The sequence below is a fragment of the Phoca vitulina genome, unplaced genomic scaffold, assembly GCF_004348235.1.
Source record: "Phoca vitulina isolate PV1807 unplaced genomic scaffold, GSC_HSeal_1.0 scaffold58, whole genome shotgun sequence".
Classification (NCBI taxonomy): Eukaryota; Metazoa; Chordata; class Mammalia; order Carnivora; family Phocidae; genus Phoca; species Phoca vitulina.
The window spans coordinates 908,268-978,747 of record NW_022589761.1 but is presented as its reverse complement, the minus strand read 5'-3'; the positions used below and the strand labels follow the sequence as shown (position 1 = coordinate 978,747).

The following is a 70,480-nucleotide window of genomic DNA, read 5'->3' as shown; positions in this document are numbered from 1 at the left end:
CTCTGAACTGGCTCCTATGCAATTGTTCTCTTTTCTTCACTTTGCACCTTTAGTACAAAAGCTTCCTCAGCCCTTCATCCAAGGGATGGTGGTTCACCTCTCTCAAAAAGAAGCTTTTGCACTGCTGACCTAGATTGGTCTCAGCAAAAGTAAGATGTGTTTTCTTCCATGACCCAAGGCAGTCAGCCCCCAAATGAAGTTTATTTAATAAAGGAATTAGTTCAAGTCAAATTCTTGAGATGGAGTTATGGGTTCATTTGAAGCAAAACTGAAGGGGCAGCAAGCTCAAAAGTCAAGAAGAAGCTAATGAACACTGTTTTCTAAAGCATACATGTTGCACCATCTGAAAGATGCAGTGCTTCTAGAATGACATTTTCATTTTCCAAGCTTGTGGCTTACTGTCTCTCTCCTTCTCACACATACTATGTAGGACTACATTCCATCAAGATGCACATGTGGGCCATGGCTCTTTGTGTCCGTTTTCCATTCCTGGAGCAGTGCCCCCCAGAGCTGATGCCTTGGAGTGGTTCTTGTAGGGAACATTCGTTGTTTGTGCCTCCCGGCATGCATTCCTCCCCACCCACCCCCCAGGAATAAGGTGACTGTTCTTCATTTTTAGCCCATGTGCATTCAGTGAAGATGAGGCCATCCTGGCTCATCCAGTCAGCACCTTGAGTCCCTCCGGCCCTGGCGATTGGTTCCAAATGAACATATGATTCAGGCCAGGTCAGTTAGAACCAGGAGTCAACTCCAGAACTTTTGTTCAGCTGGTGAACTTGCTGCCATTAGCTTACCACATGCAGCTGCCTGTGCATCTGGTAACCTGGGAGTGCTCTGGACTGAGATGCAGCCAAATCCAGCCCCATAAATTCTCTTTTGGCTTCAACCAGTTTGGATCGCCATGTTCTATCAATATGATATACTTCTGCATTGTAGAAATCAGGTGGTTGTACCTCTCCTACGTGGAACTTAATGCTTCAGGACAGATACTATGGGGGATGGATTTCTTTAATGTCTTGTCTATGTCACACCATTTGGGTGACCCAAGGCAGTCCTAAACTGTGGCCTTGAGCACCATGTTATGATGCCCACTATCTCAGTGCACTGATGGGACTTACTGCTATTGCTGCAGGGGCTAGGTCTCAGAGTTGCAATCTTTGGCTGCTAGAAACAAATCTGAGGCTTGTTTTCAGTCTGTCATAGGCTGACATGTGACCTTCCCAGGTGTTGTCAACCTCTCTTGGTAAACTGGGAGAACAGTACATGGATTGCAGACTTGCTCTCTCTCTAACCTACTATTTTCCTGCTTTAGCACTCATTCTTCCCTTTTGGCAAGGGACAACGCTTCCCACTTCCCATCTCCTGGGCTCTTGCTCCATCAATTATCCTCCTTCTTCCATATCTCAGGCTCTACCTGTGCATTGCTTTTTCTTCCTCAGACTATGCACAGATTGAAGATTGGATACTGAGCAGCAAGTGTCCTTTCCACTCCCAACACCTTGGTCCTGCCTTCCCCTAGCTACTAATCTCCTTCCCTTTTCAGCCAAGCTTCTTGATAGTATGGCCTGTACTACTTCTGCCCATCTCATTCACTCACCCCCACTTCAGTATTCTCTGGTAAAGAGGACCAGTTTTCCATATTGGCAAAACCAGTGAAACAAGCATATGCAAAGTCACAGCACAGGACGTACTCATGGCATGGGTGGCATTGTGCCTGTGTAAGCCCTTCTGACATTGATGCCCACGGCCTCTGGGGCAAGGACACCTGGAGCCCTTCAGTTTTTTGAAACTCTACAAGCCCTAGGTTCCACAAGTTCATCTCTGATGAGCTTCCTTCTACTTACATCTTTCTTCTACATCATAGTCTCTCTTGTGCATACCCTGCCCCTGTGGATTTTATATTTAAGATACTGTCCTTCCTCCACTACAAGATCTCTCCAGTTGCACTTATGGTTTTATTTATTAGTTCTATGTACTTTCTCCCAAATATTTATCTCTGGTCCAAACCTCTCCCATGAGGTGAGTGAGTTTCCAGGGAGACAGAAGTCCACACAGAGCCCAGTAGTTTCCTCCAGATGAGGAGACTGAGTGGAGGATTCAGGGAAGCCAAAGTAGCAGACTACCAGAGAGGGGTGAAGAGAGAGAGATAGGAAAGGAGGTGAGAGAGAGAGAGAGAGAGAACACACTCTGGATTCTTCAAGTTCCATTCAAGTCTTCAGCTGAGTACCAGTCAGTGCACGCATGTGAGGAAACTACTTGAGGCAACTGAAAGAACCACTGGAAAGAAGAAGGTAGAAAAACCTCTGAACTCATATAGGGCTGGAATAGTCATGTTTCCAATAGCAAAAGTGGAAAAATCTTGTAATACACAGGACATCAGGAAAAATAATCATTACCCCATAATTTAGATTAAATGGACAGATTTCTTGAAAGACACAAATTACTAAAACTTACTCATGAAAAAAGTAGATAACCCAAATAGCCCAATATCTATTAAAGAAATTAAATGTATAGTTAAAACCTTCCCACAGGGGAACCTAGCTGGTTCAATCAGTAGAGGGTGTGACTCTTGATCCTGGGATCATTAGTTGGGTGTGGAACCTACTAAAATAAAACACAACAAACAAAGAACAACAAACTTCCCATAAAAAACAAAACAAAACTCCATGCCCTGGTGGTTTTAGTATAGAATTCTACCAATCATTTAAAGAAAAAAATGGCAATTCAATCCCAAACTCTTCTAGAAACTTGAAGATGAGGGAAGAGTTCCTAATTTATTCTATGAGGCCAGCATTACCTGTAATTTTAAAATCAGAAAAGACATTACAAGAAAAGAGGACTGCAAATTAAGATTTCTCATGAACACAGATGTGAACATTCTTAACAAGATTTTCGCAAATTGGATCCAACAAAACATAAAGAATACATCACAATCCTTATTCTAGGAACATAAGCACAGTTTAACATTTGAAAATAAATCAGTGTAGTCATTTTTTTTAGGTTTTTCACAGAAGATCAGAGATCTGAGATCAGTGTAGTCATTTTTAACAGACTAAAAAGGAAAATCATATGATCATCTCAATAAATGTAGAAAATAATTTGACAAAGATCCTACATCCAAACATGGTAAAAATTGGTAAAATTGGTAAAAATAATAGTAAACATGGTAAAAAAAAATACATGGTGACTTTTCTGATTTGTTTAGTGTATATTTTCTGGGGATGTTGTTACCCTGTTAGCATTTTGTTCTCTCATTCATCTATTCTCCTCTGAACAAAATGACAAGACAGAAAATTCACCTCAACAAAAAGAACAAGAGGCAGTACAGACTGCCAGGGACCTAATCAATACGGACATTAGTAAGATGTTGGAACTAGAGTTCAGAATGATGATTTTAAAGATACTAGCTGGGCTTGAAAAAAAGCATGGAAGTTATTAGAGAAACCCTTTCTGGAGAAATAAAAGAACTAAAATCTAACCAAGTCAAAATCAAAAAGGCTATCAATAAGGTGCAATAAAAAATGGAGGTTCTAACTGCTAAGATAAATGAGGCAGAAGAGAGAATTAGTGATAGAGAAGACCAAATGATGGAAAATAAAGAAGCTGAGAAAAAGAGAGATAAACTACTAGATCACGAGGGCAGAATTCGAGAGATAAGTGATACCATAAGATGAAACAACATTAGAATAATTGGGATCCCAGAAGAAGAAGAAAGAGAGAGAGGGGCAGATTATAGCAGAGAACTTCCCTAATTTGGGGAAGGAAACAGGCCCCAAAATCCAGGAAGCACAGAGAACCTCTCTCAAAATCAATAAAAATAGGTCAACACCCCGACATCTAATAGTAAAACTTACGAGTCTCAGAGACAAAGAGAAAATCCCGAAAGCAGCTCAGGAGAAGAGATATGTAACCTACAACGGTAGAAACATTAGATTGGCAACAGACCTATCCACAGAGACCTGGCAGGCCAGAAAGGACTGGCAGGATATATTCAGAGCACTAAATGAGAAAAATATGCAGCCAAGATTACTATATCCATCTAGGCTGTCATTGAAAATAGAAGAGATAAAAAGCTTCCAGGACAAATAAAAACTACAGGAATTTGCAAACATGAAACCAGCCCTACAAGAAATCTTGAAAGGGGTCCTCTAAGCAAAAAGAGAGCCTAAAAGCAACATAGACCAGAAAGGAACACAGACAATATACAGTAACAGTCACCTTACAGGCAATACATTGGCACCAAATTCATATCTTTCAATAGTTGCCCTGAATGTAAATGGGCTAAATGCCCCAATCAAAAGACACAGGCTATCAGATTGGATAAAAAAACAAGACCCATCGATATGCTGTCTGCAAGAGACTCATTTTAGACCCAAAGACACCCCCAGATTGAAAGTGAGGGGGTGGAAAACCATTTACCATGCTAATGGACACCAAAAGAAAGCTGGGGTGGCAATCCTTATATCAGACAAATTAGATTTTTAAACCAAAGACTGTAATAAGAGATGAGGAAGGACACTATATCCTACTTAAAGGTCTATCCAACAAGAAGATCTAACAGTTGTAAATATCTATGCCCCTAATGTGGGAGCAGCCAATTATATAAGCCAATTAATAACAAAAGCACAGAAACACATCGACAACAATACAATAATAGTAGGGGACCTTAACACCTCCCTCACTGAAATGGACAGATCATCTAAGCAAGAGATCAACAAGGAAATAAAGACTTTAAATGACACACTGGACCAAATGGACTTCACAGATATATTCAGAACATTCCATCCCAAAGCAACGGAATACACATTCTTCTCTAGTGCCCATGGAACATTCTCCAGAATCGATCACATCCTGGGTCACAAATCAGGTCTCAACTGGTACCAAAAGATTGGGATCATTCCCTGCATATTTTCAGACAACAATGCTTTGAAACTAGAACTCGATCACAAGAGGAAAGTTGGAAAGAACTCAAATACATGGAGGCTAAAGAGCATCCTACTAAAGAATGAATGGGTCAACCAGGAAATTAAAGAAGAATTTAAAAAATTCATGGAAACAAATGAAACGGAAAACACAACTATTCAAAATCTTTGGGATACAGCAAAGGCAGTCCTAAGAGGAAAGTATATAGCAATACAAGCCTTCCTCAAGAAACAAGAAAGGTCTCAAATACACAACTTAACCCTACACCTAAAGGAGCTGGAGAAAGAACAACAAATAAAGCCTAAACCCAGCAGGAGAAGAGAAATAATAAAGATCAGAACAGAAATCAATGAAATAGAAACCAAAAGAACAGTAGAACAGATCAACAAAACTAGGAGCTGGTTCTTTGAAAGAATTAACAAGATTGATAAACTCCTGGCCAGACTTATCAAAAAGAAAAGAGAAAGGACCCAAATCAACAAAATCATGAATGAAAGAGGAGAGATCACAACCAACACCAAAGAAATACAAACAATTATAAGAACATATTATGAGCAACTCTATGCCAGCAAATTAGATGACCTGGAAGAAATGGATGCATTCCTAGAGATGTATCAACTACCAAAACTGAACCAGGAAGAAATAGAAAACCTGAACAGACCTATAACCACTAAGGAAATTGAAGCAGTGATCAAAAATCTCCCAACAAACAAAAGCCTAGGGCCAGATGGATTCCCAGGGGAATTCTGCCAAACGTTTAAAGAAGAATGAATACCTATTCTTCTGAAACTGTTCCAAAAAATAGAAATGGAAGGAAAACTTCCAAACTTGTTTTATGAGGCCAGCATTACCTTGATCCCCAAACCAGACAAAGACCCCATCAAAAAGGAGAATTACAGACCAATATCCTTGATGAACATGGATGCAAAAATTCTCACCAAAATACTAGCCAATAGGATCCAACAGTACATTAAAAGGATTATTCACCACAACCAAGTGGGATTTATTCCCGGGCTGCAGGGTTGGTTCAACATCTGCAAATCAAACAACGTGATAAAATACATTAATAAAAGAAAGAACAAGAAACATATGATCCTCTCAATAGATGCAGAAAAAGCATTTGACAAAGTACAGCATCCTTTCTTGATCAAAACTCTTCAGAGTATAGGGATAGAGGGTACATACCTCAATATCATAAAAGCCATCTATGAAAAACCTACAGCGAATATCATTCTCAATGGGGAAAAACTGAGAGCTTTCCCCCTAAGGTCAGGAACGTGGCAGGGATGTCCACTATCACCACTGCTATTCAACATAGTATTGGAAGTCCTAGCCACAGCAATCAGACAACAAAAAGAAATAAAAGGCATCCAAATCAGCAAAGAAGTCAAACTCTCACTCTTTGCAGATGATATGATACTTTATGTGGAAAACTCAAAAGACTCCACCCCAAAACTGCTAGAACTCATACAGGAATTCAGTAAAGTGGCAGGATATAAAATCAATGCACAGAAGTCAGTGGCATTCCTATACACCAACAACAATACAGAAGAAAGAAATTAAGGAGTCGATCCCATTTACAATTGCACCCAAAACCATAAGATACCTAGGAATAAATCTAACCAAAGAGGCAAAGAATCTGTTCTCTGAAAACTATAAAATACTCATGAAAGAAATTGAGGAAGACACAAAGAAATGGAAAAACATTCCATGCTCATGGATTGGAAGAACAAATATTGTGAAGATGTCAATGCTACCTAGAGCAATCTACACATTCAATGCAATCCCCATCAAAATACCATCCACTGTTTTCAAAGAAATGGAACAAATAATCCTAAAATTTGTATGGAACCAGAAAAGACCCCAAATGTTGTAGCCAGAGGAATGTTGAAAAAGAAAAGCAAAGCTGGCGGCACCACGCTTCCAGACTTCAAGCTCTATTACAAAGCTGTCATCATCAAGACAGTATGGTACTGGCACAAAAACAGACACATAGATCAATGGAACAGAATAGAGAGCCCAGAAATGGACCCTCAGCTCTATGGTCAACTAATCTTCGACAAAACAGGAAAGAATGTCCAATGGAAAAAAGACAGTCTCTTCAACAAATGGTGTTGGGAAAATTGGACAGCCACATGCAGAAGAATGAAACTGGACCATTTCCCTACACCACACACAGAAATAGACTCAAAATAGTTGAAAGACCTAAATGTGAGACAGGAGTCCATCAAAATCCTAAAGGAGAACACAGGCAACAACCTCTTCGACCTCAGCCGCAGCAACTTCTTCCTAGAAACATCGCCAAAGGCAAGGGAAGCAAGGGCAAAAATGAACTATTGGGACCTTATCAAGATAAAAAGCTTTTGCACAGCAAAAGAAACAGTCAACACAACCAAAAGACAACTGACAGAATGGGAGAAGATATTTGCAAATGACATATCAGATAAAGGGCTATTATCCAAAATCTATAAAGAACTTCTTTTTTTTTTAAGATTTTATTTATTTATTTGACAGAGAGAGAGATAGCGAGAGCAGGAACACAAGCAGGGGGAGTGGGAAAGGGAGAAGCAGGCTTCCTGCCGAGCAGGGAGCCCGATGTGGGACTTGATCCCAGGACCCTGGGATCATGACCTGAGCTGAAGGCAGACGCTTAACGACTGAGCCACCCAGGCGCCCTCTATAAAGAACTTCTTAAATTCAACACCCAAAGAACAAATGATCCAATCAAGAAATGGACAGAAGACATGAACAGACATTTTTCCAAAGAAGACATCCAAATGGCCAACAGACACATGAAAAAGTGCTCAACATCACTCGGCATCAGGGAAATCCAAATCAAAACCTCAATGAGATACCACCTCACACCAGTCAGAATGGCTAAAATTAACAAGTCAGGAAATGACAGATGTTGGCGGGGATGCGGAGAAAGGGGAACCCTCCTACACTGTTGGTGGGAATGCATGCTGGTGCAGCCACTCTGGAAAAATGTATGGAGGTTCTTCAAAAAGTTGAAAATAGAGCTACCCTACGATCCAGCAATTGCACTACTGGGTATTTACCCCAAAGATACAAATGTAGGGATCCAAAGGGGTACGTGGACCCCAATGTTTATAGCAGCAATGTCCACAATAGCCAAACTGTGGAAAGAGCCAAGATGTCCATCGACAGATGAATGGATAAAGAAGAGGTGGTATATATATACAATGGAATATTATGCAGCCATCAAAAGGAATGAAATCTTGCCATTTGCAACAACGTGAATAGAACTGGAGAGTGTTATGCTGAGCGAAATAAGTCAATCAGAGAAAGACATGTGTCATATGACCTCACTGATATGAGGAATCCTTAATCTCAGGAAACAAACAGAGGGTTGCTGGAGTGGTGGGGAGTGGAAGGGATGGGGTGGCTGGGTGATAGACACTGGGGAGGGTATGTGTTATGGTGAGCGCTGTGAATTGTGCAAGACTGTTGAATCACAGATCTGTACCTCTGAAACAAATAATACATTATATGTTAAAAAAAAAAAAAGAATAATATAGCAGGAGGGGAAGAATGAAGGGGGGAAACCAGAGGGGGAGACAAACCATGAGAGACTATGGACTCTGAGAAGCAAACTGAGGGTTCTAGAGGGGAGGGGGGTGGGTGGATGGGTTAGCCTGGTGAAAGGTTAAAGAGGGCACATTCTGCATGGAGCACTGGGTGTTATACGCAAACAATGAATCATGGAACACTACATCAAAAACTAATGATGATGGTGGTGATTAACATAACATAATAATAAAAAAAATTTTAAAAAACCAGAATTTTGTCAACCAGATAAAGAACTTCTGTGAAAAACCTGCTAACATCATACTTAATGGTGAAAGAGAAAATACTATTCCATAAGTTCAATAACAAGACACGTATGGACATTCTCACCACTTCTATTCACTTCTATGCTGGAGGTGGTAGTTGGTGCAATAATGCATGAAAAAAAAAAGCCAGCATACAATTAGTAAAGGAAGAAGCTAAGCCATATTACTTTGCTGACAGCATCTATCTATGTAGGAAATTATAAGGAATCTACAAAAAAAAAAAAAAAAAAACAACAACAGCTATGGAACTTAATAGTGAGTTTAGTAAGGTTGCAAGAAAAAGATCAATATGAGCAAGCACATTACATTTCCCTATACTAGCAATAATGAGAAATTTATATTCAAAATAATGCAATTTATGATAGCATCAAAAGTTTGAACTACCTACAGATAAGTTTGGCAAAAGATGTGCAAGTCCTGTAGATTTAAACCTACAAGACACTGCTGAGAGAAATTAGATTCACATAAACGTGGAGACATATATCATGTTCATGGATCGGAAGATTCAATATTGTTAAGATGTCAATTCTCTTCAACTTGATCTATAGATTTAACATAATCTCAATCAAAATCCTAGACGTTTTTTGTAGAAACTGATATGCTAATTAAAAAATTTATATGTGGGGCGCCTGGGTGGCTCAGTCGTTAAGCGTCTGCCTTCGGCTCAGGTCATGATCCCAGGGTCCTGGGATCGAGCCCCGCATCGGGCTCCCTGCTCAGCGGGAAGCCTGCTCCTCCCTCTCCCACTCCCCCTGCTTGTGTTCCCTCTCTCGCTGTGTCTCTCTCTGTCAAATAAATAAAATCTTTAAAAAAAAATTTTATATGTAAGTGCAAAGGTCCTAGGTATCTAAAATAATTTGGAAAGGAAGAACAAAGTTGGAGGACTTGCACTAACTGGAAAGGGAGCAAGTAAGTGGCCAGTTGTGCTTGGGGCTTTATGGCCAGGCATGGTTTGGCAAATCTTCCATCCATATCTCATTGTCAGAGTTGAGTCAGTCTGGGTTACAGACTGGGTGTTGGCCAACCCTGATCCTCTTGGGTTGCTTTCATCCACCACACGCACCTCTCCCCAAGCATCTGTGTGCTTTTGGCTAACAGACCATACCTGAAACATTCTGTGGGATGTTTTTGAACACCAGAGCCTCCTCCTTTGTAGGTAGAGAATATTTTCTCACTTGGAGCATCCCATAAACATGATTGCCTGTTCTGGGGGAAGAAAAGACCAGCAACTTTGCTTTGAGGTAGGTCAAACTTTGAGGTGTAACTTATACTTCAGAGCTTCCCAAGGGATCAGGCTGAATCTGGGACTTCACTGAGAATCACACCCTTCCTTGCCCTCTCCCTTCTCTGTCCTGCTTCCCCGCTACTCCCTTACTGGCTTCTTTAGGAGCAATTTTTCAACAGATCAGTTGCACCCAAGAGATGCATGTGCCAGTGAGCATCTAGCTAGTCTCACTGCTCCTGTTTTTAAATCTAACTTTGTGTTTTAGAGACTTGAGTCTAGACTTCCTTTTTTCTTTTTTTTTTTTTTTTTTTTTTAAGAAACCTCTTGCATGTGTCTCCATCAATGAGCTCTGTTTACATGTCTGCTTCCCTTTATTAGACCAGCTCTCCTGCAGTCAGAAACGAGCCACGTTCATCTGGGTGTCCCTGGTGCTCGTGTAGCCTGGCGACAGGCATACAGTAACTGCTGGATGACATACCATTCCTGAACTTCACATCTCTTCATGAGGTTCTGCTGCCAGGGTAGCATGAGGCGCCCTTTGAGAGGTTTTTGTTCTCTGCTGCCTCCCTGACATGGAGAGTTGAGATATCCAAGAAGCCAGCTAGAGAGGGAAGTTGTACCCTTGCTGCTGTTCTCAACCCAGTTTTCTGAACTCTGGTATTTGCATGAAAATTTTAAATCATCCCTGCCCCCCCCAGGCATTACAGCTCCCAAATTACACACTCTATTGCTTTGCAATTAAGCAATAATGCAATTAGAACGAATGCAGCAAAGATGATGATTTGTGGGGCCCGTTCATAAAAATGCTTTATTTAAATATTAAGCTCAGTGCAGAGAAAGAATAAACAGACATATTTTTTTCTTTTCTCCTTCTTTTTTACATAAAAAGGAATTGGTCTCAAAACAGTTGTGGGTTTTATGAGTCATCACGTCTGTTCAGCCTGTAGCTTTCTGCCTTGAGATGCATCAGAGGAGTCTCTCCCTTGTGGTATCTACTTTGCTCATCTCTGCCAGGCAGTGGGGGTGGTTTCACAGGCAGATCACGTCCTTGCACCTTGTGCAGCCCCTCAGATGCTTTGCCAAGCTGTTTCCTGGGGACCCAGTGACAGCAGCCTCATACCTTCCACCCTTCCCTCTCCTGGGTCAGTGTGTGGGTGGGGAGGCAGTGCAATGGAGGAGGGACCATCAAAGCAGAGCTCTATACTTGGAGAGCAGGATTTCTGTGGCAGTGACCCCACGATGGGCTTCCCTGGCATTTCTTCGTCAGATGGGGACTCCAGACTGACATGGTTCCCTGGCTCCCAAAGCAGGTCTGGTGAACATAATACAGAGAGCACAGCAAGTGCTTCAGAAAGCACAATGTCTCACATTGTGATATAGTCACCTTCCCATATTTTTTATTAAAATAGTCTTCCTATTTGAGATGGTAGTAATAATGGTTTTTCTGATATTCTTGCTCACTAGAATCAGGTTCCCAAATGGTTTTGTATTAGGTTGAACCATGTGAAATTGATAATATTCAGTTTTGACATCTTTGACCTATGAAAATGGCAAATTTGCTGCAATTTGATCATTTTGACGAATAAAAATGGCATTTCAGATGGCTTGATCTAGTAATTTTACTAATGCAAGAGAAACCAACCATCTGTTGCCCAGTGGTATCATGGAAATGACTTCATGCTAGAGTTTAGAATCAAGCTTGATTTCCACATTTTCCAGCAACCTTGGTACCTCATCTCACCTGGATGAAGTTCAGCCCATCTGTGGAGTGGATCTCTCCTCCAGTTTCCCAGGGTCATGTGAGATGGTGAGCATTAAATCATCCCTTAAAGGAGTAAAGAGTCCAGTGCATGCAGGGTTAATGGCCTGCAGTTGGGATGATTCTTATATGTAATGATCAAACCTTTGGCTTGGGCTCTCTGGGAACAAAGTGTTCCTTCTGGAGACCAGCTCTGGGGACTGGACAAGGTAGATTTGGGATGCTAAATCCTGTATGTGCCATAGTGGCATCTCATCAACAGTCAGAACAATTGGGTTGAAGGTGCAAAAATCAACCCATCAGTTACTTTGTTTCCAGGAAGTTATGTAACCAGTTTGGATCTTTTAAAAAAAGAAACTGACTTTAAGAAAAAAAAAAAAAAAACCCTGAAATTCAGTTTTCTTTTCTCAGGGTGGCTTAGAGATCATGTTATTTATAAAATGTTTTGAAATTCTGAGTAAGAGTAATATCAAAGAGGAAAAAAGGATCATTCTTCAAGAAGACATTTCTAACTTCTAAACCTCATAAAATGACTTTACTTAATAGTCTACCTATCAAAAATCTCTACTAACTATATTTTTGTACAGGGCTTGATACAGCAGTAAATGATATTCCTATTATAGAGCTGGAGGAATCACAAGATTCTCAAATGACTCTAGGACCTCCAAGACCATGTAGTTCAGTCTATTCAGTCTAGTCTGTCTTTGGAGATTGTGAATGTTGTTGGTTGCCTGCCCATTTTCAGCCACCCTTCCCACCTTAGTGTATGCCAGCTCCACTTCCAATAGCTAGCATCTGTATCTCTCTGCCTCAGGGCTCCTTTGTCACTGGGCACAGCAAGCTAGAAGCTCTGGGAATCAGCAGGCAGGAGTTGGTGTATAAATACCCCAGCTCTCTCACCCCTGGTTGGGATAACTCAGGTGTGATTTGCCATCTCCCAGAGTTCCCTGGTGGGATTAGTTTCAGTTCCCCATGGTGGTAATGAGTCTGATAACACACACTTTACTGGTTGTCTCGCTTTCCACCTCCACTATAGATATCGCATGACCTCCCAAAACAGACTACTTTTGCTCTAACTTTCATCTCAGGATCTGCATCTGGGGCAACCCATGACCTTCAGTGATCTGGGTATGGTCTTTGTGTGATCCCATCTTTTTAATCTGAAAGATAGGTTTATCCTTGGGCATGTTGGATAACTGCTTAGTGTGATAATATATATAATAACTGAAATTATATGAACTTATGCATTGTCCCCAGAATTTAGTTGTTTTAGACAGATTGAAATTTGTTTTTTTTGTTGGTAGCCCTCAACTTCCTCTTGGGGAGCATATTTGTCCTGCCCTCAGTTCTTACTTCTAGTGAGAGGTTATGACTCATCCTTGTCCAATGAGAGTGCCACACCTCCCTGGCCATGTGACTGGTTCTCAGTTTGGCACATAACCCAAGACAGATCACTGAAAGACAACCCCAGGAGCTTTCGGGAGAGAGATGGTCCCAGGAGCTTTCGGGAGAGAGATGGTCTCTTTCCACTGGTTGCCAAAGTAGAGGGCATAATCCCTGTGAGTCACCACACAGACAGAGACCTGCCCAGGACCCAAGTCAGCCCTGAGGAAAGCAGAGCTGGGAGGTGGAGGGAGAATCGGACCTGGTGATGATGTTTGCATCCTTGATCCAGCATGCCTGCACTTTTCCTCACATGAGCTGTTTTTCCTATTACTTGTTATAGTCATGACCACACTGCTGTACTTGAGAGGAGGTTTCTCTGGAGTTTGGGAGTACAGAGTTCCCTTCCCAGCAGTTGCTTTCCTAAGGGGGGCTGCGGACTCTTCTAGAGTATGGGCACTGAGAAGAGAACTCCTGGCTCCAGTGCCAGGCCCATGAGTAAGGGTAAACTCCATCAGGTCTGCAAGATCACTGTGGGGTCCAATTCTGGGTCTGGCTGTATTGGGAAGCCTGCGTTGGGTAGCCCTTTCCAGAAGAGTGGTGTGCAGGGTTTGGACAGAAGGGCAGGGCACCGGGGCGCCTGGGTGGCTCAGTTGTTAAGCATCTGCCTTCGGCTCAGGTCATGATCCCAGGGTCCTGGGATCGAGCCCCACATCGGGCTCCCTGCTCCACGGGAAGCCTGCTTCTCCCTCTCCCACTCCCCCTGCTTGTGTTCCCTCTCTCGCTGTGTCTCTCTCTCTGTCAAATAAATAAATAAAATCTTTAAAAAAAAAAAAAAAAGAAGGGCAGGGCACCATGGTGATATGAAATACTAAGCAACAGGTGTCAGGTTGCCCTGCTCCTGCAGGACCATCCCTGGACAATGGTGACAAATGTGATTTTCCCCGGTCCCCCTGAAGGCTCACAGACACTCTGCAGCATCCAGTTTATAGGGTCTCCACTGAGATTGTTTCTCCCCTAACTGGATACTGCCCCAAACCCCATGGATGTTTCAGCCTGAGACCTTGGTCATCTCCTGCCTGGCTAGTAGGAAGATGGGGCTGAGAAGGGTAATATGACCACAGCCATGAAGAGCAATTGAAATAGGAGTGTCTGCTACTGGTAACTGCTGAAGCCATGGACAGGAGACGACAGACACAGATGGAGACGAGGGAGTGCAAGGCACAGGTGTGGTACCCTGCAGGCTGGAGCCCTCACTGGAGAGGGCAGAAGACACCGGAGCTGGAGAGAAATGAGATTTACACGAGGAAGGACAGGCGAGGACACTCCAGGGACTGGGCAAAGTGGGCAAAAGAAGCAGACCACTTTGACTTGGCCACTTGATGCCTCTGTCCCACAAGTGCTGTGACAAAATGTAAAATAACTGTTTTTAATTAATTTGTGATGTTCCTGTCACAATCCCTGGCAGATGATGGGAGGGTGAGGCTCAGGGCTGGGGTCTGATTTGGTCTGACTTGATCATTACTTGGTGAAAGTAATTACTTGGCTGAAAGTTTAATGGCTTGGTTTGTAGGCTGTGTTAAATGTCCCTGTGTAAAAAAAAAAGCCCCATGAAAATGTCATTGACAACTCACTCCTTATCATATCTCAACCAGCAAGAAGTTTTCCTCGTAATCTTTGCTGTAGCAAAGTGGCTTCTCTTGTTGGTTGTGGGGAGGGATGGGTGCTTACTCTGTGAGGCTGACGAGGGTCCTCCTTGGCTACTCAAAGGAGTGTGCACAGCGACATCAGCACCACCTTGTTGGAAATGCAGACTCTCAGGCCTTACCCCGGACCTGCATTTTAACAAGACCCTCCCAGTAGTTTGTGAGCACAGAGAAGTGGGAGCAGCATTGATATAATGGACATCCATTACAGCATCTTCCCAGATACAATGGCACCCCATTCCCTCACCAAAAGAAGGGGGTGGGGCTGGAAGGCACATTGGATAACATAACCCCAGCTCCTTGTCACATTTGATTAGATTAGGGCTAGTCATCTGACCCAAGCTGGGCCAATCACAACCCTTCTCTGGGAATTTGGATAGGACTCTGTGTGTGTGTGTGTGTGTGTGTGTGTGTGTGTGTGTGAGAGAGAGAGAGAGAGACAGAGACAGAGACAGAGACAAAGAGAGAGACAGACAGAGAGACAGAGAGACAAAGACAGGGAGAGACAGAGAGGCATTGAGACAGAGAGAGAGGTACACACCTTCTCCTTGGGCAGCTAGATGTGTAACTTATATACTTGAGAATGGGATGTCTTTTACCAGATGCAAGGCCCTGAGGAAAGGGATGTGTTAGGCAATGGATAGTTCTGGCTTTTATGGTCTTGTTCTAGCCCCATCCTGAAGCACAAGCTCAAATTCCACCCTTGGGTTCCATGAGGCTACCTTGCATCCTGATAAATTCCCCTTGTCAGCCCGGCTTGGGTTGGCTAACTATGTCAGCTGGGATTTGTGGTGGCAGCAATGGAACCATGACCTTGGATATCTTCCATTGGAGAGAATCTCTTGGTTGGTAAAGGCTGTCAGGGGCTCATGGGAGGCAGGTGCACCAAAGGAGGTGGGTGGGTGGGCAGCCGAAGACACAGTCGGAGTTATGCAGCAAGGACAATCCAGTAAACATAAGCCATTGCCACCTGGAAGTGGCCCCAAACTGTTCTTCTCACCCTCTGTCTCTCCCTCCAGGGGCCCCAGTGGCCCTGAGGCTGCCCAGGGGGTGGGGAATGGGCAGATTTAGCTGCTTTGGCTCTCTTGTGGGTCCCTCACAGATCCACCTCCCACAGAGCTGCACACACCGAGAACATGGTAATTTCCCAAGGAAATTCAGTTATAAAGGAAGAATGGCTGCTGGACAGCCCAAAACTGCAAAGCTCTGAGTTCTAATCAGAGCCTGGGGCAAGGACTTGAGTGGAGGCAATTTATTTGGGGATGATTCTAGAAAGTGGACGGCAGGGAGCAGAGAGCGAGGCTGGAAGGAGGAAAAGACAATAAAGGATGTTCTATCTAGGTCATTTCTGTAGGCAATGGGACTTGGCTGTACACTAAGAAGTAGGCAGAATGCCTTTGAGAACGATCCACCTGAGAATGGGGAGGAAGGCATTCCCACAGGACCAATGGGATCCTTCGGTAGCCACCCAACCCCACTGTGCTTCCACTATGACTGCTCCAGACTGAACAGGTGCTAGTGGAAGCCCTGAGTGGAAAAGCTTAGTGGAAGCCCTGAGTGGAAAAGCAGAGGACACGGGCCAAGCCTCTGAGACGGGTCCTTGGCCAGCATCTGGGAGTGTCCACCACAGCTGGGTAAAGCCTGAGAAGGCTGAGGGAAGGTCTGCATGGTGCGAAAAGCATCTGCTCCAGCCATGACACACCAACAGGTCATGTTTAAATAACCTAAGTAACTTAGATGTGGGAACACAGTAGATGCCCCCAAATTGGAATGATGGAATAATTATCTCAAAAAGTGTTTGTCAATGATGTAGTGAAAATTTCGCTTTCGATCTTGACCAATGGCATAAATTGGGAAATTGGGAACTTTATTCATGATCTTTCTGGTCTTATGGACTTTTTTCTACAATTTCTATTTTATAGAAAATGTACATGGTAACATGCCAAATACCGCACAACTCTTTAATAAATAAAAACCAATTGCTGAAATATTTCCTGCTTGATAGATCATTTTCTTAGTCTCTGCCTCATACAATTTAGGAGGAAATGGCAAATTTCTTATTTATTTGACTGATTTTAGTTTTTAACACGGTCAACAAACACATCTTTTTGACCTGGATCTGCCTATTCATTGGCACAATCTCCGTGGGGCCCATTTCTGCTGTCCGGGGAGTCTGTGTGCACAGAACGCGAGGCCCTGGCAAAGGTAGGAGAGGAAGAGCTGGTGCTCGAGTTTTCTTTGACTGGAGGTTTCCTTGTTACTTTTGTGGTGTGCCTGGCTTCCCCCACATCTGTCTCCATCGTGACGGGTGCCCTCTGATTCACGCAGCACAGCACTCCGTCGTGACAGGTGCCCAGCACTCTCTCCCAGGCCCCGCCTGCATGGAATGGCTCAGAACACGCCACTCCCCGTGGCTGACTCCGCTTTCAGCGTAGCTGTGTGTCTTGGCCCTGTCCAGAGATCCATCCATGTTCCTGAGTGGGCTCTGACGCTCCACATGGGCTGCCTTTGGCTCAGCCGCACCGAGACCCACAGTTCTTGTTCCCACATCTCAACACCTCTTGGGAAGAGATGCAGTGAGCCCTCCAATTCTGGTGACAGCCGCTGTGAGAAAGCACCGAGTTTTGCCCAAATGACGGCAACTCTGGTCTTCATAGGGGAAATCCCGCCGTGTCTGTGTCTAATAGGACTCTCCTAGCGTCAGGGTGAGAGAGGGAAGGCTCTTAAGGCCCATCTTAAATGCCCTTTCAATTCAATTCCATGAATGTTTGATGAGCCCCTGCTTCCCTCCCCCACACCCCATCACAAGTAATTATTTCTCCCCCTGGGTCCCCTTCTACCCCATTACTGTGCTTATCTTGGTCCAACTGGAATTCCAGTGAACTGTGGATGTGTTCATCCCTTCTGCTGGACCACCAGCTCCTTTAATGAATTGTGGAAGGGGGAATCCTTCCATAATCAGCTCTTTGTCCTGTGCAGAGCTGTGTGTGGAATAATAACCAATGTGTGTTTGAGTTTGAATTTGAATAACAGTAGCTAATGTCAGGCTCTGCAGACCTCATGGGTCCATGGCCCCCAGGACACCCCGTATCCCTAGTCTCCCCTTCCTCTGAGTCCTGCTTGCCACCTATCCTGTGTTTGGGCCAAACAGATTTCTTTTTGGGGTGGGGGGTGTGGTAGATCACCCACCTCAGATGAACCCCAAGCTCCCACCTCAGTGGCCTGCTGCATGCTCGGGCACCAGGGAGCCAGGTGTGAAAAGATTCACGTTCCCGGAGAGCCCCTTCCTAGAGTAAATGTCCTTCTGAAAACCACTGGGAGGTTACATTTTTGTACATGAATCATCCTTTCTGTGTGTGAGAATTGCTTTAATTAAAAATATTTTATTGCTTTTATTTTATTACAAAAGAAGTGTTCATCACAGAAAAGTTGAGCCTTACAGTCAGCACTAAAGCGCACACGATCAATCCCACCCACCATGGAGACACCCTCAACACCCTGGTGTATAACCTTCCAAACCTGTGTGTGTGTGTGTGTGTGTGCACTTACGCGTGTGCTTCTATTCTCTGTATAATAAAATTAAGATTCAAGCCTTATTTTAAACATGCTGCAGGAGCTTGCTATTTAGGGGAATTCTAAAGTAATTCCTTTTGGGACATGAATAATTCCTCTGGGATTTATTGGTGCTACTGGCTCAGGTAAAATCTAGAAGTCATAAACTGTTTATGGTTGGGGGTGTGTATGTCTGATAGTCTTTGAAAATTTCTATTTCTGTCGCTGCCTCCACATCCATTCATCCATCCATCCATCCATCCATCATCCATTAGCCTATCATGTATTTTTTAATTGAGTGTTGAGAGACTGACATAAAGAGAGGCAGGGAAGCCAGGGTTGGGTTGATTGAGTGCCCTCCGCAGGGAGCCTCACACACTCAGGGCCACATATTTATGGCGTTCCCCAAGGACTGGATTACACCAGGAAAGATTAACATCCCTGCTGCACAAATTAAAAATACTCTATTATTTGCAGCGTGGAGCGGACTAGCTGAAGATCAGCATCTTCTCTTTGAACAACATAATTGAATGTCTCTCAGCCTGAACCCCTCGCTGTATTGATTTGAATTAATTATTTGTGCATTTGTAATCTGGCTTCCCCAGCCCAGGAGTGCCCCACGTCACAACGCTGCGTGGCCACCTCCTCCCCAGCCATCACCACTAGTCTGGAAGCCTTTGACAGTTCTAAGGACAATTAATCAGTCAAATGGAATCAGTTTTTGCTGATAAAGGAGAGCCTTCCCTGTAAGACTGACATTCCATTTTATGGGCATTAACGTTCTGAAAAGTGACTGTGGTCTGCTTGAGTTAAAAGCACCGATTCATTAGGACCCTGTTTGGAGAAGCTGTGGGAGGTGGTGGTTGGTGGGATCAAATTTTTACCATTGAGGGGCTTAGAGCTGGGTCGTTGGAGAGGAGCTTGAACAATACCAAGCTTTTTGGGATTTAGGGAGCAGGACGATGTTCAGCTGCAAACAGGGCATTAGTCGGTTACGTAGATAAGATGTGTTGGTAGATTGTGCTGTAGACATACTGCAGACTTTCCAAAGCAAAATGGAAAATTTTGTATACTATAATTTACTGAAAAAAAAAAGCACTGAAAAATCAACATTTGCAAGGAAAAGAAAACTCAGGTTATCTGCAATCCAATTTAACTTCACTGTGTTCTTAAATCAAAAACTGGATACATGTTCTACAGAAACATCAATTACCTGCTATGGGAATGGAAAGTGGTTAACCCTAAAACTTCTTTTGCTTCATCCCCCTCTGGGGAGCATTCTGAGTGGTTGCAATCCCTTCTGGCCTGCAAGGCCAGGAGAGTGGACACAGCTCTCAGAGGCTGCTGAGGGTGAGGCAGGATGGAGGCTGGCAAGGGGCCTCCTGGGTGGGGGGGCGCTCATTGGCCCCCAGGTGCTCACAGATTGGGCACCTGCATGAAGCAGGCTGGGTGGGGCGAGAGAGTGGTAGGGCTTGTCGGGAAGTGGGGAGACTGTGCTCTTTCTCAGGGGACAGCTGCTTGGCACCCACCCATTGTCACCACATAGGAATGTGGGCCCCATGTGGCAACATATTATGATTTTCTCAAGAGAAGCCAGAAATTTGAATTTTTACATGAGAGCTCCTGATATTGTAAATAATAACCAACATCCTTGTGCAGGCCAAGCAAAATACGTGTGTAAGCCAGAGGTAGCTCATGAAATTTCAGTTTGCAACCTCTGGGCGGGAGACTGAGGTAGGTGTGAGTTTGTCTTGGAGGCTGTAGAAAGGGAAAGTTGAATGTTACTTTTCTGACTTAATAGAAATCCCTGATGAGACTCAGTCTTTTCTTCTTTTGTTTTTAACCTCACCTGCGCTGAACTGATTGATCACTATCCTTGTTCGTGATAAGCTCTCATCATTGATTCAAGTGTGTTATTATTCACGCCTTCATTCAAAATAATGCAGTCAGTACCCGAACTCACCACTGAATTTGAAAACTAAGATCTTGATAATGCCCTACATCCACCTGTGGGCTCCCCCTTCACCCCATCTCTCTGCCTCCTTTGACCAAGGTCACTTGGTCACTTCTCTGAGGACTCCTGTCCTTCCTGCAAAGCTTTGCCCTGAAATGCTGCCCGGAGGACACATATGGGTCGGCACCACGGGGTGCTGCCAACCAGGGGCAGCCCTTATCACGACTGCAGAACGCAGGGCCGCTCCCCTGGGTCTGGGGTGTGGCCCACTCTCTCCAACATGCCTGTTCCCCTCGCCCCCTTCCCGCCCTCCTCCACACCCCCATGCAGTCTCCTGTTGGGGTGGACTTTGCCCTGCCATCATTTCCGTCCTCTCCCCTCCTGCCTTCTGTTTTGGTGTTATTTGCAACGATGACCCGTACTTCCACAATCCCTTTTAGCCAACTGGGTGGTCTTCACAGCCTGGGGCCAGAGCTCCTGAATCACCTGCAGTCCCTTCTTCTCAAATCAAAATATTCATCTTTGTCCTCCTACTTGAGCCCCTGTCTGCCATGGACTCGGACCAAAATCCAAGGGAAAAGGTGGTTTGGGTGGTGAGCCCCATCCCCTGGTTTCCATTTTGGGTGGGTGCTTGTTCCTCCTGGCTTGTATACATCTCATAAAACTCAATGGAACCTGCCCATTCTTTGTCGCCATCTCGGAATGCCTCAGGCGGGACCTCAGGGAGCACGTATGGAGGTCTTCGTCAATCGGCTTTCTGGGTGCACAAGTGAACCCTTCACTTCTCCTTCCTTTGAGTCCAGGGCGCTGAACCAGCAGGGGTCCACGGTCAGAGGGATTTGTTTTTGCCTCTCATGGACCCCAGTTCCGCCTTGGCCTTGGTCTGACTTCCACTGGCCTCTGTTGGGAGGTTAAGCCCAGCCTCACCCATGACTTCCTTCCTGGACATCCTTGGTCCCGAGGAGAACTCATAGTGTTGTTCCTCCGAGTGTGAGGTGCTGCCCATCTGTGCAGAATGCGGGCGGCCCAGGAGAGCAGTTCCCCAGAACACATCTGCCTGCTTCTTTCCCGTGTGCATCAGGTCCAGTTGCTTCCGGCAGAAACCTGGCTGACTGCACATATGCAGAGGGGTCTGGTTTTGGGGATGGGAAACGGCCCCCCAGCTCCCGGTCCCTGGAGCGATCTGGCACAATGTTAGCCCACCACTCACACATCGTTTCCATTCAACCTGGAGTCTGCCCGGGAGGTGCCTCTTTCTTTTCAAGCACAGAGGGCCTGTATTTAACATGACATTAGCCCGCTGCAGTATTGAGTTAGCTATAAAAGAGATGATACTCTGGACAGAATCACTATCCACCAGACAAATGATTAAATTTACAGCTTGATTGTTGCTGATCAATAGAAATGAAATGTGAACAACTAAATGTATCCGCCAGAAACAGCAACCGGAGGTGGTCTCCCCATGGGCATCACAGCTCCACACCGGGGGTCTCTGCACTCGTGGGGCCCTCCAAATGCACCTTCCTTTCCTCTCACCCCTCAAGGGAATACGGCAGTGCCTTGCCGAGTCAGCGGAGATAGGCTGGACTGTGCCGCACTGGTGACGCCAAAGCTCAGTGGCTTCCAACAGCCCACGGTGCTGCATTTCCAGTGCTGGCCAGCAGAGGGGGCTCCGTGCACCATAGAAACTCAGCCCCTAGGAGAGCTGGGTATTTAGTCTTGAAAATTGCCAGTCTTCCTATCAGAGGAAGAGAGGGCTTTGAAGGGTCTTGCACTAGCAGTCAAATGCCTGGGACTGGTAGTCATGGATACCCCTTCTGTTCACCACTCCCTGGTCAGAGCTGGTTACACGGCCCCACCTGCCACAGAATGTGAGAAGATGAGGTGTATCAAGCACAAACACACTTTAAAAAAAAAAAAAAAAAACTGGCTAGATTAACAAATCCAATGGGTTCAGGGCTATTTAATGCGATCCTATCCTGGGATGAATAACAGCCCCCAAGTCACGTCTATTTCTTTAAGACATGTGGCACCTACCCAGGCACATGTATTTCAGAGGCTCAAAGCTATCCCTCCATGCATATAGAAAGAACATGAGCTGCCCCACCTTCTCCCAGAACTCCCTTCTCAAACTAGCAGTGAATCCAGTAACAGCAAATACACCTGGATGTGAAATTGTCATCTCCACGTGGGCAAATGCATTGCACTACTATAAACCAAAAGGGGAAAAGTGGTTCCTGATTTAAATTACACTCTTCCCAGCGACCTTCTTTCCTTCTGAACCCAGGCTGGGGGCTCCTCTCGCTCCTGGCTCCGTGAGGTCCCCTGTGCCTCGTGGAGGCTGGGAAACACTCTTGTCTGCTCTGTGCAGCCTTGGCCAGGTTCCCTGGGCTGGCCTCCATGCTGGGCTGCATCCCGCCAAGTGTGCAGCTGGCTTCAAAGAACAGGAGGTCATGGCATTCGGGCTGTTCTAGGCTCCAGGGCTTAACATTCAGACATGTTTGCAGAAAGGTTATTTCAAAGTTGTTTTTTATTCAACTGTTATCAGCAATATACAATACAGTTTATAAACAAGTGTCTGACCTTGTTTCCAATCTTTATTTAAAAATAAATATTATTGACAGTGAATTTTAATTATGATAAGATGTATCTTTTTTTAATCAAAATGTCTCAAAAGAAATAATTTACTTTAATAAAAAAAAGGAAAGCCCCCAAAGAAAAAAAGTAAATAAAAAATTCCTAAACACAATAATCTACTAAAAATATTTTGCTTTGTCAAAAAGGCTTTGACCCAACATTTTTACATAGTATCCTAAAGATAACTGCTCAACAGTTCGTGCAAAATGAAGACTTGGAGGAAAAGTTTAGAAAAGAAAAATACGTTGAAGTAGAGAAATCACCGATCCCATGCATACCGCATGGTCCAAATTCCATCTTATTTGGAAACTAGATGCATTATTTTAGGTGTTCTACATTTGTGTAACCTCCCCCAAAAATATGATTTATTTATTTTCCACGTGGACTTTGTCATGCTTCTCTCAGTCTCTCTGTGTCCATCTCTAGCTGTGGGCCTCACACCGGGTCCGGGCAGGCCGTGCGGGGCGGCTGAGGTGCGCAGGATGGTTGTGGCAGTCAGTGCCCCACCAGCAGGCGAAGGAACTTATGCAGAGCTAGCAGGAGCAGGGACAGGAGTGGGTCTGTGGCGGAGCTAGGGCCAATGCCTGCAGGGGACGAGAAAATGGGCACGGTGAACGCCTGATTCACGAGAACCTAGTGGCCACGAGCAGACCAGGGAGAAGCTCGGCACTCAGCTGATGCCTGGTGGTGCTTCCATACCACGATGGGGCATTTTGCTGTTTGTTATTTATAGACCGCACGTTTTAGGAGCCTACTCTGGTCAGACACAAGGTACCCCCCTGGCCTGAAGCTGGGTGTGCTAGATTGCACTTCTCAAGTCCACGTTGTTACTTTAGCTAAATCAAAAGACAATATGCTCCCCCACCACTCCCCTCAATGTATACTGAGACGTACCCTCTGCATTTAAGCCCCAGCTTCCCCCCTCCTCCAGGGAGACCCCACGATTGCACACGACTCCAACCCCTCCAACCCCTGCCTGAACTGCACAGTTTAGTATTCATGAATGCTGTCTTAGGCGTCCTGATGTTTCTGGGACTTCTTTCCATGTACTGTCAGTGGAGCCCTTGGGGTTAAAGTGGGGAGCTCGGAAATCACTGGTTGATGGAGGTGAGTGGGCTAGGTTCCTGGAAGAGCGACCCTTGCACTGTTCTAGTGGGAGGTCACTTCCATCTGCTTCTCCAGTGCTGCCATTAACTTGGGCCGCTGGCCCACCACCGGAACGGTGCCGTGTGTCTTCACTCTGCCTTCCCTGGGCAGCCTGCCCTGGCTTCCTGCCCGTCTGTCGTCAGGGCCTGCATCTCCTGGAAGGCCCCAGGCTTCCCCTGGAAGGTGGGATGCTCCAGGGGTCCCAAAAGGAGCCAATGTAGACGTGCTGCCCAAACCCTGGGGACGTCAACTGCCAGCTTGCTTAGGGTCGGGCTGTGGGGATGTCAAGTTTTTAGCCCCACCCTGCTCACTTGCACCCTCTGGAGGCCTCTCTCCTCCCTTCACTCCAGCCAGCCCGCTGGGCTGAAGCTCTGCGCCAGGTTGGAGAGAGGCAGGAGGCCCTTCCCTGGGCCAAGGAGGTGGTACAGAGGCGTGGCCAAGCAGGTGGTAAAGAGGCGTGGCCAAGCAGCTGGTACAGAGGCGTGGCCAAGCAGCTGGTACAGAGGCCGTGGCCAAGCAGGGGGTACAGAGGCCGTGGCCAAGCAGGTGGTACAGAGGCGTGGCCAAGCAGGTGGTACAGAGGCCGTGGCCAAGCAGCTGGTACAGAGGCCGTGGCCGAGCAGCTGGTACAGATGCGTGGTCGAGCAGCTGGTACGGAGGCCATGGCCGAGCAGGTGGTACGGAGGCCGTGGCCAAGCAGGTGGTACGGAGGCCGTGGCCAAGCAGCTGGTATAGAAGCTGTGGCCAAGCAGCTGGTACAGAGTCGTGGCCAAGCAGCTGGTACAGAGTCGTGGCCAAGCAGCTGGTACAGAGGCGTGGCCGAGCAGGTGGTACAGAGGCGTGGCCAAGCAGGTGGTACGGAGGCCGTAGCCAAGCAGGTGGTACGGAGGCGTGGCCAAGCAGGTGGTACGGAGGCCATGGCCAAGCAGGTGGTACAGAGGCGTGGTCAAGCAGGTGGTACAGAGGCGTGGCCAAGCAGGTGGTACGGAGGCCGTGGCCAAGCAGGTGGTACAGAGGCGTGGTCAAGCAGGTGGTACAGAGGCGTGGCCAAGCAGGTGGTACGGAGGTGTGGCCAAGCAGGTGGTACGGAGGTGTGGCCAAGCAGGTGGTATGGAGGCGTGGCCAAGCAGGTGGTACAGAGGCCGTGGCCAAGCAGGTGGTATGGAGGCCATGGCCAAGCAGGTGGCACGGAGGCGTGGCCAAGCAGGTGGTACAGAGGTGTGGCCAAGCAGGTGGTACGGAGGCCGTGGCCACCTCTACTTTGCTGCCCGCAGGAGCTGCAACCAGGCAGGCCGGGTTTCTGGCTTCCCTGACCAGGCAGGGCCTGAGCCCATGACCTGCCCCTCTCCAGCTGGAAGAGCCAGAAATCTTCTGTCCAAGGTGTTTCCCCCAGTCCCGAAGCCATCTTGCTCTGGCAGTCACTGTGTCCTGGGCCCGGTCTCCCTTTGTAGAAGGAGAGGGATGGATCGATGATCCAGGGGCCATCCCTGCTGCAGACTCCAGGATCCCATCTGCCCATTTTGGGAAACGGGCTGTGTTCAAACATCTGAATGGAAAGGGGGCAGAGGCCATCTGCGGTGCGCATCTCGCCCACCAGGACTTGTTTTCAAGCCCAGTCTGAGACCCCGCGGAGAAGCACTAAGACAGGACAAATCCAAGTGTGCTAACTGTCCTCTTCAGACACTAATCTTCCACACAGGCATCACTGCTGGCTGTCCTTGCAGCCTGGCCAGGGCTGACGTGTGCAGCTGGCCATCCATCAGTGAGGAGGCCCAGGGTATGGGGGGCCCTCCAAAGACCCGGGTCCTCCTTTGCTGCTTTTCACTGTCACACATCACTGGAAAGGAGGAGGGTAGGTGTGGAGACGGACGTGCTGATGGATGGCCAGGTGCCCGGGCTCAGGTGCATGGAAACTGGGGGTGTAGCTGGCAGAGCGCTGCCTCGTGGGCACCCGGGACTCGTGTGGCCGGACTGGGCCCATTGGCCTCCAGATCTCCTGGCTCTGATCTTTGTGCTCCTGCAAACTCTGACAGTCAGGCGGATGCAGGCGGGACAGAAGCAGGCGCGTGAGGCATTGGAAAGCAGATGGATGTGCGCAGCGGAACACAGACCTTCAAGGCACGCAGGGGCAGGAGAAATGGCAACTGGGCTCGTGGGCCAGGCAAGGTAAACGTGGCCCATGGAACCATGTGCCTAGGAGATGTGAGAAGGTTTAATTTTCCTCTAAATACTGCTGACTGGCCTTTCCCAGTGTCACACTATCACCTACTCCCACTGCAAAGTTTTAAGATTGCACAAGACTTTCTGAAGACCCTGGAGTAAAAGAATCAGCCTGCCACTCTATGCTGGGCCAGAGCGGGAGCAGCATGGGCTACAGGGCTGAGATGGTGGCTCCCGGAGGCCAGTGCCCGGGCAGGGCAGACGCCAGGGTCTGTGCTGTCTCTGTTGCTGGATGTCTGTGGGGGGACAGCCAGGGTTTGGCTCCTGGGTGACATGTCATCTACTCCCTGGCCCAGGGGCACCATAGAGGGGGCCAAGGGAGGTGGTGTGGGGCAGTGGGCTGGCACCCGGGAGAGAAGCTTCCAAGCCAGCCTGTGTATGACCTGGGGCAACACCCTGTACTTCTCTGGGTCTTGTGCCACACTCCATGAAGTGGGGATGTGCGTATGCGTGGCTCCATACAGTTAACAGGTGCTTGGCACGTCTTACCAAGTTGGGGTCCAGATCAAGCAAGAGCATAGCGGTAGGTTGCAAAAATGGCCACGATCTCTTTCCCTCATCTCTGCGATCCCAGCATGCACACCCTACGGTAGTGCCCACCGACCCGGACTCTGGGCTTGGTCACATGACTTGCTTTGGCCAATGAATATTATCAAGTGTGAGGCAAGCAAAGGCTTGAAACGTGCTGTACACTGAGGCTTGCCCTTCCTCTGTGCCCCTTGGAGCCTGTGAACAGCCTGGGCCAGCCTGCTGCAGGACAAAAGCCATGAGATGTGCCAGCTAGGCCTGTCTAGTCCAATCAGCCCTCAGCCGAAAGGGCAACTGTCCACAAAAGCATGAGTGAGCCCAGATGAGACTGGCGGAGGGGCTGGCCCAACTGACCTGCAGGATCATGAGCTAAATGAATGGTTCTCACATTACACCAAACCCACCGAATTTTCGAGTGCCCTGTTACACAATCTTGTAAACAACAGTGCCTCAAACCCAGGCTGTTGCTTTGCAGATAGATCTTATCGAAAAGGGTGACATAACTACTTTTCTGAAAAGTGTTGGAGAAAAAAGAATGTGGGGGGTTGTCCTTCTCTCAAGAGGAAAATTTTCCAAGATAGAAGAAGCAGGGCAAATGATCTCCCCAGCCATTTCTCACAAGACAGATGGACATCCCTGGATCTTTGGTGGGAGAAGGACCTAGGGTTTGGAACGTCTTGCCAGTCTCTCACTGGATATCCAAACACACTGCTGGCTTCCCGAGGGAATCAGGGCAGACCGAGCAAGACTGACTTCCAGGCTGGCCCTGGAGGAAGAGGGCTCTTTCCACCAGAAGGGGGGGTTCAGGAGTCTGGCAGTCCAGCGTCCCCTCCCCAGGTGCCGACTCCTCGGAGGGACACTGATGGTGTGCTGTTGGGCCCCCTCGGCGGCTGCTGCCCCCGCCCCTGTCTTCACTTTCCCAGAGTGAGCCAGAACGGCCCACCGTTGTCTGGGGCTCACCTTGACCCTCCAGGGCAGGGCCGGCGGGTGCCTTTGGCTCAGCTGAGGTAGGATCTCCTGTGCTGGCCTCTTATTAGGGAGCGTGGAGGTGGCTGTGTTCCAGGGGGCACGAGGCTGCTGTGTCCACTGGATGCTAATGGTCTCTGTATCTATTTCCTCCCTTCCTAAGGAGTACCAGGAATAACACTAGATCACGCAGAAGTTTATTTGTCATGATTAAGCTGGAAAATCAGGCTGCTTCAAATCAGTCTGGAAAATCAGAGGTGAGGGAAGCCCTCTGATGGAATAGTGGTTGATTCATTCTTTAATTTAACTAGTATCACCGATTTGCTAATCATTCTTACAGAAATCAAAGCTGCTTTTGCTCTGTGAATATTAACTTTTATCCTTGAGATGGTGAACGGGATAAGATGCCTGCTGGAGCCATTTAAGAGGCTCCTGAAGAACCCAGTGGGGGCACTGAGCCCCCATGGGCACAGCAAAGGCGCCAGCCAAGCGGCTTCTGACCGGGAAGTCCCACTTTTCCGTTGACATGACAATGGCAGAATGCCAAAAGCCCTGTCAGAAAACAGCATGGGATCTCTGAGGCCATCAGAGGCCTCGGGATAAAAGTGAGGGAGGTTTTGCTTGGGTCATCCCCTGGGACCCTTGCCCTGTCCACGCCGTCTGGAGGCTGAGCCCGTGAGTCAGGCTCCTGGTCGGGGAGGGCCTGCAGGGGAAGCAGTAGGACACGCCCACTCTGTCCTGGACTCCCACAGGCGTGGGAGCACGGAGGGGATGGCCCCTGCTCTGTGGGCATCAGGAGCACGGTGAGCTGCTCCCCGGCTGGCCAGTGGGGACGGCTAGCCAGGGCAGCCACTGTCCTCCCTCCACGTGCCCTGCAGGCCCTTCCCAGGTTCCCGGGCCCCGGGGGGACCCCTGCCCTGACGTGGTCTGTAGCACGTGCCGCACCAGCCACGCACAGGAGGGAGCTGCAGGCCTGCTGGCAGGCTGGTCCGGGTCAGGGCTTTGCAAACGATGCCCCTCAGAGTCCAGTGCTGCTCAGAGGCCGTTTTTGTTTTTGCGATAGAGTAAAAACTAAAATTTAGTTCAGGTTTGCAAAGAGTAAATATGAATCAGATACGTTTGAGACCTGGCTCTACCTACAAAAACAGCTAACAGGCTGGTCTGGCTCTCACGGGCGATGCTACGTTGGAGGTTCGCTGTGAGGGCTGACGGCACCGTGCTGGGCCTTCCCCGCTCCAGCGCGGCACTAGGATATTCACATGCTGACTACAGCTAGCCAGAGAACTAGTCCGGTCTCCACGGACAAGGCATTCCACCAGTGAGCTAGGGGATCCTAACGTCAGGGCTTGTGATGAGGGTCTTGAGGACAGTCCCCTCCTCTACGTCACCCAGAGCAAGGCCACATGAATCTGTTCTGCATTTCATGCTGTCGTAACACATCTTTTAAATATGGGCTTCTTGGCTAGAAAAGCTAGGAAGCCAAGTGAGTGCCCTGGACGAGCCCTTTCAGCGCTGATGTCCAGTGTGGGCCTTTCCCCCTTGGCTCTGCCTCAAAGTGAGAGAGGAGGGCTGGCCCCCACGAGGCAGCAATCTACGTGTGGCTGGTCTTTATGGGCTGGCCTCGACCTCCACGTAGCCATGGGACGGAGGGCTGTCTGGCTGCGGCAGCCGGGGATGGACTGGCCCTCACTCCTGTTCCCATCAGCGGCCCCGCTCCATCCCAGACCCACGGCAGAGGGCCAAGCCCCAGCTGAAGGAGAGGGCTCCCTCTTAGAGCGTCCCAGGGCCAGGGTGCAAGGGGTTTCTCCCTGGGTTTTTAGGGGCTTGTGGAGTCGAGCAGAGAGGGCATGAAGGAGCCACCCTGGCCACGGTGGAGACGCCTATGACCCGGAAGCACCAAGCCAGAGCTGCGGGCATTTGTCATGATGGGCCAGGGAGGGCTTCCAGTTACCTCCCCGGCCCTTCCCTCAGCCAGCCTCCCTCACCTCCACCACCCAGCCTGGCCCTCAGTGGCACCTGACTTTGCAGCCCCTGAACCAGCTCTGTGGCAGCCTCCAGGAGGCCTGGCCTTGGTACACCGTCGTGTGAAGACAGGGACTGGCCCTCCCCGCCCTGACACTCCCGACTTGCCCAGGGCCACCGGCACCCACGCCGCCGGGGCTCCCCACCTCCCCGCCTCCCCTGGACGCTGAGCCGAGCAGGCCAGGCAGCCTGGCCACAGCTGAGTGGGAAGATGCCACCTTGCAAGGAGGCTGCTTCCCTGGTTGGCGTTTTAATTAAAGCCTCTTCATGGATATTGATTCAAAGGGAGTAGCAAGGAAGAACCGGGCACCAACAGAAATGGACAGAATTAATTTCTGCCATAAAATTAATGCGTGCTGGTAACTAGGGCAAAAACTAGGCGCAACCGGTGCCGCTGGTCTTTAAAGGAAACAGATGTTTGGAAGGAAAGCCGAGTGGGGGATGAAGAGGAGCAGGAGAGCAGACGGAATGGGGGTCCCTTGGTCCCGTGGTGATGGCCCTGCTGCCTGGCCTGCCCGGGCCAGGTGGGAAGACAAGCTGTCCCGGCAGCCTCAGCGCCCAGGTAGTGGGAGGGGCCCAGGCACTCCCTGGGGCGAATGGGGGTAGGGGCGGGTGTGGGGCACTCGTTTTAGCCCTTGCTCACTGGGCCTTCTCTTCTGTGCCACGGCCCCTGTGACCTCCTAAAGCACCTTCCTGTCTCCATTACCACCCGTTGCTCGCCTCCTTCCTTCAGACACCCCTGGAGAACTCTCTCTGCGGTACAGAACCTTGATAGGTCCCCTCTGCTGTAGGAGAAAGAGCCACCGTCTCAGGGCCACAGCTGGGCTTCTCCGTGACACTGCCCGGCCCCCCGGCCAGCCGACCTGCTCTCCAGTCCACCGTTCCCTATGGGCACGTGCAGTGGACTCTGGGCTCACCCTGCAGCACCCCGTTTTCCTTTGTCTAGTTCTGACCTGTACCTCAAGCCTGGAACCAGCACTACCTCCTCCAGGAAGCCCTCCCTGAGCACCCCGGCACAGAGGGCTTGGGACAAATGTCTGTGTTGTTCATGTAGCTCTTTGTCTCCCCGCTCCCACAAATGCCTTTCCTACAACATGTCCCGCCTCGTGGAAGCCCAGGCAGCAGAGGACTGGCCTCAGACCTCCTCCTCTCCTCTGCCTCCAGCAAGCAGCCCTGCCCCCAGTGGGGAATGGCGATCTGACGTGGGAGCGGATGACCGACACTGGGGAGCGGATGGCCGGGAGCAGACCCAGCCAAGCCCAAGCACACAGAGGCAAGCACCTTCTGAAAGCCGACCGCAAAGCTGGCTAGCCCTCGTTGGGGCAGGCGCCGTGTGGGTGTGGTTCAGTGGATACAGTCCTCAAACCGGCAGGAGTTGCCAGTTTATCCCTGTTTTCCGGGAGGTGGGGGTTGAAGACTGAGATCCAGAGATGTGCAGGGAAGTACTCAAGGCCTAGGGTTGCCAGAGAAAATACAGGATACCAGCTCAGTTTGAATTTCAGGTAAACGATGAATAATTCTAAGTGCATGTATATCCCAAATACCACATGGGACCTACTTATACTAAAATGCTATCGTTTGTTTATCTGAAATTCAATTAACTGGGTGTCCTATATTTTCATTTGCTAAATCTGGCCCTACCAAGGCCACGCTAAGATAAATGGCAGAGCCCAGACTTACACCCAGTCTGGCTACTGTCCACACACCCACCCACTGCCTGTACCACGTCTCAGCACCTAAGAGCAGGAGCGCTCCTTCCCCCGATGCCCCGGCTTGACCCCAGCCCCAGGCTGCTTCTAAGGGAGACGGCGTGGGATGAGTTGTTTTTCTGTATTTTAACCTTCATAATGGCTTCTTAATGTGGCCAACTTTGTTGTGAACTCCTTTCCAGCTTCCTAGTTCTTTTGAAATGAGATCTTGCCCCAAATGATCTTTTAATGGTGTCACTTAATGAAAACGGTAAACTGGTCTTTCCGTGTGGTCAGGAGGCCGGTGTTGGCAGGGCCAGGGGTAGCCCTGACCACAGTGAGCATCAGGGTGCGCCCCGGGCAGAAGTGGTGGGGGCCTCCCTCAGAGCTGGGCCCAGGCCTCATGGGGGATCCCCCACTGCCCATCCAGATTCTCGGAGCTCTGAGGCTGCAGGGTGCTAACAGGCACATGGTTCTGGGTTCTCAGTGCCAAGAGAATTCCCTCCTTTCACCCTCTCAGTGGCCTTAGGAGAAGAAGCCACTTTCCCCTCTCCCACGTGAGACCCAGAGAGGTTAAATGGCTGGTTAAAGTTGCAGAGCTGGTAGGCGGTACACGTACAGGAGTTAATCTCTAGTGACTCCCTGGTAGCTGTGAATGGAATCTAGGCTCCTTACCTGCTGGAGGCTCTCCCTGACCCCACTCAGAGATCCTTCTGCCTCACCTACTTCCACAGCGCTTCAGGAGCCCCCAGCTCCAGCAGACTGGGGTGCTGCATGGACGCCACTCATGCTGTCCCCTTTACTAGGCGGCCCTGCCCTGTCCCCTCTGGCTGCCCACAGTCCGCTCCCCTCCCCCAGCCCAGCCCAACCCAGAGGCCCTTACAAGGTGACCTCCAAGACGGTTCTCATTTCGTGTACGTCCCCATGCTGCACTGCTCCTGGCCCACCCTTGCCTGGTCCCCTGACCCTCCCTCTCAGCATATCCACTCTCCTGGCAGGGCGGCAATGTTCCTGACTCCCCACATCCACTAACCCCAATCAGCCAGGCACCTGCCCTTTTCAAATGCGAAGTACACATCACACCGCTAGCCCCCCCAGGGGCTCTATCCCAGCTTGAAGGTCTAACTCCTCACCTGGCCCCACCCCAGACCACCTTGCTTCACACCTGCCTTCCAGCCCCATCAGCTTCCACACTGCTCACCCTGGACCTGCCTTTTCACCTAACTGGCTCCTCTGCGCCCCCAGGTCTCCCTCAGACGCTGCATCCGCCCTGACTCCAGCTGGAGGCTCCCTGCATCCTACGGACCTGAGAGCAAGTTCTGATTCTTCCCAGCTGCGCTTGGGTGGCCGTGAGAGGTTTTACCTTTTGACTCCTGTCTCCCAGCACCCTGTCCGCACCTTGCAATGCTCATAAAATATTTGTTGAATTAATGAATGGAAGTCTTTCTTAGTCTAAGCACCCATGATGCACCAGACATCCACCAGATGCTTCATATTCGGAATCTCATTTTTCATCTTCAAACACAAGCTGGTGCTGGAGGCCGGTCGCTATCACACTGATCTGACCTTTCAACTGCCCAAGTGTACACACATCTCTTTGTCCAACTTTTCCTTAAACTAATTTCACCATCTCACATTCATTTGCCCTCTATTCTAATTTCTTTATTAAATTTTTTTTTGTTCTATTACGTTACATGCAGCTTTGTAAGCCACTTCAAATTCTTCCCTTAGAAGGTGGCATATATATATATGTAATTTGTATATGCTATATAACTTGTGTATTTTTGTATGATATATATATGTAAATATCTGGACTATATCAGTTGCTTTTTAAATCTTCTAAAGCAGTAGAACCCCCTTTTTAAGCTAATTGCTGCATGGAACCCTGATATTTCAAATCGTTAGAAAAACCAGACAGCTCTGTTGAAGCTGGGGCTAGGGCTGGGGCTCAGGGTTCCAAGGAACATAGTTTGGGAACCATTCACCAGCGGCTCTCCAGGACCCTGTCCAGGTCTGAAACACACAGACCTGAGGATGCTGGGGTGCTAGTGTGCCTATTACACAGATATGGAATGGAGGAGCTGCCAGGGCTTAAAATGAGTCCTTGCCCCTCTTCAGGGCATCCTAGCCCCATCTAAATCCCTCATGTCCCCTCCATAGCCTTCGTGTCCCTTGAAACAGAGTGTGCCCCAGGTCCCCCAGGTCAGGCAAACGTCGGGCACTCGATACCCACTCCGTGAAGGCTGTTCAGTGTGGGTGCAGGCCTCAGCCTCCTTGGCCGGCTCAGTGGAGTGGGGCCTGGCCACGGAGAGAGGCCGGAGGGCCAGTGAAGAAGGGCTGGATGTCCGCTGAGCCCAGCACCACCAGGTCACAGCAGCAAACCTTTCCTCTAGGTTCTGCCTTGACCATGCCCAGATATTTCTTTCTGTTTCACACTGAGGACTTTTCTTTAGAAATACAATTTAACTGAAAAGGTTAACACATTTTAATTGCCCAGGGATAGTGCTCTGAAAATTCTATAACATGTGCTCATTAAATAAAATTAGCACAGAGGAGCTGCCCAGGATATGTCACGCATTAAAATATGACTCTGTAGACTAGAATGCATTATGAATTATTGCCGTGTGTATTTTTTGTTACATTAGTCTTTAATGCGAATACACTTATTCATCTGCCCACCTGGAGATTTGACTTTTTAGATGCTTGAAAAAATGTATCCCCATTAACTTTTACACGGACAATAATCATCAAGTCTTGGTCAGGCTGCATTCACCAGAGTGCCCAGTGTCCAGCAGATGGAAAGGTCCCCCACTCCCGTCCTTCACCAGGGAGTGATGGTGGTGCCTTCTAAAGGCTGAGGTGTTAGGGGAGCTGGAGCAGGCTGGGGGCTAGCTGTGTCCACTTGCCCCAGCCATTCTTACTGTGGCCTGGGGACTGCAGACAGAAACAAGGGCTCGGAGGAATTCTGGGCCAAGTCAGTTTGTGCCATGCCACCTCCTATGACCTTTCTGCTGGAAGATATGGACTGAGTATGCAGTGTTAGGTATGGGTAATGCCAACCCTGGGCATGTCTGCAACCCCAACCCCATTCATTCTGTAAGACCCAACATGTATCCCACAGGTACCCATCTTCCCATTCCTGTTTCATCCATGTATCCATTCATCCTTCCTTCTACCCCCATTCACCCACCCATTCACCCATTCACATTCTTCCTTCCACCCATCCTCACCTCCACTCATCCTTCCATCCTCCCACACTTCCACTCATCCTTCCATCCACCCACACCTCCACTCATCCTTCTATCCATCCTCACCTCCACTCATCTCTCCATCCATCCTCACCTCCACTCATCCTTCCATCCACCTACACATCCACTCATCCTTCTATCCATCCTCACCTCCACCCATCCTTCCATGCATCCATACTTCCACTCATCCTTATCCATCCTCACATCTGCTCATCCTTCCATCAACCCACACCTCCACTCATCCTTCAATCCATCCTCACTTCCACTCATCCTTCCATCCATCCTCACTTCCACTCATCCTTCCATCCATCCACACTTCCACTCATCCTTCCATCCATCCACACCTCCACTCATCCTTCTATCCATCCACACTTCCACTCATCCTTCTATCCATCCTCACATCCACTCATCCTTCCATCCATTCATCCACACGTCCATTTGTCCTTCCATCTGTCCACCCATCCACACATCCACTCGTCCTTCCTTCCACTCATCCCCTACCTTCTCATCCATACATTCACATCCTTCCCTTCAGTCAGCCACCAGCTTGTTTTTCCACCCATCCACCAATCCCACCACCTATCTATCTAAACAGGTAGTCTAAGACCCATCATCTCTCAGCTGGATCACTTTCTCTAAAGTGTTTTCTCCACATCCACTCTGTCGCCACCTCTCCAACCTCCACACTGCAGCCAGAGTGTCAGTTCCAAAAACATCATGCCCTATCACCCACTTGCTCCCCATGCTGTTGCCCTTAGGACAAAGCCAAAACTCCCATTTCTATCATAAGGCCTTATGGAGTCTGAGCTCCGAACTACTCTTTACTTAAATTTCCCTCTGTTCCCTTTCTTGTTTTGCTGCCCCAACCATAGTAATTTTTTGTCAGGCCTTTGTATTCCCCTGTTCCCTCCGGCCACAGGATCTTTGCACATGCTGTCCCCTCTTCCTGGAAGCCCTACCTACTCACCTTATCCTCTCTCTTTACTCTTAACCATCTTTCAGATTATGGCTCAAGTGTCACTCCCTCAGGGACCCTTCCCTGACTGAATCAAGTCCCTCTATTTTTAGCTCCTGTAGCCCCATGGGTCTCTCATTTAGAGTAACCAGCCATGGCTGCAAATTTCCACTTGCCATGTGACTATTTGATCAATGTCTGTTTCTCCCTCTGTCAGACTCTGAGGACCTTGCATGTGTCCTCAATGCCTAACACAGTTCCTGTAAATAAAAAATGTTCAATGGACATTCATTGAATTAATGAGTGAATGAATGAATGAACTAGTGCCAGACCCAATGAACATGGAGTAGGGAGGATAAAGACCAGAGAGAAAGAACTGGGCCTGCCTCCCTGGGGCATCAGCCTGGATGGGGTACTCAACCAGGCCCTGACTCCATGACAGGGAAGGAAGCGTTGGGAGCCCTGAGAGCAGTGGAGGCCTTCTGGGTGCTCGGAGTGGATGAGACCGCTTTGGCTACAGGGTCAACAAAGCTTTCCTCCCTTCTGTAAAGTGATCTCTACTGGTCCCACCTTTTCTGAGCCCTTCTTGTGCCCCTCCCCGCCCCAAGCTGAGCCCTGAATTCATTCTCAGAGTACTTCTTGCTTGGTCTGACCACCACTATGAGACTGTGAGCTCCTCCCTGAGGTAGGGGCTGGGTTTACCTGATGCTCTGGGCACCCCCCTGCCCCTTGGCTCTGGCCAGACCAGACATAGTTGGCCAAGAGCCGCAGCTCAGAATGAGCCACGACATGATGTCAGCTCTCCCTCCTTCCAGTTTATTAAAGATCCTTCATCTGGGCCAAGTGGCATTTCTGTGAGAATCAACTGTAATAAAAGTTGCTGTAAGGGGACTCACATTGTAGCTGGGCTTTCCTGGCTAAAGAAAACGGACTTCCTCCTAAGGAGAGCTGATTGGCAGGGGGCCAGGGATAAGCAGAGTGAGGGGCTCTCTGTCGTTGGCGACAGCCATTAAGAGTGGGTGAGCCTCCTTTTGGGTGAGCCTGCGTGGGCTCTCTGTGCTGGGTAGGAGGCAGGCTCCCATGGGGCAGGGAGGGGTGTGGCTGGGCAAGAGGGGCCTTGGCCTTCTGGCCCTGCAAGCAGTCTGCTCAGGTTTCCAGCATCTCCCCATGGTGGTCTTTGTCCTACCTTCTCCCCACTGGTCCTTGGGGGCCAAGCAACACCTTTATTGGTAGTCATCAGGCTCAGTGAGCCACAGCGAGGGCATCTGGATAGAGTGTGAACAAGAGAAGCAGCGGCAGGTGCTTGTGTGGAAGAGCCAGTGCAGGCCCAAGCCTGCGACAGTGGCCCCAAGCCCCATCACTCCACAGGTGCCTCCCTGCGGTTCTATCTCGAGCGGTAAGAGTACCAGAAAGGGAGACGTGGGGCACCTCCTCCCTAGTCCAGGCCTGCTCTGGAGGCTCTTGGGCTACTTGACTGTCACCGAGGGGGCTGTTCCTTCTGCTCCCTTCTCCCGTGGAGGGACCCTTGTCTAGGGCTGCAAACACCAGACTCTCCTCAGAATTTGGCCTTCCAGCCACCAAAGGGCCCGCCTCCTCCCAGCACTATGGCCTCCCTGCCGACAGCAGCCTACAGGCAGGTGTGCACGCGTGGTGGTGTGGCTTCAGGGTGGAACGCGAGAAGCCATGGGGAGCTTGTCCTTGCTCGCCAAGGAGCTCCTAACTCATTGAAAACGGCCACAGCCAGGCCAGGATGAGGACGTGGTGTCTTCCCCATTTCCTACCCTCCCCCCAGAAAAGGCACTGAAAGAAAAAGGACAAAAATAGCAACCCACTGAAGGCAATCTGAAGGCACTTTGCAATCTGAAGGCACTTTCTGTTCTGAGCTCCTCAGCTTCCTTCCATCACCTTTAGCTCCATGACACTCATAGCATGTGCAGAGGGAGAAATGTCGCTGAGTGAGGGCTCAGATCGGAGCACCATGAAATGATCCTGGACAGTCAATGTCGTTCGCCCAAGTAACGCAGATAACAAGAGCCAGCATCTACCGAGAGTTTTCTAGGTGCCAGGCCCTGTGCTAAGCTCAGCTCTTGCTGTGGATTATCTCCGCTGATTCTGGCACGGTTACGGGCACCATTCAGATGAGAACAAATGTGCAAGTCACACATGGGGCGCATGGATCAGGATTCGAATCCAAGCAGTTGGACTCATGCGGAAAATGGGAAGCTTACAGAGGTTAAGGAGGATAAGGCACAGGCTGTGATCTCGGTGGTCCGGGCTCTGTAGGCAGGGCCCAGAAATGGGGAGAGTGTGGCGGCACCCAACCCTGGCTTGCTTATGAGCCATCTTGCTGAACAGTAAGGAACATTCGAAATGTCAGGAGGAAGCATGAAATGTCTGGGAAAGGTGGCGAGGAAAACTTCTTCCTGAATTGTTCTTGGCCTCTTTCAGGGTTGTGCTTTGTCTCTTCCACCATAATGGGCAGCTCCCGAGAGAAGTGACCAGGCCACGTCCCCTGGGCTCGCCCTTACTGGGCGCCAGGTGTCCAGCGGGGTGCACTCAGGCAGCGCCCTGTTTATAGTTGGCCTCCGCAGACATCAGGGGTCTGTTCCTCAGGGCAGCCCTTCTGGCCAGGTGGTCGCTTCTGAGCTGGACAGAGCAGAGCTCCCAGGGGTGGCTAGCTGGGTGGGATGACAGGTGGGGAAAAAGCTTTTGAAATGTCCACTTTGGCTCTATCTTGTACAGACAGAGGCCCCCCAAACATTCCGCTTGAATCAGAAACACCAGAAGTTAGTCCACAGTAGCTTTGATGTTTCAGTCCAGGGAGTGGTAATGTGGAACACAACAACCTATAATTTCCAGAAACAGCCTCCCCTGGGACTGCCAACTGGCCTGCCTCTCCAGGGCCATCTCATGGAGGGCACAGGTCTCACACTCTCACCGGCTGCTGAGGGGCCCCTCCCATAGCCACTTGCATGCCTAGCTGCTCGATAGCAGCTAAACCCAGAGGAGGCCGAATTGGTTAAGTCATCTTAGTATTTATAGCACACCATCCCCAAGAGCAGCAAGGCCATGACAAGCAGCCTAATTTCCCCAGAAGCCCTACCGCAGGGCTTCAAGGAACAAGTAGGGATCAGCAGTTACAGGGGCCGGGCCTGTTCGCTGGTCATCCTAAACTTTCCTGCAGCCCTTACATGAGACAAAGGGAAGCTTCTCACGCTTCAGATAGGAGTTTCTGAGAGATGCCTGGTAACAGTCAGCAAAGAAAGGGGGCATAGAAAAGATAATACTTTTTTTCCTCCTGTGCTGCAAAGGTGTGTTCAAACCAAGCCAGCATCTCCCATAAAGCTCAGGGGTTTAGACCACAGCCAAGCCCTTGCCTCTGTCCACATGGGGCAGAACTAATCAATATCGTATTACAAAAGCACTTGACCTCATTTATCCCCCACAGATGCTTGGGGAATCCTTAATATTCAGAGCTTTAAAAATGTGCGCCTGGCGTATTTAATGAGAAGCTCCTTGGTGGGTTTGGCTCCCAGTGACATTTAGAAAGGCCAGCTCTCCGCTTTTCTCGTGGGAGCTGCCACCCCAGCTGAGGAAGGGGTCTGCACCCTGGGGAGGGGACTGTGTGATGAAGGGAGGCAGGAGGAGTTATGCAGAACAGCGAAAAGGAGGGAAACCTGTGGTATGTGTGTGGCCCATAATCAGTGCTCAGTAAAAGACAAGTATAATCTATCATCATTGCAATCCACAGGGTAGCTGTTTTGTCCTTAATCTGGGGTCTCCCTTATGCGGAGAGAATGGCCACGCCTTGAGCTGGCTAACCACTCAGTGGTGGACGAAGGTTGTTCCATCTGGTGTGACTTTCTCAATTCACGTGGCACAAGATGGGGAGGGAGGCAAGGCCTCCAGCAGCTTTCCCAGGACTGACTTACGCAGGAGGACAAAGCCCCAGGTGCCTCTTCATGTCAGAAATTGCACACTGCCTATAGGAAGCCTCCTCCGATTGCCTTAGCTGGATGAGGGCTACCCCCTCTTGGGACTCCCACTGACACAGACAGCTTTGTGGTGGAGATCCATGGGCGCCCCTGACACTCTTGAGCTGGGTCCACGGCTGCCATCGCCGGTTCGTGCTCATGGCAGTCACGTGACTGGCCAATGAGGAGGGGGACGCCATGCAGCCAATACTCACACACGTTTGCTGCTGTCAGGGATGATGCAGGCGTCTCTCACCAGCTGTGAGGCTCAGCCGTTTTCTTTATGAAATCCTTTAATTTTCTCTTTTAGGATGCTCAGGGAGCCTCACCCTCTCTTCTCTGGGACAAATTTTGCCAGATTTATTTTCTCTTTAATTATGATCTTCGTGTCACATCAGAGCTTGAGGGAAGAGTGGATTGTTTATTGAAGGCAATTGTTTTGGGGGTCCTCATGGGTCCGGGGAGACTGGGAACACCAGGTGACTGTCACCTGGCCCTGCTAGCCTAGGTGGAGACTTTCCCAGCTCCGTGGACACTCTCCCAGGTCACACTGGCACCGCTTCCACCAGCTTGGGGGCACCCACCTGGGGCGGGGGCTGAGAGTGAGTGTCTTCACCTTGTCCACAGCCCCCTTCAGGCATGGTTGACGGTTGCCATGGCGACACCCAAGGATGCTCCCCCCTGTGGCTCCCAGCAGTAAGAGCCTCTTGAAAGCCGGCACACCCATGGCCTTGACTGTCTCTCTCTCATTAGTAATTGAAATATTGAGAGCCAGATCCCCGTGTGAGCCCCAGGCGGCAGTTTGCCACATCAGCCGGCTCTCTGTAGGGGCCAGGGCGCCTCTCCTTGGGGCCGGAGCCTTGAGGCTAATTAGAGGTTCACATGCCACAGATCTGATCCCCAGGTCCCTGCAGAGGGGAACCTCTTGCCAACACACAAGCCATTCAGTTGCAAACTGTATTCTTCTGAGGCTGCACTTGGCATCACTGCGGCGCCGGCGCCTTTCCTGATTAGAAGGGTTTGTCTGGAAGATACTCTGTTTTGTTTTCTTTCTCTCTCTCTCTTTTTTCTAGAAATGGCAATCAGCAACAAAGTGATCATAAAAAATAGGTCAGCGTTCAGATTAATTAGGAGCCAGATTTACGAGAACGTGGCTAAGAAGGGGCCTGGTCTCCTGCACCAGCTCCGCTGTGCTAATCCAGCCCATGTTCTTTTTAATCACAAATATCAAAATGTCTCTTGACAAATGAGACATGAAATGAATGAGTTTTTGCACATAAACTTTTAGTGCAAATGTGTATTTGGCTGTGTGGGGCACCTAGGGGCACAGGAAGGGTTTTCTGGCCTGGCTGGGCAGTAGCTAAAGGGTAGAGATTCAAGTCGGTACCCCCCTGGCCCCCCGCCCCTTTCCTGGCATTACCAAAGTAGCTTGCTGCCTTATCAGCCCTGATGGGAGCCCACCTGACTGTGTTTTCTGGAGGGAAATGCGCACTACAAGCCATTCCATGGGAGGGCAGAGGAGCCCCCAGCCTGGGCTGCTGCCCTGATCTATGTCGGCATTAAAATGCTGCCTTGTGGCTGGCAAGTGCCCAAGGCCCCACCTGCTGGGAGGTCCTGGGCACTAAGCCATCAGAACTGAACTGACATGAGGACCTCTAGATCTTCCAGAAAGGGCACTGTTTGTGCCACCCTCCACAGAGGGGTCCCTGTTGTGGGGATGAGTTACCCTGGAGCCCTTTGTGGCCAGCCCAGAGACTGGATATCTGACCAGCCATGCCAGGCACAGTCAGATCAGCCTCGGTTGGGCTCAGGGTGTCAAGGTTCTAGCCAGGAGGAGAGGGAGATTCGAGCAGGAATGAGCTTGTGGCCTTGGTCTCATTAATACCTTTTGTGAACACTACCAAGTTCATTCTCAAAGATCTCTTTCATATGATGCTTCCTTGATCAAAGCCTTTTATGGTTCCCGTTGGATCCACTTGGCATTCAAGGCCCTCAGCAGCTTGGCCTCCAAATGCCAACCACTCATCTTTATCTCCCCAATCCCCCCTTCTCTGGCCAGAGCAGGTAATGGTCACGGTGATGATAATGAACATTTACACAGAAATTTCCACACTGAGCTCCCTCTGAGGTCAGGGATTCCCATTTTTACAGATGAGGACATACTTTCAGAGATGTTAGGCCACTTGCTTAAGTCATATAGCCAATAAGTACTGGAAGCACAACTCACATCCGGCCCTGCCTTCTGAATCCTCTGCTTGGCCTCTCTACTCATGGTCTATGGAACATCCCAGAGGAATGTTCCAGCCTGAGACACTTGCTGGGGCCCAAGGGCATGGAGCAGGGTTTTTTTTTCACCAATCCAATTAAGCAATCGCTCTACAAGTCAATAAACACTTTTCCAGTACACCTGTGAGCTAGACGGAGACGGCTAACTCCCCCCAAGATTTATGCTCCCCTTGTGCTGAGAAGAGATGAGACATGAGGTCGGAAAGCAGCTGCCTAGCTGAGGGCTACGTTTTCCAGCCTGCCTCGCATCTTTGTTGCACCATGTGACTGAGTTCTGACCGAAAGGTGAGGGTAGAAGTAATCTTTACTACCTGCAGGCCTGGGTCTTAAACCCTTGCCTTGCCCTTGTCTACACCAGCTTTCCTCTGAGAGAATTCACCCCTACGAAAATGATTTCAGTGGCCATTCTCCGTCTCCCAAGAACGATGCAAACTTAGAACCATTCCAGATGTACAAGAGAGAAGTCAATTCATGATATACAATGTATGCCTTAGAGCACTAGGCTTGCTTTTCTCAGGGAACTGGATTGAGAAGGGCTGCTTCCGCTCACTCTGGTCGGCTGGCTGTATGTTAATGCCCGGAGTGACCATGGAAGCCACTTGTTGAAGATGGGAGAGCGAACGTCAGCCTGGGTGCCTGAATGAGTTTGCGGAACAGAACTCCCCCTCCCCCGCCCCACCCCTCCCCCACTCCGGAGCAGCATGAGATGTGAACCAGAAATAATACATCTGAACTGTGTTAACCACTGGCATTTCCGGGTTTATTTGTCACAGCAGCTAGCGTCTCCTGACACTCATACAGGGGATAGAAAATTCCAAGTCAGGTGGGGAAGGCCTGGGCTGTTTGGGGAGAGGCTCTCCACAGGTCTCAGCTCGCCCACCTTCTCCCACAGCCTGGGGGAAAGTCTTGTGGGGGGCTGTGTGGAGCCTAAGACCCAGCCAGACCCAGAAGCCTGAGCGGCACAGAGAGGCCCCCAAAGGGCGGTGGAGCTGAATGAGAAACAACTGAACCGACACGAAGACAGACGGGTAGGGTCTCAACTGTCGGAAGGCTTCAGAACCAGCCAGGGAGACAGGCTGGGATGCCTGTCACCTCCGATTCAGCAGGAGAGCCCAGGAGCCTGCATCCTTAACAAGCTCTATGCTGGTGGTGAGTGGCCTGCACTTTGAGAAGCACTAGCCTAGGGCATGGCAGCCTGCTCCATCCTACAGGGACATTTATATGCCACTGTCAAGGAACCCAGCCGTCTGGTGCTGCAAAGCCAGGAGAGACGCTCTCTCTGGGACTGTGCACCAAACAAGTCTGGGGGTGGGGTTCAGAGAGGGAGTCACTGGCTTAAAATCAGACACAGGGAGAGATGGCTGGAATTGGGCCCATCTCTGAACCCCACCTTTGAGTGGGCAGAGGGAGTGGGGTATGCCTTGGGGAGGGACACTCCCTACAGTAGGCCTTTCTACCCTCCATAAACCCCCACTACTGCCAAGCAGCCCCTCCAGCCCCAGAGCTGCCTGCCCTGGCAGTCAGTCTGTTTTCCTTTCTGCTCTCTGACTCCCCTCTCCCGGCCCCCCTTCCATCTCCCCCAGCCCTTTCAGCTCCCTAGGAAAGCAGGTCTTAACCTCTGGGTGCCCTCCTAGCAATGACAAGGCTCTATCCTCACTCTCCCATTCCCCAAGAGGGCCCAAAGGGGACTATTTATAGCAGAGCCTGTGCCTAGGCCCAATCGGGACTTAGCCAAAGAGAGCAGAGGCTACACAGCCAGGCCTACCCACCCACGCAGCCTTGGACAAAGTCTGTCTGTTCGATCAGTCAGTCAATCAGCATCCAGACGCTCACTGCCTGAGTTGTAACCACCTCCTCCCACTCCCGGGGCTAATGTCCTACGGGCTGGAGGAGAAAAGAGTCCAGTTCTCCAAACTCAAGAGAGGGCTCCCCACACTGCAGCCGCCGGTGTACCCGGAGATCGGGCAGGGCGGCCCCCACCCCCTTCATAAATACAGGTCTTGAATGCTTCTGAGCGACCAGCAATAAACAGCAAACAGCAGGAAGCGCGCGAGCCCAAATGAGGCTGCGGAAGACTTGGCCCAAGCGCACCCAAGTGAACTACCAACCACCAGGCAAACGCAAAAGTCAGAGCGGGGCCGCCCCTGTGGCCGGACCACCCCCCCGCCCCCGGCCCCGCCCCGCCCCGGCCTCGGCCGCGTCCGCAGCCCCGTCCGCAGCCGGGTCCGCAGCCCCCGCGCAAGCGCGCCCCCTCTCGGCACCCGCCCTTACCTGAGCCGTGCCTCTGGCGAAGGACCGCCTGGCCCAGTGGCGGCGACGCTGACGAAGCAGCGGCCGCGGCCGCGACGGTGGTGGTGGCTGCGTGGGCCGCGGAGGCGGCTGCCGCCTCGGAGACTCCGGGACCTGGGGCGGCGGGGGGGCTCCCCGGAGCCGGGCTTTTGTCGGAGGTGGCGCGGCCCGCGGCGCCGGTGGCACCCACGTTGTTGGCGTTGGCGGCGCTGGCCGGGCCGTGGCGACGCGGACCGCTGCTCTGAATGTGGGACACGGCCTCGGCGGCCTGCATGTTGGGCGGCGCAAAGCGCGAGAGCACGCGCAGCAGCGCCTGGGCCTTGTGCTCCTGCGTGTCGTCGGCGCTGTAGTCGGACACGCGGCATTCGTACACGCCCTCATCCTGCCGCCGCACGGCCGACAGCCGCAGTCGGTGCGAGATGTCATTGCCCTGGACGCGCACGGTCTGCAAGAGAGCGGGGGCCGGGGTCAGAGGCCCGGGGGCGCGGGCCTGCGCTCTCTGCCCGCGCGGTGCAGCCGCGCCCACCTCTGCCTTTGCGCCCTCATGCCGCAGCACCCCAACACCTCTCGGACGCAGGTTGGCCCCTGGCGACTCAGTTTTTCTTTCATTCCGTGTCTCCCCAGCGGCATGGGGCTCCCAACCCTGATTGGACCCTGGATGGCCCTACCCACTGCGTCCCCGTCATCTCAAGTGAATGCATCATGTTGCATCCCCTGGCCAAGCTATGCTTCTGTCCATCAGACCTGCAGAACCTAACCCTCCTTCCTTCCTTCTGCACCTTGCAGAAATCCAGGCGCGGCCTCCCGTCGCTAACCACCGGCGTCTTTGCCGCCCGGCCTTAAGCCCAGCCCTCCACATCTACTCCCACCAACGTTCCTTTACTCTGGAATCCGGAGGGCCTGGGTAGTGCCTGAAGGACAGCCACTCTGCTCGCAAGAGTACACATAAATACCTGCCCCCCAGCCCTTCACAGCCAACCCTCCGCCCTCCCGCGGGGGCAGGCCATGCTGACGCTGCTGCTGGGCTCCCTGGGCTCAGCTACTTCTGAGTCCGCCTCAGCCTGAAGCTCCCTACAAGCGCGCCTCCCCGGCGGCCTGGAGGACACGCTGGCACGCCACCGCTTTGGGGCCCTCACCTCGGAACCGCGCGCACGATGAGGCCCCAGGGGTCTCCAGGCCCTGATATCTCCACGCTCCAGCTAGGAGAACTTGGGCGCATCTCCTCCTTGAGTTACAGATCCCAAGACCCCGGTCCCTCGCAGCGCCGCCAACCCCCACCCCACACCTTCCCCCACGACGAGCCCACAGAACCCGGCACCGGGACCCGAAATCCAGGCGGAGGAGAGGGCTGCGGTGGAGGGCGCCACCTGGGCGCTCCGGTGTGTGTGTGTCGCGCGGGGTGGGTGGGCGGGGAGGCCCACCAGTTGGCGAACGGGTCACGGCCAGCGTGAGGAGCAGCGCGCTCCAGTTGCTGGGAGACAAGCCAGCAGAGGAGACGCAAGCCGATGCGCAGGGGCCTGAACGCGCCGGCCCGACGAAGGAGTTTTACAGGTGAGCGCCGCACGGAAGAAGGAGATTCAGGCCTGGGACCCTTGATTTACACAAAAGCGAACCCGATTCCGCTAGCGGCGACAGATGGCGCCCCAACATGCTAAGCAGCCGACGACGCAAGGCTGCGAGCACGGCCCTACATCGCGCGGCCGCTGAGCCTTTCTAAAAAGGAGGAAAATGTGGGGCGCGAAGCGGCCAGAAGGGGTCTCCCGCGGCCCGCGCTGGGCTCCACACTTACGCTGATTTTAGTTGCATCCTTATTTGTTACCTAAAATGCAAAGAGGGAGAGAGACACATTAGGCTCTCGGCCTTCAGGCTCCGGGAACTGCGATGCGCCTCTGGCAAGGGGACTCTGCGGGCGGGCTAGGACTCGAAACCTCTCGGGATGTGGCCCGGCTGAAGTCGCAAAGGACATTAGGATTTCCTGGAGTTTTACCCGGAAGGAAGCAGGGCTTGGAGCTAGCATGGTGCCTGGCCAAGGAGGGGCTGCCCTAGCACACTGCCGGCCACGAGGAAAGGCTGGATTGCCACCAGGGTGGGAAGAAAGGCTCGTCTCCCTCACCTGGAGCATCCTCATTCCCTGCTGTGTTTCTCTAAACCCCGTGGAAAGCTGGATGGAGGGGCCGGTGTATCTGGACAGGACGCACAGGGAGACGTGAGCAGTAACTCTGGGTGGGACCCTGGGTAGAGGGTAGGTGTGTATGTATGTGTGTTAGAGTGTATGGGAGAGACTGGTTTAGGAGGCAGACAGACAGTGGGGGCCTTCCCTCCGATCTTATGGGGGTTGGAGGTGCACTGCGGGCCTCTGGAACCCAGCCCAGAGGAGCTTAACTCCTTGGCCCTGTGCCCTGGGGACCTCGGAGTAGCAGAAGGCAGGGAAAGCCTGGCCCTACTAAGTGGTCTTCCTTGACCACCCAGCACCCATCTGACTCTGGGGCCGGCAGCCAGCAAGCAAGAGCAGACGAACTGGATGAGGTGTTGCTTTGTAGGGGCCAGGCGGCAGTCCCGGAGGTTTTAAGGGAAAGAAGAAGGGGAGGGATTACCAGGATTTGTGCTGCTGTTGAAGATGCTGTGGGAATGGGGACTGTGGGAGATGGGCTGCTCCACAGGGCGGCGCCCTGCCTTCCTTGCCCGGCTTACCCCAGCCGCCCCGGCCTGAGCCCGGTGAGCGCCGGCGCCGCGTGGGCGGCGGGTTACCTTGCTCCGGGCGCCGGGCACGCTGAGCGCCAGCTCGTGCAGCAGCTCCCGGGGCGGCTCCTTGAGGTACCACCACTGAATCTCCAGCGAATACGAGGTGGCTCCGCTAGCCCGGAATGCGCAGGGCATTTCGATGTCGTCTCCCTCCCGTACTGTCACATCTTTGGGGACTTCGGTAAATGTAGCTGGGGGCGGGGAAGAGAGAGGCGTTACCAACTTTGGGGCGGGGGCCTGGGGCAACCCTAGGCAAGACGGGGCGTCCCCGGCTCAATGGCCTTGTACTTGCCAGCCCAGAGCCACAAGCGTGGCTCAGGCGCTAGCAAAGTTCGATCGAACAGCTGCCCGGCCCCAGCAGAGACCGGCTACCGCTGCAGGCTGCTTCCCTCCGGATCGGGCGGGGCAGCAGGGGCGGCTTAGGCTTCTACCCCGCGCCCAGCCGCACTGCCAGAGCCAGGCTGGGGCGCGCCAACTCCCGCGCCCCTAAAGCCGCCTCTCCGCCGGAGCACCTGTCCGGCTTCAAATGCCGCGGCGGCGACCCTTCGCTTCTCTCCTCCCCCTACCCCTCTGGGCCTGGGCTGCACACCGGGATTGCTGGAGACCGTGAAGCCTTCCCCTTCTCTTCCTCCTCCGGCTCCTTGGCGACAGGGACAGGCTGGCTCTGGCGGCCCCGGCAAGGACCCCCCGAGCCCCCCGCGGCAGCAAAGTTCCCGCGCTCACCGTCGGCCACGAAGAGCAGCAGGGCGTGCAGCAGCAGCGGCGGCAGGTATCCGAGGGCGCCGAGCCGGTTCCGCTGTTCCATCTCCCGCGGGCGGCGCGGCGGCGGCAGGGGCCCGGGCGCGGAGAGGCAGCGGTGGCGGCAGCGTGGGCTCGGATCCGGCTCGGGCTCCGGCTAGGACGCCTCCGAGCCTGCCATGGCCCCGCGCGGCGCCCCCTCCCCCGGCCGCCGGCGGCCGCCAATCAGCCCCGCTGCCTCGCCGGCTTGCCCGGCGCGGCTCCGGCGGGGGGCGCTGCGCGGGGGGCGCAGGATGCGAGGTCCCGCCGGGACGCTACTGCTGATCTGTCCGTGCTTCCCTCTCTCGGGCCGTCCACAAGATGATGGGGTATCTCAATTCAGTCTCTGCCCGGCCCGGCCGGGCAGAGGCTGGGCCGCCCCGGGACCCATCCCTGGCCAAGGGAGTGCGCGCCTCAGAGCCGCGAGCTTCTGCCTCCCGGTCTCCTTCTGGTTTGGCTCCCGAATGCCACCTCCTCCGGCTCCCGCCGAGCTCTCCCGCCACCGCCCCCGCTGGTCCCTCCGCGGCTCTTTACGCAAGGCGAGTGGGCGCTCAGCCGCGGCGCGCAGCCCTGGCGTCCGACCCAGTGCAGCGCGGGGAGAGCGGGTCCGGCGTGGCGGACCCAGAGCCGGAGCGAGGCGGGGAGAGGGGGAGGGGAAGGGGAGAGGGAGGGGGCGGTCAGTGGCTGGGCGCGGAGCCGCCTCCACCGCTGCACCACCCCCGCCCTCCCCTCCCCTTCCACAGCCGGCACCGCCCCCGCCCCGGAGCGCCCCCCCCCCCGCGGGGGTCCCTTGGAGGGACCACAGTCTCTGTGGTTGGAGCACAGCCCCGCCCGCACCCGCTTTGGCTGGGGGTCCTCCTACCCAAACTCTCCCTGGCTTCTTCCCAATCTTCCTCGCCCGAGAAGGCCGCTTATCCCTGCACCCCTCTCCGCAGACCCCCGCCCTCAACTCCTTACCCCAGTTTGGGCAAAGAGCTGCACCGCTCTTTGTCCCAGGCCCAGGCCATGGCTGGTGGGTGGGCGCCGGGGGCCGGGGAGAAGGGCGGAGCGCTGTGCTGGGCTGGGGACGAGGCCGGGTGACGGAGGCGACGCCAGGAGTCTGCAGTGTGCGAGCTAGAAGTGAGCGCAGAGCGCCCGGCGAGCAGGTGCCTGTGGCGCGGAGAGCGCACGAGCGAGCCAGCAAGCAGCGGCCGTGAGTGACGGCAGAGGCGGCGGGGGTGGGGTGGGTGGGGAGCGCCCAGCACGACTCAGGGCTCGGGAGGTTTCCGAGCGGGGGTGGGGTTCCTGCACCTCAGTCGTTGGCCCCTGCGTCCCCACTCGTCCCTCGCCGGCCGCGGCCCTCTCTTTACCGGGTGCAAGGCGGGGGGATCCCCAGGCGGCGAGAGGTCGGGTCCACGGCCGCTTTCCGGAGCCCATCCCCCGCCCCTGCATCCCCCGAATCCCTGAATCTCTCCCAGCCTTCACCAGGAGCTTGCCCGTCCCCAGCTCTCTGCGGGAGTGCAGTCTGGCCCCCAAAGGGGAACGTGGGGCCGGCTTGTGTTCCAATGGGCACACAGCTGTAGGGGCAAGTCCCGCAGATGGGCTTGGGTCTCTCTTGCTTCCCTTCCCACGGGAGACCGGAATAGCGGATTTCAGTTTATCGGTCCCCATCTTCCTGGCCCTAACCTCTCAGCTCAGTCCTACAGGAGGGGGTGAGAGGACCGCCCCCCCCCCCCCCCCGCCCCCGCGGGTTGACGATTGACGTGTCTGTTTTCTAGGCTTAGCTTGCCAGCTTCCTGGAGGCACCCCCAGAGTGTTCGGGGAGAGCCAGGGAGAAGGAAACCCAGAGGGCAGATACTTCCCAGCAGCAGACCCAGGGCACACCCTCGCTGGGGAAGTAGCTTCAGTCCCTTCCTAAGCTTTGTTCTTACCAATAGGATGCCCCTGGACAGTGTGCCCTTTGCCCTTCCTGGGCCTCCCTTCCAGGATCTTCATCTGTGACCAAGGGGTCATTCCGACCCCCGCAGGCCACTGCTGCTCAGCCAGGGAGCCTTTGTTTGCCAAGGTCTGTGGCTGGGAAGGGACGAACGTCTAGGGCCTTCCTCTTCTTTCTATAGTTTCTCTCCAGGGACCCCAACCCAAGGACGCAGTTGCTAGCTGTCTTCTGTCATTTCATCCCCCAAGGGCCAGGAGCCTTCCTGTGGAAACTGCCCTGGGCTGCTGAATGGCAGACCCTGCAGGCCCCACTGCTGTCCTCCGCTTCTGAAGGGAGGGGGCAGACTTGCACTGTGCTACGGAGATTCAGGACCTTGACAGGATTCTAGGAAAGCAGATTCATTTGGGGACTGATTCCAGGCAGGGCTCTGATGGCAAGAGCTAGCCCACTGTGCAGTGTCCGGCTTGGAGAGGCAGCAATCTCCTGTCCAGACACCAGATCCAAGCAGAGATGAATGGCCAGTGATCAGGGACACACAAGGGGAGAATTCCCGCAGCTAGAGGGAGTTACGCCTTGGTCACCCGTAAGATCTGTGAGTCTTCTAAACCTGAACCACCTTGTGGGGTAAGGTGTATCTTGCCCACTTCGTGAGTTGGTGTTATTATTAATGAGAATGACGGCTATATTCTTTCATATGCTTTTCATGGGTCAGGCACTGGGTATACACTTTCCATGCATTAGTTCGCACCATGACAATCAAGCCACCTTCTCAAACAGAAATCAGATCACTCTTACTCTGCTCAGAACCCTGCAGTGGCTTCTTTTCCACTCAGGATAAATACCAGAGGCCTTGTAATGTCTGACAAGGTCAAACTATCTGCCTTTGTCTTCCACTCCATCGCTCCGTCATCTTGTGTTTTCTGTCCTTTCCCTGATCACTCTTTGTAGCCACGCTGGTTTCCTTCCTACAGTGCAACACACTGTGGTCCCATCCCAGGGCCTTTGCACCAGCTATATCATTTGATACAGGGGAATCATTTGATACAGAAGGATGCTCCCTCCCCATACCTGGTTCATAAACTCTGTCATGTTCTTCTGGCTTTAGTTAAGAAGTCGCCTTCTCAACGAGGATCCTGGGACCACCGTTTTTATAGTGCAGTCTGCACGCTCTCATCCCCAGCACTCCCCTCACCCTCCTCTCCGTTTTTCCTCCTTCCCTTAGTACTAACCGCCTTCCAACGTACGGTACAATATCCTTATTTATCGTTTCTTGTTTGTGGCCTGTAGTCTCTACTAGGATGGCGCTCTTTCACTGCTTTGTTCACTAACATAACTCTGACACCTAGACAGGGTCTGGTGTAGAGTAAACTCAATAAATATTTGTGGAGTGAATGGATGAGCTCATGTAACCCTTATAACAACCCTATGGGGTAGACACTGTGATTTCACTGCATTTTAGAGATGTTGTGGCCGAAGCTCAGAGAGCTTAAGGAACTAGCCCCAGGTCACACAGCTAATAAGTGACAGAGTAAAGCTTTAGCCCAGGTGTGTCTTAGTCTGGGGTCCTAATTCTTAACCGAAACACTCAAATTTTCCCTACTCCAGGTGACACTCTGGTCTCTGTACCTGCAGTTGGTATGGTGAGCAGGGCCCCTCTGCCCTTGGTTGATGGCAGCCTGAACCTGCCAAGCTTATTCCCTGCTTGTTGAAAGGTGCACAGGAGTTCTGTGTCTAGAGGGTCTGTTTGCTCTTCTGTCCCGTCTCGCAGACTGTGAGGGCAGCAGCTGTCCTTCACTCTCTGTGCCTCTAACTCCCAGCTAGGCCAGCCCTTGCTTAGGCTCAGTAAAAGTTGCAACTAGGAGAACTTTAGTTGTGGCAGGAAGGGGCACTTTACCTCTTCCCCCCCTTTCTGCAGGGGAGCTGGTTCCTTCTCGCTGTGTCGAGATGTGGGACAAAGCCTCAGTTGGAGGCTCTAAAGAAGGCATCTGTGACGGAGCATGTGTGTGGTTTCTCTGGTTCCTTTCTCAAGAGGAAACCTCTCTCTGGGGACACAGTCATTCACCCCACTCACCCCTAGCAACTGCCAGTGTCCCTTGGGTTCCCACAAAGATGCCCTGATTAGAGGAAATGTTGGTCGTGTGACGTGAGGCTGGTTTCCCACTGATGGACTTTTGAGAGCATTTCAGAACGGTGGCGTCTCTGATCCTGAACGTTCATCAGTAGATAGTAACAGACACCCTTTGGACCACAAGGTTTTTCTTTCCCTCTCTCCATTCACAGGCTCCAAAATGCCTGCAGGATCACAGTGTACAGGGACCTGGAGGTGGGCCGTCCTGTGGTGTGATCACTAGGCCCTCCATGAACCGGACGCACCCATGCTGGGTGCTGGCCATTGGCCACCCTCGCAATGTCATTCCACGCTGCTGTGATCGGGCCGCCCGTTGGGGTATGCAGCGCTTGTCAGTACCATTCTGTGGGTGGATTCACTAGACTTTCAGAGGCACTTCAAAAAACGTTATTTTAAAAAGACTGCCTAGCCTTTCGTAAAGTACCCTTAAATTACAGCCCTAAGTGAATGTGTTTCCTGGAACTCACTTTCAAAATTTATTTATTTTAATGCTCAGGTCCTCTTGGAGTTTAGGTTTCGATATTCTTGTCTCGGCTGACCTTTCCTGTCCTCCCCGTACCGCGTACAGCAACACTGATTTTGGGTAATGTATTTTGATTTTAAGATGCAGCCCATCCATAAACTTTTCTATCAATAATCCCGGCACACTCTGTGTACCCGACAGCTTAAAGGAAAATACCAGATTTCTGGGGGCTTTTATTTTTGGCCAATTTAGTCATTCACTGGCCATCACTGTCAGGGGATAAAGGCCTGAAGTCCGGCCCCAGGACTACTCCCCTCCAAGGGCAAACATCAGGTCAGCTTCTCCAGATGGAGGTGGCAGAGGGTGGCCCTCTCTGTGCCCTGGCTGCCCCTAAGACATGGAGGAAGGCAAGTGGAAAAGCTCAGTCTGGGTTCCTCTTGTCCTCTTCTATCCCCCACCCCTTCCAGGAGGATGACAGTGGGGCTCCGGCCCCTGCATCGTAGCGAGACGAGAGAGGGCCCTCCGCTTGCTCGCACCACCGTACCTCCGGGCCATTGGGGAGGTGGGCCTGCCCTTGCCCCGCCCCTGCCCCGGTGCACTCTGAGCAGCAGGCCTGGCTTGCAGTCCCAGGTCTGGCCTGTCATTGTTGTGTTGGTGTCACTGCGCTGGGTCCCCTGTGCCTGGGACTGTTTGTTTGCTTGCCAGAGACAGGATTGATTAGGCTTGTGGATTGCCTGGAGAGACGGAATGAGGGGAGGAACTCCAGGCAGAGCCTGCTTGACCTCAAACATTTATCCAGCCAACATGTCCTGAGAGCCCAGTGTTCATGTATCCGGCACATACGTGTCGGCACGGACTTTATAGTGTGCAGCCTACGGGGGCGTCCATGGCATCCTGCCCGCAGGGAACCTGCATTTCGGCCCAGAAGGGGGCAGAGATACACCTGCAGAGAAGAAACAAAACCTAAGCCCGATCGTCTTAGCTGTGTGTAACGTGCGACCCCCAGCCCACACACGCACGCACACACATGCACACCGAGGGGTAGCCTCGGTGGACAGAGAAGACCTGAAGTGGTCAGCTAGGCAGAGACCTGGGAGAGGCAGAATGCTTCAGGCAGATGACAGCAAGTGCAAAGGCCAGAGGTAGGGCAGGGTGGGCAGTTGGAGGGAAGAAGGTGCAGAGCCTCCTAAGTGAAGGGTGCACAGTGGGGCTAAGGGGGCAAAGCAGGCAGGCGAGGGCACACGTAGCCTTCTGGCCACAGTAAGGATTTCTGTGCCTAGAACAGTGGGGCTCAGAGATGAACAGGACATGACCCTGGCTATGGGGCTTGGAGCCTAATGAGGAAGCAAATCAAGCACAGAGTGACCCCAGTCCTGGCAGGGCAACTTCAGGGAGGTGGGGAGTGGGAGGTGGGTCCTATCTGGTAAGACTTCCTGAACGTGTGCCTTTTTTGCTCAGGCCTGTGTGCAGAGAGGAATTTGACTGGCTTCAGTGGGCCTTGGTTAGGATGCATCAGCATCCCAGATGAGTAGCGGCCTGTGCAGGGGTGTGGAGGCAGAGAAGAGTCCAGAAGAAGAAGTGTGACCGGACCATTGGCTAGTGTGGAAGGTGGCAAGGAGGTCTGACTGACAACAGCGAGAGGTAGGGGTGGGAGCAGGGAAACGCGGTCCCGTGGAGGGACAGGTCAGGGAGCCGGGAGCAAGGGTTTGCCCCAGACCTCTCCTTATTTGGCCCTAGCTCCAAGGAGGGGCCTTATGATGAGACCTCACCTGTCACCTTTTCTTCTCTCCACTCTCTTTGCACTTGAGAGCTGGCTTGTGACAAACAGCACACTTGGTGTGAGGGTTTCAGGGTGAGCCCTACGGTGCCCAAGTCTTAGGGGCGAAGTGCCTTGCCCCACCCTTCCTGGTTCCTTGGCCTGCCAGAGGTGCTTTGGAGCTTGAGGTGCAGTTGGGAAAGCCCCTGAGCCTCAGTGTGCCCAACTCCAAAATGGGATTTTAATTCCTGCCCTACCTCCTCTCTCCCTCCTGCATCTCCCATGAACATGCTCAAAGGTGCTGGGCCAGGGTTGGCAGGAATCGCAGGTGGGCAGGCTCTGGGGGCTTCAGACACTGTCTCTAATGAGCATCATCAGAGCAAGATCCTGCCTCGTGGCCTAGGCTATTGATGACTCAGTGAAAAATTAAGTCAAAACCAAACAAAGCAGAGCAAAGTAGTGTCCAGGGTTGTGGAATCCGACGGGCTCCGGTTCAGATCCTCGTCTTGCCTTGGCCTCTTGGAACCTCACTTTGGGAGCATTGATTTTTGAGATAAAGGGTTTGCAGCAGATTGCTCGGCCCGTGAGGTGCAGGACCAGCAGCTGCGGTCCACATTCTCAAGTGCACGTCTTGCTGGCTTTTGTGTCGTGAGGATGGGGGTGGGGGATTTCAGGGTACTGCCTGGCCATCCTTGAGCCTGGGTGCCTGGGTGGGGTGGTGCAGCCTGCGGGGAGGTGACCAGTGGAGCTGAGTGTCCCCTAATGGATCTTATTACAGCCTGTCTATGTGTTATTTATTTAATCACTTGCCAAAGTAAATCTTACAGACCCATGAAGAGTTTATTTTTTTAAATTTTTAATATTCTCAATACACTCGGGGTTTTATTTCCCACTAGATCTATTAGTTTAATTTAGTAGAGGACAGACTGTATACTTAACCAAAAATTGCTTTGACATTATGGAGAATTAAGAGGCCGGGGCCAGATGGATCTGAGCAGATCGATCGGTTTGAGATAAAACCCTGTTATTTCCCTATGTGCTTTCTTCACCTTAATGGTGGGGATGGTGATTAGAAACATAGAGCTGGCTAATAACGGCCAGGAGTCAGCCTGAGGGTCAGGGCTCTGGCTGCAGTGCTTTCTCTGGACCCACAGCGAGGTCTCCCTGTGGTGAGATGTTGTTTGATGGTTCCAGGGGAGATGCTTTTGGGGGCCGGAGGTGTCTGTGGTGGTCTCCCTGTGTCGGATTGAGGAATTGGCCTCACGTGGTCAGAGAACCAGGGCCCCGGGCACGGTGCTATGGGGGCAGCGATGGGGTGGTGGAAGCCTGGTGGCTCTGGGTTGAGTCTCTCCCCACACTGAGCTGAGTCTTAGCTCCCCGTCACAGGGCAGCACGATCCCTACCTCCCAGGGCTGTTGTGAGCTGATGTCCACGAAGTAGCTTTGTGAATTGTCATGGGGAAGACTCATTATTATGGTCCTGTGTCCCCTGCATTTCTGGGTCCCAGGAGCAGCTCAGGAAATGCCTGTCTGGCTGACGGATGGCTCTATTTCCAGGGCCCTAACGTTTTGGCATCTCTCTACATCTTTCTGGGCTACCACCTAGAAGCTTCTGACCAGAGCATCCCCGTGGGGGACCTGGGCCCCTCAGAGGCACTGCGGCCCGGAGGCGGTTACCCCATGGCCGAGCGGTGCTGTACTTGGCACCACTTCTTGAGGCTGACTCTGGAGAGTGAGGGAGCAGGACCAGCTCTCCATCCCCTGCCACCATCTGGAACTGAAGTGGAACCTGCCGGTCTGGGGAAGGCTCACCTCGGGCCCCATCTAGGAGCCCCAGGGCTGGGCCTGGGATGCTTCCTGCAGTCCTTTTTGCCGCCCCAGCCCCGTGGTCCTGCCACACCGCCCCTGCTCCAGCCCAGGGTCTGCTCACCTGCCTATCCACTTGCTCTTCTGATTGACTCCTGCCTCCAGGCTCTTCCTCCAGGAAGCCTTCCTCACGATCTCCTCCTCCCGCCCACACTCGGAACACCCCTCATCCCCGGTTAAGCTCTCACTTCAGCAAGGCTCGGACCTGCTGTCATCCCGCAGGCTGACTCGGTGCGGTGCTGGCCGCTACTGGGCTTTGTGTGGAGACGTACTCTGAGGCCACATCTGGGCTCTGCAGAGACTCACGCTGTCATGCTTATGTGACGTCTACCATTGCCGTGGGTGGGGCGCAGGAGGCCGTCTCTGGAGTGGCTTCCTGGGCTCCCTGAGCTCTGGACAGGGCTTCCTTCTCCCACTTTCCCCTTGAGGCCGGCACCTGTAGGTCTGTGCCGGGAGCGGGCAGCATTTGAGAGGAAACATGAGGGCTCTCGGGTCCCCCTCCTTGTCCGCATACAGTGGCAGGCACAGGTCCCTGGTTCCGGTAGTGCCTTATTTCGGCCTGCGTCCCTGCTCCTGCCCAAGTTGGGTTACCTGCAGGAAAAGAACGCTGGCCTGGACCTTCCTGGGCACGTTTCCTGGCGTGTGGCAGGGGCTCCGAGGGTGCTGGGTGGCAGGAAGCTGAGCAATTGTACAGTTCCCGGCGCATTTCTCAAAGGAATTTCTGCTTGGCCTGGTTTCATCCTGGATAGTGGCTCCTCCCCACTGTTGGCCTACAGTAGGTGTAGCCCTGGGCTCAGGGGACAGGCACAAGCTCCAGGCTGGACAAGGTCTTTGGCTTCAGAGCCCCAGAGCGTCTGGTCTGGATGGCCCTGGAGGTCAGCTCATCTCTCTTGCTGGGGTGCACCTGGGCAAATGCATGGGTCCGGAAGGGACAGGACCCCCAGGCAGGGCTTCCCACCCTGGCCTGAGCAGGCTGGGCCCCGGCCAGCTAGGCTTCTGGCCCCTCCGTGCTGATGCCCGGGCCTGGGAGAGGCTCCTCGGCACCGCCATGACCTTCACGCCTGACTTGCCCCTTTAGACTTCCTCCTGCCGGTAGACTGGCAGCTGCCAGAGCCGCTCGGTTTGTGAAATGTCAGTGGTTTAATATCAATTCTGGAGGTTTTATTGCCTTCCCCCCCTTGTTTTCCAATGGGATTTTGATCCAATCAAGGCCGATCCAGAGTGATGGTAGATTTGTGTTCCCATCCAAAGTTGACAAAAGGTCACCCTGCTTGGGGAGCCGGGGGCTGCCTTGGCTTTGCACACGTGTGATTACTCTCCCATCCCCCTGGGCTCTGGAGCCAGGCCACGCTTTCCCCTAGGAGAGCAGGTGCAGGTGGGTGCCGTCCCTACACCCCCTGGGGCCTGTTGACTGGGCCGGGGCACCTGGGGGTTTCAACTCGGGCATTCGCCAGCCACAAAATGCCCTGGTTTTGTTTGCAAAATGTGTTTGATGCCTCAGACCTAAATTAATTTTTCACAGTAATGTTTCAAAATGTCATCTTTCCCTTCCCAAGGAAAAAAAAAGGGTGTTGAATAAGGTTCTCTGTTTGGGAAGAGGTGTGAGGCTGGGGAGAGACTAGGCCCCTGTCCACACTGGGCTGTGCCCTTTTCCTCCTCTCTCTGGCTCAGCTCCCAGCTGTCCCCAGAGAACAGAACACCCTGTCCTGCTCATTTCAGGTCAGGGAGCTGGCAAGGGTGCAGAACGGGTGTGAGAATTTTGGCCAAGTTTTGATCTTGCTCCGTGCACTTTAGAGAGGTGGGTTCAGAGTTTCAACCCAGCCTGGCAAGCCTTTTGAGTGCACCTGGTGGGTGTGTGGCTCAGAGAGGGCTCTGCTGGTGGGTAGGGAAAGGCAAGCTGGAACAAAGAGGAGCAGGCTCTGGTGGGCTCCACACTCGGAGCTCCCTGGTGGGGGTCCTGGAGGGCACTGACCCCACAGGGCCTCAGCAGTGCTCCCTGTGCCGAGGCAGGAGGGATATGGCAGGGCTTCTGGAACCCCCAGCCGGGGATGGCTGGGGGGAGACCACGGTGGCCAAGTTGAGGGGAAGGGAGGGTGGGGGTGACACATTTGTGCAAGGTGACAGAGCTTAGGGTGACAGAACTGAGGGGTGCTTCATGGTAAGGGAGTGGTAGAGTGTACCTGGAGTAAACCCAGAGGCTTGACAAAGGGGCACAGCTCTCCCCACACCTGCACCCCCGTCTCTGGGCAGGGGAGGAACTGGGAGGACGGCCACCCCTGGGTCCTGCCTCCAGGCATTGCCGACCTCCATCACTGTGAGCTTCTGGCACACGCCCTGCGGCCTGGCCCCTCAATGACTGTGGTGCAGGCTCACTCTCCACGTGGGCCCTGCCTTCTACCCCAACCCTTTTATCCAGGGCCTGGGGTCCCAGGGGTGTGCTCTCAGGACACGGGGGGTGGGCACGTGCTGTGTTTGTGTGCACTGACAGCACATATGCAGGGAGGATGTGTGTGTGTGTGTGTGTGTGCGTGTGCACAAGTATACCCGTGCACAGACGGTGCGCCTCTCCTATGTGTGCAGACGGGGCGCCGGTGCGCAGACAGCCTGCCCTCTGTGTGTGTGTGTGTGTGCATGTGCACAAGTATACCCGTGCACAGACTGTGCGCCTCTCCTATGTGTGCAGACGGGGCGCCGGTGCGCAGACAGCCTGCCCTCTGTGTGTGTGTGTGTGTGCGTGTGCACAAGTATACCCGTGCACAGACTGTGTGCCTCTCCTATGTGTGCAGACGGGGCGCCGGTGCGCAGACAGCCTGCCCTCTGTGTGTGTGTGTGTGTGTGCTCACACACACGCACACAGCGATAGCACTTGTCTGCATGGACAACTGGCGTGACAGACAGCATAGATGTGTGTAAGTGGTGTGCATATGCCCAGACAGTGTGTGCACAGATGGTGTGTATGCCTGTGGAGTGTGTGTGCAGGCTGGTGTGCCATGCACAAAGGCAGGGTGACGAGTTGCAGCCAGGTGGCTGGCTGGCCCTCCTGCGGGCCTCCTGTGGGCATCAAACAGGAAGCAGGAGACTGTGCTCTGCCTCTCTTCACCTTCTTCAATTCCGCCTCCTCCCTCCGCTTCCTCTCCTCCTTCCCTCCCTCTACGCCGGCTCCTTTCTCCCCTCCTTCTCTCCTTTGAGTGGCACACATCCCCCTGGGACTGCAGACCTGCGCAGACTCCCCTCCCTGACTTGTTCCCCTTAGCCAGTCCCCCTTCTCCTGCTGGCTGCTCTTTGTGGCCAGTGGATGGGGACTCTGGGCAGGCCCTGCCCTGGCTGCGGAAAAGGGCCAAGCTGCCCGTGCTGTCTGAGTGCTTCCTGTCCCCTCATGTTCCGGCCCCCGCCCGGCGAGACTTTGGTGTGGTCCCCAAGCCTTATCTGAAACCCATGGAGACAGGAACAGAGGATTGGGTAGCACCCTTGTGCACAATTTGGGGATACTTGTGAGACTAGAGATTCCTATGAGACACGGCCCTGTGGAGTTTTCAGACTCACCTGGATTTTCTGTCCATTTCAAGTTTGGGTGAGTGGGTGAGGATGTTGTTCTTGAATCAGGCTTTTTTTTTTTTTTTTTCTTTTCAGTCGTGGGTCTCTCAGCTGAGTTGGCTCTGGAGCATTCATTGCCTTGGAGGGATGGGGCCTGATGCTGGTCTAGAATTCCTCTCCCTTTTACAGGCGAGGAGGCTGGGCTCACACACAGGAAGAAGGAGCTGGGCCATAGGTCCCGCAGTGCCCACTTTGTTCCTCATTCCTGGGCTCGAGAGCCCCAAGCTGGGGAGGATGAGGGCTGGTCTCCTTCCCGGGGCCTTCCTGCAGAGGCCGGCAGCGACGGCCACCTGCCTCTCCCTGCCCGTCCTCTGGGGCAGGTCTGTCTGTGCCCTCGTTGTCCAGGTCTCCTCGGCCTGGCTAGCACCCCATTCCTTCACTGCAGGGGCTCCAGGGCACATACCTCAGGATGTCAGTGTTCGCAAGTTTAAGGGACACTGTGTAGTCCTTAACTTGGCCTTTTGCACGTTCAGAGCGGCAGGGCATGCCCTTCTTCCTCGAGCGCACCCCTTCTCCTGCACTGGCCGAGCTACCTGCCTCCTGGCATGGGGACACGGACAGAGGGCTGGGAGCTCAGGCCTGGCCCTTCTTCTGCAGCTCCAGACCGAGGTGCTCCTCTGCATGTGTGGGCTTGCACATGGACATCCCCCGGGGGCCTGACAGCCTGGCCCTCTCCAAAGCCTGGTCCGCTGTGGACCTGGTAGTTCTTTCTGGCTTAGCAACTGGCCTGGCCTCCCTGTAACCCTGCAGGAGCGATCACAGCACCTTTCTCTCCCTTGCCCCTGGGGAGGGAGCGCCTTGTGATTTGACCCCTGGGATGTCTCTCAGATCATCCGTTTCTCCTCACCTCCTCAGCCGCCATCCCATCCTGACCACTGCCGCCTCTTCCCGGGTGATGCCAAGGTGTCCCCTGGCCCCCACACCTAGCACTTGCCTCCCGTGTGGAAGAGTGGCTGGGGCTCTGTGCTTAAGGTGGTCCTTCTGGTTCTCCCTCGGGGCTCGGTGGCTGCTGGCCTCCATCAGTCCTGACATGTGTCATCCCTCGGGGCCAAGAGTGACCGGCCAGGGTGTCAGGATGTCAGCGCGCTTCGCCCTCCTCCATATACTCATCATTACCACGTACCGTGTATCTCCTGAGCGCCCAGAGAGAGTAACCTGCAGTAAACATTTCTTGAACAAACAAATGAGGGAAGGCATAAATGCATTTACGGCCTGGGAGAGAGCTCCCAGGGTCATTCCTGTCTTGCAGATGAAAGTCTGAGCTCTGGAGCCATTTAGTAATAACATAATCAAAGGACAGGGTACTGGTACTAGGTGGAGCCAGGGTGAAGCCCGTCCTGCCAGCCAGCAGAGGCCGCCAGGACCCCTCTCAGGCGCCCTTGGTCTCTCCCGTCTTCCTTCCCTGTCGGGGGATTTCCCCTCAGAGCATCTCAAGTTGGGGGCTGTGTAGACACAGCTACTGGGTTAGTCAGTGCAGACTCTAGTGAGCAACTGGGTAATTATTTCCAAAAATATTGACTTGTAGTGTGAAGAAAGCTCTTCTCCATGCCACCCGTCAGCAGAAAATTGCCTTTGGTATTAACATTTCATCAACTGCATAATGTGAATTGATGTAAATGCATAATTAGATATAATAGCCTGGGAAAATTCACTCTTATTTATAAAATTGGGCTTGTTAAATTAAAATGGGAGCTAACGATTTCCATCTCACTCTTAAAACATGTCCGAGCCTTTGCCTGCCTTGTTTTGCAGAAGCCCTCTATCAGTGGGTGCCTGGGTACACCGACAGCTTTGTAGGGAGACTCTGGAGAAGGGGACATCCTCTGAGGAGGCGTGGACACCACCTGTCCAAAAGGTGGCTCCCTAGTATCATAAACGGGTCTCTTAAAAACATTTTAATCAACATGCAACAAAGCACAATGCCTGAGGAAAGAAGGCTGGGTGACAATTTCCTCAGCCCTCATTCTTGTAGGATGGGGGCCAGCCCCCCGTCCCACCTGAGTCCGAGGATGTCGTGGGGGATGGGGAAGGTGCCCTGTGTGCAGGTGCAGCAAAGTACAGCAATGTGCTCTATGAATGCTGAGAGCTTGCAGAGGACAGTGAGAAGAGAAACGTCCTCATCATTGTTGATACTTTTTCATTCGTTCAACAAGCCCTTAGTAAACATCTCCCACCCATGCCAGACCCTGTGCCAGGTGTTGGGTATCCAAAGATGGAGAAGATATTCTTTCTTTTTTTAATTTATCTGACACAGAGAGAGACACAGCGAGAGAGGGAACACAAGCAGGAGGAGTGGGAGAGGGAGAAGCAGGCTTCCTGCTGAGCAGGGAGCCCGATGCGGGGCTTGATCCCAGGACCCTGGGATCGTGACCTGAGCCGAAGGCAGACGCCTAACGACTGAGCCACCCAGGTGCCCCGAAGATATTATTTCTGATCATTTGGAGCTCACCATGTAGGGCAGCAATTTAAACATATCTACATTTTGGTTGCATGTGACAGAAAAACAATTCATACTATCTAAAACAAACAGGAAAGAAATCTATTGATTCACATAACTCAAATAGATTTCAGGCAGAGCTTGATCCAGGGACTCAAATGAATCAATCAGGATGCTTGTTCTATCTGTTTCTCTCCCTAGGCTCGTTCTCTGCATGCTAGCCTCATTCTCTCTACTCTTGCAAATTGCAGCCACCACCCCCACCCCCACATTGTGGGAAAAGGCAATACTGGCATGCTGTTCACATTTATAGTGAATCGCTGATTTTAAAGATTAAAGCCTACAGCTCTTTCCATATGGAGATAACCCCTCCCCCCCAACACCCTATTCTTATGCAGTGGGTGTTCCCAGCTCCGGAGATGTAAACGTGACCCAGACCTCGCCAATCAGAACACTCTGACCCCTGTTCATGGTAACAGGCTCTGGGATGCACAGGGCCCTGGCTGGATGTAATGTCCATGCCATAATGAGGGGTCTGGCCGGAGTCATCAGGAAGACAGCACGCCCTGGTCCCCACAGTGGTGGGCTGTGAGGATGGCCAGAGCCATCTCTGCACCCTTTGGGGAGAAGGCAGAACTGACACTTAGAAAGATGATCTTATGATGTCATTTGTGTCCCTGGTTCAGCCAGGCCTGGAGAGAGGTGTACCCCCATGCTCCTCACTTCCGTGGCCATTCCCTTCCTTTTTTGTTTTAATGATCCAGGACTCCAGCTTTCTGTCAGTTCTGACTGGGAGAGTCCTGGCAGTATCTGTCTGGGTCTTTATCCCCGACTAAAAATCACTCCCTGAATAGCAGTCCATAGCTGTTTTTAATAAGGCCCAGCCCCCTTCTAGAAGCTCCTCCCAATGTGCTCATGGTTTCCTCTTCCAACCCTGGTGGCACGCTGTCTGTCCCTCTTCTGTGCCACACACTGTGCCCTCCTGGGAGGGTGGGTCCCTGTGCTCTGCAGCTGAGCCTTAAAGGGCCTGGCCCGCACCAAAGTCATCCGGATTGTCTTCACCCAGACCCAGAACCTTCAGTGAAGTCCAGGGGGAAAAGCCTGCCCTGGGCTGCCCTGGAGAGAGAGAGAGAGAGAGAGAGAGAGAGAGAGAGAGAGAGAGAGTGTGTGTGTGTGTGTGTGTGTGTGTAAGGAGAGACTGGTATCGAAATGTGTGGATTTCTTATTCCTAAAGCATGAGGTGTATGATTAATGATAAGACCCAGGGAAGAGGAGACAAAAAAAGAAACTGATATTTTAGTCGGTTTTCAGAGGGAGGGCTCTGAAGGCCCTCATATTCTGTGATGGTGTCCTGGGGCTTCCGGGCCAGAGTCTGTCTTAACTCCGTTATCAGCACCGTCTTGGGTGCCTTCCTGGGGCCTTGGGTTTCACGTGTGTGAGTGGTTGCCCACAGTGTTCCCGGGAGTGTGCTGGTCTACCTGCCAAGCAGATGCGGGGTCCTGCAGCAGCGCCATCCAGACCTTCCTGTGTCCTGTGTCCTCTTCACGCAGGGAGACCAGCCTTCCTAAGGAAATGGTCCACCCCCTTCCTTGCAAGGATCACAGGGAAAACACTCCAACTCCCCCTTTACAGTGGAGAACACGGGGCCAGAGTGGGAAGGGACCGGCCCAGGGTCGCACAGGGGTCAGGAGCTACGGCCAGGCCTCAGGCTCCAGCCGGGGCCAAGCCTAGGAAGGTTGTTCAGGACCCCGTGCTGCCCTCCCCTTCCTGGCCCCACCTGGCCCACTTCAAGGCACAGAGGGGACCGTGAGGAGGGGTATTTACAGCCCTGCCTGGGCCTCCCCTGGTCCCTTTCCTCCTCCTCCTTCCCCTCCCCCAGGGGACACAGGTCCCCTTTTCATGTGGGAAGAAAGCTGTCCGCTTGTCTCCAGGAACAGCTGGGCCTTGTCCCCTCAGCTGCGGCTTAGCGCCTGCCGCGGGCTGCACAATTCCGGCTGTGTCCTGGGGAACCAGGGGCCAACGGAAGCGCCTTGGCTCCGGCCCAGGAGCCGTGGGGGGCACTGGGCTTGTGGGGCTGGAGGCGGGCCCCAGGGAACCCATTTCTCCAGGGCATCTGCTTTCTCCCACAGCCCCGCCTACGGGACCCACACTGGCAGAGAAGGAGCCTCTGAGCCCCCCTTGAAAGGGCTGCTGAAGGCCTGCTCCTTTCTCACTGGCCTCCTTTCTCAGGGGATGGAAGCAGCAGATGAAAGCAGCTACGGGTTTGCTCCCCTGTTGGCCCCCTCCTCTGAGCTCAAGGCCCCCAGTGGGCTGGAAGCTCTTCCACCGGGCAGAAAGGAGGAGAACAGTGAGAAACAGCTGGGCCAGGGGCAGGTTCCCAGCCTGGGCCTTGGTGGTGGCATTTAGTTCTAGCTCTCCCACCCTCAGCTCCAAGGGGCTGGGCAGTGCCTCCCACGGTGTTGCTGTCAGGGACAGAAGCTCTCAGATTCCCCGCCACCCAGCCTGCTTTGTCTCCCTCTGAGATGCAGGGCCCCTGGGCGGCCCCAGCCCTGACCACAGTTTCCCCACTACTCATCATCGCCCCATCGAGGGAGGGCTTGTTCCCAACCTGCTCTTGGCCCAAGTGTTGGGCAAGCGCCGCCTCACTCGCGTCAAGGGGGAGCATGTACTGTTATTGTCTCATTTTGCAGGTGCAGAAGCCGAGACTCAGGATGGTCAGGTAACTTGCCCAAGGCCACCCAGCTGGCCAAGCTAGATCTTTCTTGACCCAAAGCCTGTGCTTGGAACCAATAGGCTCCATGGCTTCTCGGTGCTTTGGATCCGCTGCTGTTTGTTTTGCCTGTAAAGCTGGTCTCTCTTCAGATGACAACCATGGATTGAGTTCTTACCCTGTGCTATTCATGGCCTTACATTCTAGAAGGGGAGTCAGAGAAAGAACGTGTGACTGAGAGAGAAGAGCACATAGAGTGCTCACTGGTATGCAAAGCATCTAACGAGGGGTAAGGCCAGGCATGATGGGGGTGCCCTTTAGCCGGGCAGTCAGGGAAAAGCTGCTCTGAGGACCTGTGATCTGAAGGACGAGATGGGGACAAGCTCTGTAGAAGCCAGAGAAAGTCATGCTGGGCAGAGGGAAAAGCTGGCAAAGGCCCTGGGGTAGTGGAGGGCACGGAGTGCCCGAGGGATGCCAGGCTGTGAGTCTGGAACTGCAGGAGTGGGCGTGGAAGGGGGCACAGGAATACTCCCCGGAATGAGGGAGAGCCACCCTGTGGCACATGTCACTAGGACTCCATTGTCCTTTCTGGGCTTTGGGTCCATAACAAGCTCCCTGCTCTCCAGGTATCAAAGTGAGAAATGAGTCTTGGCAACAGGCAAGCATCTCTACTCAAGCAGTCGAAGGACTGACATAGGAAGAACTGATGTGCAGTATGCGGCCCCTTAGAGCAGAATCAGTCCTAATGTGGGAGATGGGTTTCTGGTGTGTTTAGCAGTCACAGATATTCAGGGGTGAGAAGAGTCCCCCTGGTAGGTGGTGAGCTGCCTGTCACTGGCAGAGTCCAAGGGGAGCTATGCTTGGAGTCAGAATCTGGTGGAACAGCCAGCCTTTGGTGATGGAGCAGGGGTTTTGTGTACTGAAGGGGGTGCGACTAGCCCACATGGGGGTCTTTCTTCGTGGTCTCTGTACTGCTTGAGTGTGGGAGGATGTCGGTACTGGAGAGGGTGCATGCTACCTTCGGCCACGGGCCTTTGCGAGGCTTGGGTCCGATTGCAGAGTTGGCTCTGAGCTCTGGGCTGGAATGTGCCTGGTGCTTGATAAATTTTGTCACTTGATTGATTTCATCCTGGCCCCGGAGGGAAGTGAAGGGAATATTTCTTGATTTGAGAAGACCAAATTAGGAACAGATGTCTTTTCTAGCTATTAATAGGCAGTTGGGGAACAATGGGGCTTATTTTTAAAGGAGCCCACAGCATGCGGGTTGCTGCTGTCCATTTGAATGTTTTGTGTTAGAGCAATTCATAATTGTGGCAGGGAGAGTCACTTGCAGGGAATGACTGAGCCTCCCCCGGCTCCCATGCTCGATTCAGGTCATGAGCCAGAGGGTCTAAATTTAACCTCTTCCCCAAACTGTTCTACTTCCTAGTAAGGGCCCAGAACACCCCATGGTTCTGATAAATGGGTACAGCATAGGACGATTTTCCAGAGGATGGGGGCAGGATGCACAAGACATGCACCGGTTGGCCCGAGTTATCTTTTTACTCTTCAATAGAGAAGTCTGGAGTTTGGTTTTTAGGCAAATGAATATAAACCACCGTGGAAGCTATTAGTAGCATTATTCACAATCACAATTGTTGAAAATTAAAATTGTCCATTACTGTTTGTGTGTGTGTGTGCTTTCTCTCCCGATTGCAATTTCAAAACTAACATCACTTAGCTCATTAAAAATAATACCAGTGAGGAAATGGCTTTTCCTTTAAAAAAATTCCTTAATATTTTGCTGTAGTGTATTCCTCCGAATAAAGTAAAGTTAATTATGATGCAGACAGGAGAATTATCTGACTCGATTTAACATGATAGATTGAGTCTCTGTCCCTGTCCTGCTGCGTACACAGACCCGGGAGGGGGATTTTACTCTGGGGCAAGTGCTGCTTCTTGGGTATGTAGCTTCACACGCTCACAGGGGGCAGCAGGAGCCCAGCGGGGTCACCCAGCACCCCTTGGTGGCTTGTGGTCATTTTTAAATGAGGCCCAGGCTTGTCCATTGGGACTAAGCCCTGGTGGGGGTCCACCGTCTCTGGTCACTTGGGGGTGCTATCAGCCCCATGGAAGTGCCTGCTTGCAGAGTGTGGCAACCACCACTGGTGTGTGTGTCCCCGAGTCACTCACAGTGGGTCCACACACCGGCAGCATCTTACCCTTTGTACCTGCAACTCTGCCTGCATGACCCTCTAGCCATGGAGCACGTGCCTGGATATACGGGAGCTGACACCCCCCTAAGCAGCTTTCAGCAGTGATGATGGGCCCCCAGCTTCCACACCTTTTGGGTGGCGCAACTCTGAGGTGTGGTCTGCAGTGTCCCAGGGGTGCCCGGCAGGTTGCTCAGAGCAGGAACCTGCTCCCAGCCGCGTCCTGCACTGTTCCTTCCCAGTCCCTAATAGATTCCTGGAGCCCGAACTCGGTCTCGGGGTCTGCTCCCAGGGGGCGGGGTCAGGGTAGCGGAGAGGATAGAGGATGGAGGACAATTCTTAGGGCAGGGTCGGGAGGCTTGACGAGGGTTGGCCTCTGTATGCCTGTGTGCCCGCCGGTGTGCCTGCCTTCAGCGCAGTGCCACGGCTGGGCGGTGCCTCGTGATTTGAAGGGCATACGGGACACATTACCTGCAAGCTTCTTCCACTGCACCCACCCATCACGGAGCCTGGTACGCTGCTATGGACTGAATTGTATCCCCCCATTTCATGTTGAAGCTCTAACCCCAATGCCTGATGAGATTGTTTTTGGAGATAGGGTCTTTAGGAGGTAATAGGGTTAAATGAGGTCCTAAAGGTGGAGTCCTAATCTGACGGGACTGGTGTCCTTATAAGAAGAGGAAGAGCGATCTTCCCTGCCCCTCCACACCCATGCACAGAATGAAGGTCATGTGAGCACGCAGAGAGACGGTAGCCACCTGCAAGCCCAGAACGGAGGCTTCAGCCTGAGACCTACCTGGCTGGCACCTCGATCTTGGACATCTGGCCTCTAGAACTGTAAGAAAATAAATGTCTGTTGTCTAAGCCACCCGATCTGCGGTACTTTGTTACAGCAGCCTTAGCCGATAAATACACACACTCATCGAGGCGACTGTGTCTTTCTCTGAGGCCGAAGCTTTGAAGGCCCTGTTCAGAGCATGTCTCTCTGGAGAGGCGAGCCTCTGCCCCACCACCCCTCTCCACTGCCTGCCAGCTTCTCTGTGGTTTGGGATGAAGCCAGGAAAAGCCCCCATTCAGATATTAAAAGGGTAAACAACCCTCACACAGGCTTAGCTCTTGCCAGTATAGGAGCCCCAGACGAAGAGGGTTTCTAAATGTGCCTGGTGTGGGCATCCTTCACTTTGCTGGAATGCTATCCCTGCCCCTCCTGCAACATCAGCATCCTTCCTCTTCGGGGGATCTTGTCCCCTCGCTCACGCATGCAGCTCATGGCGGGAGGTGAGCCGACTGCCAGTGGGGGCGTGGGATCCAAGCCAGCAAATCAGCAGAGCCAAGGGAATGGCCCCGCTTCCCATGCCCACTTCCCACCCTAGGAAGCTAGGAGCTGTGATCCTGGCACTGCGGCGCCCACCGTCCAGCCGTGGAGAGGAAGCATGTGTGACCGCATGCTGCGCACGTGGGGCGAGCTGGGGAGGACAGAGGGAGAGAGAATCCTGACAATGCCACCTGTCCCCTGGCCCCGCTGGACTCCACCCTTCCAGGGGTTTGTCTACTGAGCCCATAAACTCCCCCACCCCCTGCCTGATTTGTCTTGGATGGTTCCTGCCACTTGTCACCAAGCGTTCTGACTGTCATGCCCACATGAAGACGTATTTGTCCAGCCACAGAGGCCCCTTGCTCACTGTAAACGTAATGAGTGACTGCAGACCTGCAGTGTGTCCTCTGGCAGATCTGTTGTGATTCAACCATCCAGCGAATGCCCCTTACCACCGGATGTCTCTGACGGAAGCAGTCCCCAGTCCAGCCAAGAGACTGAGGCGGTCCTCAGGAAACCAGACTGAAGAGAGACTGCAAGGGACAAGAGCTGCGGCCCCTTCAGTTGCCATGGGGCACAGGGTTAGAGGAAGCGGCGTGGTGGCGAGCTGTCGGCTGGCTCTCCATGGTGCCCACTCAGCGCCCTCTGGGAGAAGACACCCGATCTGAGCAGAGGGAGGAGCTGGGACGGTGGGTGGACTGCTCTGGGCGCTGGGCCAGCAAACATCACTGATGCCCAGGGCAGCTGGAGAGCGCAGAGCTGTGTGTGGCGTGGCCTGCCACGGTGGTCCACGGCGGTGATAGGCAGTGATCAGGACAGCCCGTGGGCCGGACTTCAGATTGCAAGCCTGCCCATTTCTCCCCATTCATACACATGTCATCATCAGACCTCACGTCGAGGCCACGGGCCACGAAGGAGACAAGATGGACACAAGTAGCCACGACGCCGGGCAGGAAGGGAAGCTGCTCAGAAGGCTCTGAAATCTTCGGGGACTCCAGGGCTGGAGTGGCCACATGCGCAAGGAATTGCAAATGCCCACCTGGAAGGACCACTGTGGGGCTCTACCATGTGGCCAACGGGATGGCTGACTCAGTGGTCAGAGCGTGTCCTGCCTCCTGGACTTCTGGAGCCACCTTGGCCCATTTCTCAAGCCCACATTGCTTGGGAGTCTGCCCGGTGAGTCTGTGAAGCCTCCTTCCCAGCCATGCCCTCTGCCAAGTTCCCAGAGCCAGCTTCCTACAGTGTGCCTGCTCAGCCAGCCTTCTCAGAAACTTTGGTCTCTAAGTGCCTTTGGAGGCCACATTATCGGTCCCCTGCCTCTGGACCTGTGAAGGCTTCCGGGCTAATGGGCATTCCCAGTGATCAGCCTCACTGACTTGTTCCCAAGTTCCACCTTGTTTTTTGGAGGAAGTCCCTCTTGCTATCCAGCCACCTACCGCCATGCTGCAAAGTGTGAGGACTGTGTTAGAAACTTGTGTTTGGGGTGAGGGTTTCAAAGAAGGAAGAATCACCGAGGAACGACTCCATCTTTGTTAACAACCGAAGTATTTCTTTTGACCAAAAAGGAGTCATTTTGCTTCCCACCGAGCTCTGCCTATGTGGGGGCTCGGGCTCCCGAATCTGCTTGCGTCAGGCCTCGCTGATGTCTGGAGTCTCGAGTAGTTTCCTGGAGACAGATGGCATTGATTTTGTATTTGTTCCACCATGCCTGTCTCTCACAAAATATGAACATCAGTTTTTGACAGGGAGCTCCTGAAAATATCAGAAACAACTTGATCTGTGACTTCATTAAATATTCGATAACATGTGAGACATGGGGGAAGTTTTAAAGAAGGCACTAGTTTTCAAGCAATTGGAGAATTTTGGAGAATGCCCAAATTGTTGCTCTTTTTTGCATATGATCTTCTTGCCTCTTCTTGTATCTGATATTTTGACAACTTGTGGTTTAGTAACTTCAGAATGAGAGGCAAAGATTGACCAGCTTAGGCGTCGCAGCACAGGGAAGAGCCCTGGGCCAGGACTCCGCATGCGGGGCTCTCTGTGACCTCAAGCAAGTCACTTTGGCTCTTTGGCCCTTACTTGCTCCATCGCTGATGTGCGGAGCAGGATCCCTTTCCTTCCTACATCCCAGGTGGCTGCATGTGTGACTTACTGCTTTTTAAGGGGACAGTTGGCCAGCTCGCTTGCTTGCTTGCTCTCTCTCTCTCTGTGGACAAAGAAAGTCCCTGGACTTAATTGAACTTGAGCGTCTGAGTGGCTCTCCTTATCACG

General features: G+C 52.5%; 1 protein-coding gene across 4 annotated transcripts; it reads right to left on the bottom strand.

The window, feature by feature from the left end:
• Positions 1–23,069: 23,069 nt before the first annotated feature.
• VSTM2B (V-set and transmembrane domain containing 2B) lies at positions 23,070–49,020 on the bottom strand. 4 transcript variants are annotated; one of them, XM_032390470.1, is made up of 6 exons: positions 48,792–49,020; positions 47,781–48,404; positions 47,064–47,248; positions 46,105–46,134; positions 44,298–44,760; positions 23,070–23,577 (listed from the first exon to the last, which is right to left on the bottom strand). In XM_032390470.1, the coding sequence occupies exons 2-6, from the start codon at positions 47,860–47,862 to the stop codon at positions 23,489–23,491; spliced, it is 849 nt and encodes a 282-aa protein (XP_032246361.1). In that variant the 5' UTR covers positions 47,863–48,404; positions 48,792–49,020; the 3' UTR covers positions 23,070–23,488. The 4 variants fall into 4 exon arrangements, with proteins under 4 accessions (XP_032246361.1, XP_032246357.1, XP_032246359.1 ...); XM_032390466.1 differs by lacking the exon at positions 23,070–23,577 and adding an exon at positions 36,098–38,444; XM_032390468.1 differs by lacking the exons at positions 23,070–23,577; positions 46,105–46,134 and adding an exon at positions 36,098–38,444.
• Positions 49,021–70,480: the final 21,460 nt, after the last annotated feature.

What these genes read in the sequence shown, in the direction of transcription:
- VSTM2B (XM_032390466.1), bottom strand. Translation starts at nt 47,862, where the DNA reads ATGGAACAGCGGAACCGGCTCGGCGCCCTCGGATACCTGCCGCCGCTG. An exon ending in TGCCCGGCGCCCGGAGCAAG is followed by an intron (nt 46,135 to 47,063) that starts GTAACCCGCCGC and finishes TTTGCATTTTAG; the next exon opens with GTAACAAATAAGGATGCAAC. An exon ending in TCGCCAGAGGCACGGCTCAG is followed by an intron (nt 38,445 to 44,297) that starts GTAAGGGCGGGT and finishes CATCCCACCCAG; the next exon opens with CTAGCCACCCCTGGGAGCTC.